This window comes from Oryzias latipes, chromosome 12 (assembly GCF_053564925.1).
Source record: "Oryzias latipes strain Hd-rR chromosome 12, Olatipes_Hd-rR_3.1".
Classification (NCBI taxonomy): Eukaryota; Metazoa; Chordata; class Actinopteri; order Beloniformes; family Adrianichthyidae; genus Oryzias; species Oryzias latipes.
Genome location: NC_136248.1, coordinates 14,106,669 through 14,176,256, shown reverse-complemented (window position 1 = coordinate 14,176,256; position 69,588 = coordinate 14,106,669). Strand labels below are relative to the sequence as shown.

General features: G+C 40.3%; 6 protein-coding genes and 2 long non-coding RNA genes across 12 annotated transcripts in view; 3 read left to right on the top strand and 5 right to left on the bottom strand.

Moving 5' to 3' along the window:
- Window positions 1-3,581, top strand: part of LOC101159600 (chondroitin sulfate proteoglycan 4-like) — a 19,251-nt gene extending 15,670 nt beyond the window's left edge. Inside the window, exons 20-22 of the mRNA XM_011481940.4 lie at window positions 1-147; window positions 378-959; window positions 1,045-3,581. The exon at window positions 1-147 is cut by the window's left edge and continues 6 nt beyond it. Of these exons, the coding sequence (XP_011480242.2) occupies window positions 1-147; window positions 378-959; window positions 1,045-2,151 (1,836 nt within the window). The 3' untranslated portion in view covers window positions 2,152-3,581. The remainder of the gene's footprint in view (window positions 148-377; window positions 960-1,044) is intronic.
- A 1,244-nt stretch (window positions 3,582-4,825) lies between these two features.
- On the bottom strand, window positions 4,826-13,687 carry LOC101159837 (sorting nexin-18). The gene is made up of 4 exons (XM_004074997.5): window positions 12,389-13,687; window positions 12,012-12,305; window positions 10,738-11,120; window positions 4,826-6,706 (listed from the first exon to the last, which is right to left on the bottom strand). The coding sequence occupies exons 1-4, from the start codon at window positions 13,123-13,125 to the stop codon at window positions 6,465-6,467; spliced, it is 1,656 nt and encodes a 551-aa protein (XP_004075045.1). The 5' UTR covers window positions 13,126-13,687; the 3' UTR covers window positions 4,826-6,464.
- A 4,168-nt stretch (window positions 13,688-17,855) lies between these two features.
- On the bottom strand, window positions 17,856-19,860 carry inip (ints3 and nabp interacting protein). Its single transcript, XM_004074998.5, has 4 exons — window positions 19,523-19,860; window positions 19,086-19,182; window positions 18,383-18,470; window positions 17,856-18,276 (listed from the first exon to the last, which is right to left on the bottom strand). The coding sequence occupies exons 1-4, from the start codon at window positions 19,545-19,547 to the stop codon at window positions 18,178-18,180; spliced, it is 309 nt and encodes a 102-aa protein (XP_004075046.1). The 5' UTR covers window positions 19,548-19,860; the 3' UTR covers window positions 17,856-18,177.
- Window positions 19,861-21,148: 1,288 nt separating this feature from the next.
- On the top strand, window positions 21,149-43,141 carry snx30 (sorting nexin family member 30). 2 transcript variants are annotated; one of them, XM_004074999.5, is made up of 9 exons: window positions 21,149-21,496; window positions 22,657-22,881; window positions 27,061-27,171; window positions 27,252-27,410; window positions 27,568-27,757; window positions 35,346-35,545; window positions 35,933-36,022; window positions 36,366-36,518; window positions 40,816-43,141. In XM_004074999.5, exons 1-9 carry the CDS (start codon window positions 21,362-21,364, stop codon window positions 40,891-40,893), a joined length of 1,341 nt encoding a protein of 446 aa, XP_004075047.1. In that variant the 5' UTR covers window positions 21,149-21,361; the 3' UTR covers window positions 40,894-43,141. The 2 variants fall into 2 exon arrangements, with proteins under 2 accessions (XP_004075047.1, XP_078812292.1); XM_078956166.1 differs by lacking the exon at window positions 36,366-36,518 and having other exon boundaries at window positions 21,155-21,496.
- On the bottom strand, window positions 33,276-40,935 carry LOC110016093 (uncharacterized). Of its 3 annotated transcripts, none has more exons than XR_002291370.2 (3): window positions 40,800-40,935; window positions 33,915-33,977; window positions 33,276-33,697 (listed from the first exon to the last, which is right to left on the bottom strand). It is a non-coding gene; the product is annotated as an uncharacterized LOC110016093 (long non-coding RNA). The 3 variants fall into 3 exon arrangements; XR_002291368.2 differs by having other exon boundaries at window positions 40,718-40,845; XR_002291369.3 differs by lacking the exon at window positions 40,800-40,935 and adding an exon at window positions 34,272-34,400.
- On the bottom strand, window positions 43,137-56,395 carry slc46a2 (solute carrier family 46 member 2). 2 transcript variants are annotated; one of them, XM_011481943.4, is made up of 8 exons: window positions 55,772-56,395; window positions 51,707-51,877; window positions 51,390-51,608; window positions 51,127-51,298; window positions 48,447-48,530; window positions 47,431-47,587; window positions 47,172-47,256; window positions 43,137-45,129 (listed from the first exon to the last, which is right to left on the bottom strand). In XM_011481943.4, the coding sequence occupies exons 1-8, from the start codon at window positions 56,231-56,233 to the stop codon at window positions 45,106-45,108; spliced, it is 1,374 nt and encodes a 457-aa protein (XP_011480245.1). In that variant the 5' UTR covers window positions 56,234-56,395; the 3' UTR covers window positions 43,137-45,105. The 2 variants fall into 2 exon arrangements, with proteins under 2 accessions (XP_011480245.1, XP_004075048.2); XM_004075000.5 differs by lacking the exon at window positions 47,172-47,256 and having other exon boundaries at window positions 55,772-56,330.
- A 5,485-nt stretch (window positions 56,396-61,880) lies between these two features.
- Window positions 61,881-63,255, bottom strand: LOC144996565 (uncharacterized). Its single transcript, XM_078956165.1, has 4 exons — window positions 63,159-63,255; window positions 63,008-63,073; window positions 62,855-62,920; window positions 61,881-62,739 (listed from the first exon to the last, which is right to left on the bottom strand). The coding sequence occupies exons 1-4, from the start codon at window positions 63,211-63,213 to the stop codon at window positions 61,904-61,906; spliced, it is 1,023 nt and encodes a 340-aa protein (XP_078812291.1). The 5' UTR covers window positions 63,214-63,255; the 3' UTR covers window positions 61,881-61,903.
- Window positions 63,256-67,782: 4,527 nt separating this feature from the next.
- Window positions 67,783-69,352, top strand: LOC144996317 (uncharacterized). The gene is made up of 4 exons (XR_013659313.1): window positions 67,783-67,958; window positions 68,511-68,688; window positions 68,818-68,912; window positions 69,069-69,352. It is a non-coding gene; the product is annotated as an uncharacterized LOC144996317 (long non-coding RNA).
- Window positions 69,353-69,588: the final 236 nt, after the last annotated feature.

The window sequence follows — 69,588 nt, the reverse complement described above, 5'->3', positions numbered from 1 at the left end:
GACCATGATACCCCACCGGAGGAGCTACACTATTTCGTGATCAGTAAGCCCAACAACGGTTACCTGACGCTGGGAGAAAGACCAGAGCCAGTGACCTCCTTCACTCAGTACGATGTCAATCATGGGCGGCTTCACTTTATCCAGCAGGTGATTAGTATTTATTTTCTGAAGTTCAAAAATGTTTGTGTAGGAGCAACACAGTTAAAACAATTTTTTTTAAATTTGGCATATTATTTTAATTCCTCTTTATTTTTTAACAAGTTTACAAACAAACAGTAAAATTTATAAAAATGTGTGCATTTTTTCTGCAAATAAAAGAAAGAAATATTCCCCAATCTCTGAATTGTTTTAACTGCTTTTCTATTTTTTCCCACTAGGGGGAGCCATCCACAGGGGTTTTCTATTTCAACGTCACAGATGGTCACCACCGCCCTCTTTACAAACTTTTTAGCTTGGAGGTGGTTAAACCCTCTGTTTCCATGGTAAACAACACTGGTCTGTCATTGGTTCAGGGGCGCACAGCTGTGATCCTGACAACCAATCAGCTGGCAGCTCAAACTAACGGCCAGAGACAGGCTAACATCTCCTACACGGTCACCAAGCACCCTCGGCACGGGCGCATTGCTATTAATGACCAAGAGGTGACCACCTTCCGCCACGAAGACCTGCAATTTGGACGAGTGGTCTATCATATGACAGATCTGAGTGAATCGGAGGACAGTTTTCAGATCTTAGTGTCGGCGTCCTCTCCTGGTGTTGATTATGAAAACGTTCCAAACCAGACGGTAAACGTGACCGTGCGGCCTCTGATCTACCTCAGGGAACCGGTTAAAGTTCCCAGTGGCATTGCAGTGAAACTGGGGAAAGCCATGATCGATGCTTCCGAGCTGGCCAGAATTAGCAGAGCAAACCCAGTTTTTGAGGTTCTGTCTCCACCAAAACACGGGAAACTAGTCAAGGTAAAAGTTTTTGTTAGTCCTACATCAATTATGAAGTAAGGAGCTTCTGTCCTGTAAGTCTTGCTGTTGACTCTCCTCTGTGCAGATCACCTATGACCCCAACAGAGCATCAGAGGTGCTGAAGTCCTTCACCTTTAGAGATGTTGTCCAAGGCAGAGTTGCCATTGAGGAGACTCTCAGTGATGATGAAAATCAGTTCCCCAGCAATGGCTCCATGCTCACTATAACTCAGCGGCGTGCACCGGCCACACCCCTCAACGACTCCTTTGTCTTCTTGGTGAAGGCTGGAAACGTTCAGCCAGCAAAAGGCGAGCTCCACTTCACCATCTTCCCCCACCACCAGATGCGTCACGGTCCAGGTGGTTTCACCAAAGTGGATGGCAGAAGTCACAAACACACAACCGCTAATGGTCAGAGACACAACAAGACAAGCACAAGAGTTGGGGAGGAGCGCACAGGGCAGGAGGCCATAGATGAGGTCTCACGTCCTCATATTTTGACGGATAAGGTCCAGAACAAAACCCAGCGTACCAGAAAGCCTCAGAACCGTCATGGCAAACGCACACATACTCATGGAGGGAGATCTGGAGGCGTAGCAGAGGGAGCAGGAGATGGGCAAGGTACTCCTCCATTGCCTCATGCTCCTCCAGTCCCAGAGATTCACCGTCCAGTCAATCCTCCGGATTCAGAGCTGATTCACGTAGAGATCCTTCCTCGCCCTTCCTCTGACCCACTCCTTATCATATTACCTCTACTCGCCTGCTTGCTCCTAATTGTAATTCTCGTGGTTCTGATTCTGGTGTTCCGCCATCGCAAGGAGAAGCAGGCCCGGCAGCGGCTCATGCACGAACTTGCAGCAGTGCATTTGCCCACAGAGGACAGCCCGTACCTGGGCCGACCAGAGCGGAGCGTGGCAATGCCCTCAGTGATGGTCACGCCACTGGGCTCAGCAAGCTGCCCGACCTCCCCGAGGGTATCTATGAGTCCAAGGAGAAGTCTGGCCCCCGGAATGACCTTCTGGGGACCGTTTGAATCAGAGTTTGCAGGTGTAGACAGGAATATAAAAGGCTGTAACAGAAGAGAAAGACACACGGTAACTTGTGGTAGGGCGGTCCCTCTTTCCGTCGCAGGATTTCAGACCTCTGCTAGATCTCAGTCCCCAACTTTGAAAGAAAACCAGTACTGGGTTTAAAGGAAGTAATTCATGCATAAACTGTGCCTTAGAGATGTACAGTATTTGTGAAGGTCATAAAGAAGTACTGTGTTTTCTTCTATAGAGCATGTGCAGAGAAATGCGCCTTCAGGGCTTTTAGGTCTAGACCACAGTTGTTTGCGCTGTTTGGGCAGGTCCAAAAGATTGTCTGAACTATCGGATAATGTAAAAACAAAAATCTTTAGTTTACTTGCAAGCAAACCTAAATTCATCTAGTTTATAGACAGTTGATAGTGATGGACCGCAGCGTTAGGAAGTCTAGCAAAAAAAGGAATAAAGAGGAATTGCCTTCACTGTCGCGCATTTCAGAATAAAAAACTAAGTTCATAGTTTGAATGAGAAGAAAAGTGAATAGTAGAAGCAGAATGCCACAACAATGTGCAGATTGTGCACAATCTTGTCCACCCTTGTCCACAAGTCCACCCTCAACAGTGCAGTGTGAAACCATGGATGCATCACGCAACCTGCTTAATCCCGTTCAGAGTTACTGGGTTGCTGGAGACAAGTCAGCTATTGTTGGAGAAAGGTCTACTTTGACGATTTATTTTTAGTAAAGCACAAGCTGATTCACCATGCATCTTCTAAATACGATTAATCTCTTTTTGCATCATATGGTTGCTGGAGCCTATCCCGGCTACTGTTGAGCGAATGCCAATCCATTGCAGGGGCACACAGAGATGGACAACCACACACTCTCATCCACACTGACTCACTAGTTAGCAGCAGTGTAAGAATATGGAGGAATAGGGCTGTATGGTGGCGGTTAGGACTCTTGCCTCACAACAAGAGCGCCCTATGTGTGGAGTCTGCATGTTCTCCCCTGCCCCCCTGGCACTACAGCTTCCCTCCACCATCCAAAAACATGCTTCATAGGTTAACTGGTGAATCAAATTAGTGTGAGCATTGGTGTAGGATAGGCTCCAGCAACTCCAGAAGGGATTCAGCAGGCTCTGAAGACAGATGGAAGAGAAGTGATATATTTTTGCATTTGTTGATGGGCTGGACAGACAAAGCAGACCTTGGATGATTAATGTTAGGTAATGGATGTTGCCCCTCACAACCTTGTTGCAGCTGACAGATATCTGTTTGTTTGTTTGTACTGTGCATGCAAAGTAACACTTTCACCCAGCACGGTAACCAGTTTCTCTGCCTATTTTGCACTTTTTCATGTTTCATTTTTGCTCATTTGTTTCCATTTGAGCCACTGAGCTCCTGATAGTGAAAAACAGTGTAAATATTTTACAGTGAATTACTGTTAGCAGCTTCCCAGATTGTTGGGGGATTTCAACAAAATTGTAAACCCTTAAATGTCTCCCTTTCCTGCCTTTAATGTCCGTACTCAGTTTTTCCTGAACCTCTGCATGTGAATTATTTTAATAAAGAAAGAAGAAAAAAGTGGTTAAAGTCAACCACATGTGTCAACTAGAGTCTTTAAAGGTTTTTTGTGCCACTTTGTACATCTAATATTTGTTTTTAACAAGCAACTTTGAAGTTCTGGCAAATGCTCTCAGTGCTGCGGAGGTTTGTAAAAGCAGACCTGAAAAGTGGAACTGTAAAATCTTTGTTAAAATAGATTCCTCTTTCTCAGGAGTCAGTTTATGTTACAGCAGGTCTTCATCGCATTTCAGATTAAACTACAATAAAGTTTTACTTTACTAGTTCTTTTTAACCCCCCAAAACATGAAATGAAACTAACGATCTGTCGTTTAGTTTCGCAGCTTCTGCAGACAAGGGAGTATTTTAATTTTACTCCTAATTAATTTCATTTTAGGATTTCAAGTTACTTTTTCCAGGATTATCTGGGGAAAAAAATCTCTTTTGGAGAGCAATGACAAAAGACACAATCAGAAAAATTGAATAAACTGCTTCCTAAAATGTTTAATGACAATCTACAGAGACGGAAGAGAAAGGGTAGATGTGAATAATATATGACCTGGGGTTAGAGTGAAGTGATATGCAGCCTGTGAAAGGTGGTGTCTTCTATCAGAGACACAGTGCAACTGCTTCCAGTGGAAAACAGGAGAGGATGTGCTTCCCTTTAAAAAAAACATTACAATCACAACATCTAAAGGTTTCCCCAACTGAATTCCACAATCCAAAATAAAAGCATTTAGAATAGTGGTTGACATTTTGAGTTTACGGTAGCAGCTACTGCAATAAAGGCAGAGATTTTTATGTTTGACCCCTGGAGTTTCACCCCGAGACATCGACACGAAGGGATGAGACAGAGACGCTCCACCTGTGACGTGATCTTTTCGGAAAGATTAAACCAACGACCTGCTACGTGACCGAAACTTCAAAATCGTTCAAATGTTTAATTAGAAACCCTATATGGTGATTTACTTGGCAAATAAAGTTTTAGTGCCTTTTATGAGGTCTTTTTACCGATAAAAAAAAATTAGTTTAGGCAAAAAACTTCAGCTTCATCGGATGAGGAAAAACATGGATTCTTTAAAGAGTGATTTATTAATGTCTCATAAAGGGCATTTAACACGTCAGTCAAACATTTCCTTAAAATAATATTTACCCACTTTGGGAATCCCAGATCCTGGAAGCTGAAAATCTTCCCAGGAGAAAAATCCTGCTAAGAATTCAGTCCAGGATGTGTCTCCGGGAGCTGAAAATGTTTTGGCAAAAGGACTGGAGAAACAAACACGTCTAAGTTGTTTATTTTTTTATCAGGTTATCAGGGCAGGTCAGTGAAACTATACTGCCATTCTGAGAGTCAGGTTTGAAAGCAGGCTGGCTCCAGCATTTATTAATCAACATTAGAAGAAGCTTAAATATTCTAAAATGAATGTTCTGCAAAGCCTGACCTTTGACCTCACTACAAGGCAAACATCAAGCTTGCGTTTCACTGACACAACTAGCAAAGAGGAAACATTCGAGTCAGGATTTTGTAATTCTCAAAGCCCCACAACCCAAATAGGAATGTCCCCTTTTGCAGTTTCAGGTTGCAAACCTGTTAAAATACAATACTGTGAGGGTCATATAAGTAAAAAAAAAAATGTACACAAGAAAAGACATCATTTAAATTTGTGCTGTTATCATTAACAGGTGCAAAGAATTTCCTGTCCTTGTTCCTGCTACGTTAAAAAACACCCTGATGGAGGAATTGGAGGCAATGGTAGCAGGAATGCAACCTTCCCTGCATTGGAATAATGCTGGTGTCTGCTAGCCTGTGTTAGCTAACTGCTGGTGTCAACATGTTCTTGTAAATTTGAATATGAATCTATCATCTTTTAGAAGGTGCCGCTAGATTAGCCTGTGACCACAGTTTAGTGGATCTGGACTGACTGTACAATAGAACTGGACTGAGTGACCCCGCCCCCTCATGTACTAAACAGGAAGTACCTGCTGTTTCAAAGAATTCAATATGCCATAGACTTCTATTGAGAAATATAGAATCATTCTAATTGTCTGAATAACCATACTTACTCTGATACCTTCGTAATAAATTCTTGCTAATCCTAATTTATTTCATTTATTTTTTTTCCATTGTAAGTTAATCAAGTTATAAACTGACCAATCAGATGCCTCAATAAAAGTGTGTGGGCTCATGTTGAATGTTTGAAACATTTGATTGACAGATTCCTTGGATCGCGCTTTCAATGGAAGGGGTGTGGACTTCCAAAAAGCTTCCTCCTGATTGGTGAGAGTGGTTGAGATAGAAACAATGACTTAGACCGACTCAGACCAATCACTGCTTCCATGGGGACGTCCGTATTGCAAAAAAAAAGGCGACAAAATTTACTTCATTTTGTTGGAACTGAGCCGTTTTCTGCTCTACTCACTCAGTCCAGTTCTCATAAACAGTCACAAAACTTGCAATACAAACCTTTCTTTTCAATATAAGATTAAAGACCAGCACATCAGAGAAAAAGACGTTTGTGTTGTGTTAACCAGCATAACCAGCAGAATCATCAGTCTGCTGGTTCTTGCACTTATGCCATTTGTTGGAACTGTGAGTCATGAAGAGCCTCCAGCGTGTTGAAAGCAGCTGTTTTATATAACTGTCGCTGTTTCGCTGAGTTGCTGGATGTGTCTGGAGAGTCAGCAAAGTCTGTGCGGCTGGTACATTCATCAGAGCTGCTCAAGGAATTTTGAAAGTTATTACGTCAAAAGTCGTGTTTTAGGGTTTTTTTGTGCTAAGTGGAAATTCTAGCACATCACAAAGGTCAAAGTTCTTTTTCTCCTTACACAACAGTGAGATGTTCTTTAAAGGAACATCTACTCATAAATAAATTGTGTTTAAATCCCTACTTAGCCGTAGCTCCTTGTTCTTGAATGTGTCACAGTCCAGGGTCTCCATTATCATCATCATATTTCTGCAGAGCATTTTCTAGCTTGGCGGTTATCTTCTGGAAGAAGCTGATCTGCTGGCGGAGGTGATGCTGCATCTGCGAGCGGAAGTCTCGGACACGAGTGCGGTGGAAATGCTGGATTTCTGCCATCGTGGCGCAAGATATGATGTTGCAGCGTTCCTGGAGCCCCCCTTCCTGCTTTGGACACTCTTTCACTTTGGTTAGTGCCCCTAAAAAAAATAAAAAAGTACAAATCTTAGCCATGGATAACTGGACCAAAACTTCTCATGTCACCCATTGGGTTTTGAAGGTTGAAAAAAAAAAGTCTGAAACATGAACAAAGTTCTTTAATAACAAACCAAAAACAGGGTGGGACCAAGAAAAATCTCAAGCTTGGGTGTATCCACCTACCAATAAAGAAACGAGAAAAAAAATGCTGCTTTAGGTTAAGTTTATCATGATCGAAACAGCTGATTTAAAAAAAATCCCTTACAGTTGTCTTATATTGACAGTAAGTAAATTTTCCAACATCAAATATCTAATAGTTCCTTAAAAGGTTTCCTTAAATGTGTTTATTTTGGTGTAAAATGTGACATTTTTAAACATGGATTTTTGGGAAATCGTTCCCTTCTGAAACCAGCCTCCAGTGGCCTTTGATGGAACTACAGCATTTCCGATTTCATGGTTGTCATGAAATTCGGAATGTAAGGTGGGGGCCTGCTGAAATGGACCTTAATTTTGTAATCCAGTGTTCCGATGCTCTTTCACGATCTCGCAGATTTTTTTTGTGCAGATTTCCTTTTCTTCTTCTTTTTTATTTTATTTTTTACAGTGCACTGTTCTGCATTCTGATTGGCTGTTGACCTTGTCAATCCATCTCCTCAGTGTCGTGTCTCCTGTACAGAATGTGTTCAGTTTGTCTAATCTACATAGATCTTTGATACTGGACTCATTTTTCTACACAAATTTTAACTTTGAGAGTTTAATCAATAGAGAAAATTGTGAAAATATTCATATCTCTAAGAAAAGTGTATAAAGCGTGTACCGAAGAGTTTTACAGCATTAAAATATCTATAATCCTACTTTAAGGATTTCACCTATCAAAGGTTACTTTTAGAATTTAACCCCTGCCACAAACAAGAGAAGACTGTATTACTTTAATCTGTTTTCATAATAAAACACATTAATGCTCAGCAAATATCCCAATAGGAACATAGGCTTTGGTTGGGCTTTAATGGTATTTGTTAAGTTAAGCTAAGCACAAACCAGGAAAAAACACAAATTTTTAAATTTTATGTATTAAAATTGTTTTTCCATTCTTTTATTGGTTTTTGGTATTGTGTCATTAAACTTACCGTAGTTACTTTTTTTCTTTCCCCTCCTGGTTTCCTGTATTTTCCCCACAGCTAAATTCAATTACTTGATTACTCACTTGCTAAAAATAAAAAATAGACAAGTAATTTTCCTACAATAACTTGAGTGGTTGTTGTTGGAATTATCTTTTTTTCTATTTTCTGCTGGTTTTCCCATTTTTCCAATTTGTTTTTGAAAAGCGGCTATCTTAGCCTTGAAATCACATGCTGTTTTACAGATTTTAAGTACATATTTTTCCCCCCAAAATGATTTAGAACAAATGTTATCTATCTTTTTGAGTTGTTGTTTTAAGGCTGAGTTGTGGTGACAGGAGGCTAACAGAACGTACATGTGCTATTCTCTGACTGCTAGTTGCCTTACAGTCACTTCTCAAATTTTGTAATGTAAAAAATGATTAACTGACCGATTTCGTGGGAAGAGAAGGTCAAACAGAAGGTCAAAGTTCAATCTAAAGCTAGTTTAGGAGGATTAAATCCACAAGGTAAATATTACAAGAATGAGTTTACACTGGCTGTTTTTCCAGGCCCTTGTGTTGTGACCCAGCCGGGCTCCTATAATTGAACACATGCCGCACTTCTTCTGCAGTCTTGACCAATGTAACGGAGGGAAATGGATCTTTAAAAAGACGGTATGGGTGGGGGTTAGTCATGACCTCATCCCCCTGTGCCCTCCTTCCTTCCGTGTTCCTTCTTTCACACACAACCCCCCCTATACCTGCACTTGTACAAACACAAACACAAAAGATTTAGCCATTTTCTCTGCCAAGGCGATTAGACTGTTGTAATTTGAACCTATGCAGTGTTGTGTTGTTGGGAAACGTCCACCCTAAAGAAGGAGGCATAAGAGAAAGGAGGGAGAGGGCCTAATCCCAGGGCTACCTCACTCTGCATTCTTACAGTCCCAGGGCAACATCAGAGCGGAGGCCCAGGAATCTGCTTATTCAAATCAGATGTAGCACTTCAGTCAAAGCTCACAGCTCCAGAAAAACCTTCAAGACCCACTGTGATGAAAATTGTATTTTTGATGTTTTGAACATGTTCTTGGGGCATTTCTCCAACGATGGAGGACATTTATAAAGAAAATTAAGTATTTTTTTATAGAATCATTGTGAATCAGGAGCAGACGAAAAGATGACAGTTGAAAAAGATTGTAGTTGTGACAGATTGTCCTGGGAGGGTCACAAGATATTGCGCTGCTACATCCTGATGCATCTTGTAGATGACTATTTATATACGACTTCCTGAGCTGACATCTGTACGGCTGGATAGCTCCAACATTGCTCGCCATTTTTGCTGCACCGGTAATGTTAGGTTGGGGATGTAAGGGGCTGTAAGCTAGCAAGAGAGAGTTTAAACAGATGGGTGATGGTAAGGGGAGTGGGGTTGCTCCGTACCAACAATCCCACCCACAATTCAGAGGTGAATTTCTGATAACTACTGACGCTCTGCACAAACTATGTCCTAAAAAAAATTCTTATTTTGGCTAGAAATGGCATTATAACAATTAAAAGACCACTTGAAACACTTTCACAATAGGTCAAAAGATGATTATAGTGGGTCTTTATTAAGACATTTCACTCACCAAAGAAAGACCAACTTTATTTTATTTTCTTTTAGGGTGAAATGCATCTTCTAGATGTGCTGTTAAGGGATATTATACTGAACTTGAAATGGGATATTTGTGGAATGAAGACAATGAAGCTCTGAAATGCTTTAGCATGTTGACTGACATGACTCACCTCCTTAAAAAAAATCCGCTTTAAATATCAGGTTACTGTAAGAATTTCAAACCAGTTATATTTTTCTCACAAGCACTTAATTTTGCAGCCAATCGGCACAGACTATGGATTAAGGCAATGAGTTCATTTGGTGTTTTCCAGTCCAATGATAGTAACAGGTTTGAAGCATGAGCCCATGCTTTGTACGTTAGCTGCACCAAAAGGTCACCCTATCACCAACCAGCTTTTATCTGAGCTCTTTTTGTTGCTCACAGCCCAAATCCTGCCCCAACCCTCTGTGAGTAGAGTATCTATCTATGGTCTTTGTCAGCTTCTATCAGAGAATGCATGGTTGCGTCCATGGTGCCTCGTGGTGTGAGATCTCAGACTGGAATGTGCACGACAGTTATGTCACCGCGGTGCAAAAACCCGCTCCGTGTCCCGGGGTTTAACTCACACACTTCACCCGTCACAACTAAAGAGCTGCTTGACAGCCGAGAAGGTCTCTTACAGGAACTCTGTGCACTATGGGCTGTTAGTACATTGTGTGAATAGAGCCGAGTAGACTGAAGAAATGGTGCCTCTGGCTTTGGCACAAGTTCAGACTTTGCATGCCAGCAACAAGTCTCTCCTTCCAAACTGAAGGGAAGCAGCATGTGAACCCCCTCCCTGCTTTGCAACAAGTCTTGTTTTCAAGCACAGGCTCTCACAGGACTCACAGTGACGCGGTGGATTGCTAAATAAAAGCAGATGTTGGTCTAAGTCTGGAAACAATGAGAAATTTGTGGTTTTTGTGAAGTTTCTTCCTTCAGATGACTAAAACGAAGGGAGGGAACGGTTCGGATGGCTTTTGGGAACGTCATTTAAGATTTTCTTGAGCATCTTGTTTCAAATCAGTTTGAAGGCCTTTTGTCCCTGAGCGTTGGATTCAAACCATAATTCTCAAACATCGAGCTGAACTTCAAAGTGATTTCAAACTTTGCATTCTGTAGAGCGTACTTGAAATTTTCAGGGTGTGTTTTTCTTTTTGTTTCCTGTACGTGTTTTAATGCACAGCATAGGTTTAGGTAGATATAACAAAAGCATTACAACTTTCCTTTGGGAAAAAATGTAGAACTTTGAGCTTTTACTTGGTGTTCTTCAGAAGTACCTTAGCAGACAAGCACCCACCTTTCTGCACATGAAGGATATCAGGGAAATTGGCCAGGTGTCCTCTGTACAAGTCTAATAGGTCAGAGATATGGTCCAGGTCCTGGTGCGGCTGCTCTGCAAAGTAATCTCCAATCTTCTCATAAGCCTCTCCAGTGTAGGCAATCGCTCTGTTGAGGCCCAGGGAGAAGATCTGCTGATCCAGCTCAAACGCCTGCGACAGGAGTTTGAAAGACTGCCCAACCTTGTGGTACTCCTTCTGGAATCCGGTCGTCTGCTTGCGGGCAAACTCGTTTATGGTCGCGTTCATGACCACTATGTTCTCGTCCAGTTTCTTGGTGAACATCTTGAAGTTGTCTATCTTGTTCTCAACCTCCTGGAGGTCCAGAGGAACAGCAGGTGGGCTGGTGGAGCAAAAAAAATGAACATAAAGCTTTGTTCACACTGCCTTTGATAATGCGCATTCAAGCCACCACTTTAAAGGAGAAGTCTGTGTAAATGGGCGTATATGTATGTTTTGGGCTTCTGCTTTCAAAACTCTTGCGTTCAAGCATCGCTAAACGTGTTTACAACTGTTTTCGGGCTTTACATACGAAACATACGAAAGTTAAACCAGGTTGATTTTTGCCCGGTCAGGTACTTGGAATTGGTAGTGATGTATCGTTGGTATCCCTAATCATTCATGGAAGTACCAACCATTTGAAAATTGATCACGGAGGAGAAATTAATAATTGTGGTTTGTTACCCGATGGAATCTTTCATATATTGGAATAGAGCTGTGAAAGAAAAAGCCTGGAGCAAGACTTACATGTTTAGACATTTCACACCAACCCGCCTCCAACTGTCGATGGCGGATGTGCGCTAGTATCAGGTGGCAGCAGTCCAGTGTGAACACCATATGCTGAAAGGGCGTTCAAGATCGGCATTTAGCGTGTTCTGGAACGCGTGTCACAAGCCCCGGTGTGAATGTAGCTTTACACAGACCTTTAAGTCCAGTTGAGTTTTTTTTATATTTGTTCATGTACATCCAATATGTTTAAACTTGTAACTTTTAACTAATTTAACTTTTGGGTCTTGAGAGTCAAATTTTATGATTGACAAGTGCTCATGTAGAGGTTAGCGGGTAATTTAATTTTTCCTCCTATTTTTAAGAGAATTTAGTCTCAAAAACTACCCGGTGGAAGGCTCTATTAGCCTAAATCACCTCTCATAATTGGATCTTTAGCAGAGGACAACTAGACTACACTAGACTAAAACAGTTTTAGACACAGATCCTCTAAAGTTGCCTACTTCACCTGATCGTGAGGAAGAAGTTTGCCCCGACCAGATCGTCCTTCTCTGCCTTCCTCTTTCCCATTTTCCAGGCTTTCTCATCTGGGCTGCATGTAAGGAAGTGCTGGAAAACATTGCAGTGGGCCAGCACCGGGTGACTGGTCATGTGGTTCATCCACCACATCAGCCCCTTCCTCCTTTTGGAGAGGAAATCTTCCTCAAAGCGACCAGTGGCCTGCTTCTCCGGGAGGTGGGGGACAGAGATGACAGGGAAGCGCTCCACAAGCCGACCGTAGAGCCAGTCAAAGTGTTTATACCTGTCAGGGAATCAGAACACATTTAGAGGAGTTTGGGTTGTGTTTGATGGATGAGACGCTGGAGACACAGGCAAGAGCACTACCTGCGGTTGACTTGTGTGTTGGTGTGCGTTGGAGTTAGACCATACGACATGTAGCTCTTCATGCCCTTGAACTTTGTCTGCCTTGTGGGGTCATCAATGGTGCATGTGAACGGATAAGGGTCTTCCTGCCACTCCGGTCCGTACTTTCCCACCACGACGCAGATCTTATCGCCATCTTTCACAAAAGCAGAGGCCTCGCCGAGCAAGAAAGCCTCTCCACCTGACTTGACGAAGGTGGAGAACCTGTTGAGGTTCTTCCCAACCAAACCTGAGCTTTTGGCCTGCTGCTGCTGGGAGCTCCGTCGACCCGGCAGGACGGTGGTCACTGGATACAAAGGTGGAGAACTACCCAAGCCCTGAAGAGCATCACTTGCAGGTGAGCTGTCGTCCCAGTCGTCATCCCAGTCATCGTCACTCCCCAGGCTGGTGTGGAGGCTGTTGCTTCCACCCGCGGGTCCATGGACTTTTTCATAATTGGGGATGGACGTTGTGTGAGAGGGCGGCTGGGTTTTGGGCGAGGAGTAGCCATTCTTGTTGGGGCTGGAGATGACTTGGTCCTTGATGATCATAACATATGAGGCAGGAAACAGCCCAGTCTCCCCCTTGCTATTTTCCCCCTCCAGCCAGCCCTCCAGCTCCTCCTCACTGAACACAGTCACTACCTCGTTCTGTGTAATGGAGATCTCCCCTGGGTTCTCAGACAGGAAATCATACAAAACTTTGGCCTTCAGCGCCATTCTTTCACTGAAGCCGAACTTACTTGAGACTCAAGATCCTGATTTTTAAAGTTAGGAGTTGAAGTTATGAAGGCATCCAAATGAATTCCATTAAACTGGGGTGAAAGCAGCAGCAGCAGCGACAGACAGCTGATCTCCTTTTAGTCCAGATGAAGGGGGTTTTTCTCCTTAAACCATGCATCAAACGTATACCGCCGCCTCTCTGAGCTCCTGTCGATTACTTTTAAGTTCAATTTGCTTCAAAAACAAAAAAGCGCAGCCTCTCTGATCCGTGACGGTTGAAGTTGTTACATTCCTCCACATAAAGAGCCGGCTGAAGCTCCGCTCCCTTCTCCTCCTCCTCCTCCTCCTTCGGCGGAGATGCTTGCAGGTTTAAGGCTCGGGTCTCAACACGTACTGAGTTGACTAACGGAGGGCGGAGCCAGCAAGTGAAGGCACATCAGTCTGTTTATGCAGAGAGGAGAAAATGGGCCTTAATAAACGCAGAAATCAGGTCACCGAGTTATTGAGTTAAAACTAGCCAGTCTCTGGGGTCCCGCCATGATGTCATCGACACGTCTCCAAAATGAGAGATTTTTACCGAGCCGACCCTGAACGCACCTCAGATCCGTCAAAACGCGCCTATTTTTTTATTTACTGCCTTTTTTATCGTTTAAAACAAACAAAAAATAACGTATTGTGCTTTAGAATCGAGGTTCACTTCATTAAAAATATTTATTTACTGTGTGTCTACAAACTCTGTTTTTGGATCATTTTTGAATACGTTTTTGAATCTTCTGCAGAGCTCTTCAACAGACTTGGCTGTAAATACAGATCGTTTCGAAACAGTCGCAACAAGTTCCCTTTGTTTACTGAACAACCCGTTCAATCGGTGATCTGGCTTTTTTTTTTAAGAAGTTGGATGTTTGCCAGTAAATTCCAGTTTAAAAAACAAAATGTAGACAAAACTCCACATTTGGTGTAAAAAGTCTTTGTCTTGTTTGTCTTTTCATTTTAATTTAAAATATAATATAATGATATGTTATATTTTTACAACATATAATAATATTGCACATTATAATATGGTGTTCTATCCTATACTTTTGTGTTTATTATTATATTACTAGTTGTGATCTCATGCATTACCTATTATTCCACTAGAGGTCATTGTTACTTCATGTGCACATGTTTCTCTTGCTGTTCTGTTGCCTGTTCTTTGACCTTTGCTCCCATCGATGTTTGGCTGGAATAGGACTCTGGCGGGTACCTATCTATAGAAAAATTGTTCCAGAAAACCTTTATTTACTTTAGGGAATCCTATTTAGGTATTCACTCATTAGGTCTTTTGCAACCCAGTAAAGTCCAACTTCTTTCAGTAAGAATTCAAAAGCAAAATAGAGCCTTAATTCTTCACACACACAAAAACCAACAACAAAAGTGATAATTTAGCAGATATTTGTGTGTGTGTGTGTGTGTGTGTGTGCGTGTGTGTGTTTGTGTGTTTTCTTGTTGTTTTTTTACAAATATGTTTCTTCTACACACAAACTGTTTGGAGCAGATAACCAGTAACAGAGAAGCTCTAATATATTTCTAAGTCTCTGAAAAGTAAACTGAAAATGAGTAAAATTAACTTGTTGGTCATAAATACAACACATTTTCAGCTGCTGAACCCATGAATCCGTGCAGAAGGTAGTTTGTCTGGTTTTGTAATTTGGTAGGCCGTATTATTTTTTAGTTTGTGACCTGCAGAAAGCTGAGACCAAAGAAACAAAAGCTACCATCAGTAACACACTACGCTGCCAGTGACTCAAATCCTGCAGTGCCAGGCGTGTCCCCCTGCTAAAGCCAGTACATGTTCAGGCCCTTCTAAAGTTTCATTTGGATGATCCAGAAGAGGATTGGGAAAATGTCCTATGGTCAGGTGAAACCAAAATAGAATTTTTTTTTTACGACTCCACTCGTCATGTTTGGAAGAGAAAGAATGCTAAGTTGCATTCAGAAAAACACCATACCTACTGAAAAGCTTGGGGGTGGAAACATCATGCTTTGGGGCTGTTTGCACAGGGACTAGGACAACTGATCCGTGTAAAGGAAAGAATGAATGGGGCCACGTATCATCAATTTTTGAGTGAAAACTTTTCCATTAGTAACGGCATTGAAGATGAAACGTGGCTGGGTCTTTCAGCATGACGACAATCCCAAACACACTGCCTAGGTAATGAAGGATTGACTCCGTAAGAAGCATTTCAAAGTCCTGGATTGACCTAGCCAATCTCCAGATCTCAACCCCCTGGACCAGGAGTGTCAAACTCATTTTCACCGAGGGCCACATCAGCATAATGGTTGTCCTCAAAGGGCCAGATATAACGTATACATGTAACTAAATGTATGTTTGGTGGTTGTCATCTGGACTTAGTTTTTATTTATTTATTATAACTTTTTAAAGTGACAATTACAGTTGCATAGAAAACATATGTTTGCTTGTTACTCTAGCATAAATCCTTTTAAATTTGATCCCGTCAGCTTAGGTTATATGGACAGTGTTTAAGTCTTACTTTATAGTTGCCAATCCGATATCTCAAGTCCGATTCCCCCCTAGATATGAATAAATACACATTCCTCACATAAAATGACATGGCGGGCCATGAGTTTGACAGATGTGCCATAGACTTTGGAGAGAGTTGAAAGTCTGTGTTGTCCAGAGACAGCCTCAAAACATCACTGCTCTTGAGATCTCCATGGATGAACGGGCCAAAATGAAGATGAATAATTTAGCTCTCTGCATTTATGTTAGACAAGCTTCTTCTCTTAAATCTTTTTCACTTTTTTTAGGCTTTTGATGGTTTAATGCCTTATTTTTTAATGTCCATACATTAATCTTACAATCTCTCACCCCCTCCTTGCCAACAGAACTTCAGCTCTTTATTTTTTCCTAAATAATGTGTAGAGTTAACAATAAAACCCTTATAAAGTAAAATTATCTATCTATATACCCAGGCTGTGTCCCACCAAAGTGGGGTAGCCTAGACAGGGCACACATTCTTACCTCCCTCCTTCTCGTCCCCAAACCCTCCTCCTGTGTGTGTGCGCATGTGCGTGCGTGTGACTGGTCTAAGCCCCACCACACTGCACCAGGGTCAGCTGCACAGCCCAGTGTGGGCACCTCCACAGCAGGGCCTCAGCCAAGGCTGGTTTCCCCTTGGCGCTTCATCCCAAGACCAGACCTCCACCACACCCATCCATTCATTCATACACAAACTCTCTCCACCCATCTCTGTCCTGAGCAGCCTCTCTCCCCTGCAAAACAGTCATCCCTCTTGCATTTAGTGCTCTTTTTACACCCTCTGTCCATCCCATTCGCGGTCTTCCTCTCATTCTCACTCCACTCACATCAGATTCATATACCTTTTTCACCAATCGCTCCCTTTCCATTCTTTCAACATGTCCAAACCATCCCAGTGCCTTTTGCTCTGCTCTATAAGCCAACTCTCGCATCACACCAGTTCTCTCTCGGATTACTTCATTTCTCACACGATCCATACGTGTCACACCACACATACTCCTCAAACATCTCATCTCAACTACATTCAGCTTCCTCTTTTCCACCAATTTCAGACACATCATGTTTCAGCCCCATATAACGCTGCAGGCACCACCACACCCTCATACAATCTCCTTTTCGCATCCTTTCCCAGTGACCTACATTCAAACACTCTCTTCACCCCCCCCCCATATATTTCGTACTTCGTTCATTCTAAACTCTACCTCACCCCCTATTCCACCATCCACACAGACACACGACCCTAAATACTGAAAACACTCTACCTCTTCCAACAACTCCCCATTTAATGCCACATTCAATCTACGTTCACCTTTTAACCTCGAACACCTCATCACCTTACTCTTTTCCACATTCACTCTTAACTTCCTTAAGTCGCACACCCTTCCAAACTTCTCAACCAGACGTGCCAAGCTACCTTCTGAGTCAGCCACTAGTGCAGTATCATCTGCAAACAGCAAGTGATTCACTCTCCATTCGCTGCCGTCAGTATTCACCATCCTCACACCTGTACCTAACACCCTTTCAGTCACCTCTTTTACCACACCATCCATATACACGTTAAACAACCACGGAGACATGACGCATCCCTGACGCAAACCAACCCTCACAGGAAACCCCTCACTCATGCTATTTCCCACTCTCACACACGTCCTAGTGTTTTTATAGAAACTCTTCACACCTTCTAACTATCTACCATCAATACCATACATACTCAACACAACCCACAACGCCTCTCTATCAATCCTATCGTACACCTTCTCTAAATCCATAAATGCCCAAAAAACCTCCCTCCCCAAGTAAAATTATAAAATGTATAAATTAAGAGTTTCTCTCAAATCTACTCAAATAAACATATGGTGAGGTAAAACATGTTAGTGTACCTAAAAGTCATATTTTTGAAGTAAAGTTAGTGTAAGTGAGTGCAAGGTTTGTATTATTTTCTATTTCACAGTTTGGAAAAAGATCCAAATATATTTCATATTGGAGTAAAGTAAAAAATATAAATATATGTTCATAAAAAATAAACTAAAAAGCAGATTAATGAATTATATAGAAATAAGTTTGTTCTCCACAATCAGGGTTCATTGATTGTAAATAAGTATCTGAATTTATGTCCTGCATAAGTTTTGACAACCATGAGAAAAGATTTGAATAAATTTCAGAAAAAAAGTCAGAACAAACGCACAAATCAAAAGAACTTTTAATGTTTATTGTACAGAACTCAAAAGTGCATAAGCGATAAAGGAAAACTGTAGGACAGCCGCTGCTGCACAGGTTTTTTTTTTTGCAGCCTGTGGTAAACGTTCATGAATTTTTGACAGCTGAGTCTTTGCAAAAGATTTTCTGCAGTCAGGAGCTGGATTGTTTGCCGCTGAGATCGTTTACAAAGCAGCACGTTTCAGTGAATCCATCAAGAACTAAAAAACAAAATCTTAAACATTTGATGTGTTTTTCAAAAACCCAACTGTTGCATTATAGAGTCCTGCATGACAGATCAGGGAGGTCAAAGGTCATGAACCAGGCACCAGGCGTGGAATAACAGGGAGGATTAGGTTCCCGAAAGATGAGTCTTGAGTGATAAAGAAACCGGATGAATGTGCATGCGCGTGCTGAAAGAACAGACAAATAAGTAAATTCTACATCCACTAGGTCTGCTGTGTGGAGACTGAGGAAGAAGAGCAGCAAACTCCTCCCTCTTGTGCTGCTGGGTCTCACCTGTAAAGCAGCTTTCTGCTGAGCTGCGATGTGCTGCTGCTCTGCATTGTCCCTAAAGTCCTTCACACTGGGTCTGGACAAAGAGATGCTGCAGGAAGAAGAGCGCATTTGTTCATACTTTAGATGTATCTTTGTTGTTATCAGCTGTTTTCCCACTTTAGGACTGCAGCTCATTAGGCATGAGGTTTTATATTACGTTATGAAGTAAACCAACGCCTCAACACTAAAAAACTGTCTAAATATTGACATTACTTATCAGATTTGGCCTTTTAGGCGAACAAATACTCATAATTACACTGCTTTTAGATACTATTGTTTTCCATGGTCTTTAAAGTCCCACTTCGATGGCGTGGAGAAACCCCGCTCCCCTTCCCCCTCGTTAACGAGAGTTCTCTGTATACACTCTCTCCCGCTAGCTTACAGCCCATCACGCTCACAAAAAATACAATTTTCCTTGGAGTGGGTCTTTAATTTTATCTTTGGAGAAGAAAATTGATAATACGTTAAATAATGGGTTGTAATAAACAATAGTTAAAATCTTTGTGACAAGACAATGTGTACAGAAAAGGTGTTTCACCATTATTTCTGCTTTCAATGATAATAAAAAAAAAAAAACTCAAAAAAATTTGCTAAGGACCTTTATCTTTCATAAATGTTTACGAAAAGGGACTTTTATAACCCCTACCCCCCAAAGGGAACTTACCTGGCTCCAGGTGTGTTCATGGACTGACTCTGGATCAGCCGCCTCCTTTCTCTTTCCAGCTCTGCCAAGATTGCTACGCGTGCGTTGTTTGGAACAGCTGTTGGCAATAATTATTATAATTAGGAATAGTTAAGGAATGTAAAAATACAGAATAAAAGCCAGTGATACTGATAAATACAAATACAAACTTGTAAACCTTTTTTTGGAGTAAAAACCCCTTAATAGGTGAATGTGCTAAAAAAAGATAAAATAAAAAAGAACTTTTTATGTTAAGAATGACTCGTGTTGTTTAAATAAGTACAGAAAGAAAGAAAGAAAATAAAAAGGGGGGGGGGGGGCAGAATTTGGGCGACCCGAAAATTGTCAGCTCCGCCCCTGTATCAAACACGGAAAACACCTTAAACTCAGACATTTCCGTCCCGGCTCAAAATATATACCTTGTCCTGGAGGATTAGCGGCCATATGAGATATTACAGAAAAGAAATAACCCCAAACAGCTCTAAAAATAATAAACACATGTAAAGAAACAAACTCTATCAACGAATAAGTGTTGTTGCGCTTCCTTCCACTACCGTTCGGCTGGTAACGCTAAATTGAGTGTGTTCTCGGAGCACAAACCCAAAGTAACATGGACCAGGATCAGTTAGAAACTACTACCCCCTCTATCTGAACCTGTCATGTTGGAAATAACCAAAAGATTCCGGCTTTTTTGGGGTTTGTGCTTCGTGAAACTCGACGTGGTACCGGTTTTAGGCAAACATGGATAAGAGAAAAGGAATGAGGTTTCACTCTGTTGCATTTTTCTGTTACCCTAAATGAGGTTACTAGTTTGAACATCATATTCTTCATTGATAGATAGATAGATAGATAGATAGATAGATAGATAGATAGATAGATAGATAGATAGATAGATAGATAGATAGATAGATAGATAGATAGATAGATAGATAGATAGATAGATAGATAGATAGATAGATAGATAGATAGATATTGTTTGTCAACTTCAATTGCAGTAATAATGTTAGGTTGGAGGTGTGAGGGGCTGTAAGCTTGCGAGAGAATGTAAACAGGTAGCTCAGTTATGGGTGATGGGAAGGAGGGTGGGGTTACTCCATGCCAACGGTCCTACCCTAGACTCAGAAACCATGTCCTAATAATGACACAGACTTTTTTTTTTTTTTTTGGCTAGATTCTTTTTTTGGTGTAAAACTGGACTTTCATTTTCTTCTTCTTCTTTTTTTTTTTTTTACATGGGAATGAATAGGAACTGATTCTCTTCTGTTGATCAGCCCCTAGTTGTTTTTCACAGATATGCAGACTTCTGAAGTCCCTCTCCGATCTGTGGACTTTATAATTAGACTTAATGAATGACTTAAAGTCCTGTTTCAATCATCTTTTGATCTATTTTCAAAGCATTCCCAGTGGACTTTTAATCATTGTTATGTAGTTAGCTAAAGTAAAAATTAAAAAAAGGGACATAGATTCTGCAGAGTAGCAGGAGTTCATTAGAAAATGGCCACTGAGTTGTGGGCGGGACCTTTGGTGCAGAGTAAGCCCGCCCCACTTCCCCCCATACCTTTGTTTACACCCTCTCCCACTAGCTTACAGCCCCTCACACCCCCAACCTAACATTACTGGTGCAACAATAATGGAGAGCAATATCAGAGCTATCCAGCCGAAGAGTTTTGAGTCAGATGCCAGCTCAGACAAGGAAAACAAAGACGTACATGAATCTATTTGTCTAGAGTGGATGCATTAGACTAGAGCGAAGCTTGTGTTCCACTGTTGTGTTTCCTGTGTCACATCTACAAGCCTTTTCCAACTGCATTTTTTGTCTGCTCCTGATTCCTAACATGAAAAAGGAAATACTCAAAATGCAATTTAAAGCTTAATTATCTGAATATATTTCCCCCATCATGAGAAAAATGCTACAAGACGTTAAAAACACCAAAAACATGATTTTCTTTCAAAAGCAACTATTCCTCTCGGTTGTAACTGGAATTTGTTCAGTCATCTGTCAAACAAGCGATCTTTGTGAAGATATGTCATGTGACAGAAATGTTTACATCCGGGGGCATGTGACTGAACATCCGCAGTTGCGCAGTAGAGGTCAGCTGACATTTGTGATGTAGCAGCGGGTGAAACATCCAAACAGTCGAAACTTAAACCTTGAAGGAAAAATAGGGTTTGTATTTGTGAGCCAAGACTGAAAGACAGGAAGAAACGGAGAGGCGTTAGTCCAGAAACGAGGCCGCGTCCCCCCGTCTTTCGCAGGCATGAGTGTCGGCACTCCGAGAGGCCTGGCCAGTTCGGGGCAGAAACCCATCACGGAGATCCCCCACCCGTTGTCCGCCGCTGAAGAGTCGCTTTCTCCGGGGCCGGATGTCAGCATCAGCCCCGGAGGAGACAAGGTAGGCTCGAGACCGCTTTAGTCGACGTTTGTGATCTGGCAATGTGGAGTAAAGAGCCTCACAACCAAACTCATTTGAATTATTTTTGTATTCTACTATTTATTTTACATGTTATCTTCCTTTTAGGTTTTGTGCTCGCGGAACAGAATGTTAAATAAGTACATTGTACAACTACAACATTATGCATATATTATACATACATCCCATTACATTTAGTCCGTTTTAAAAAAAAAAAAAAAAAGTAAAACACGTTACTTACGTCAGCACATTTTTTTGTATGCATTTAGTTTTGAGGCACGTGCACTAAAAACACCAAACGTTGGCTTTAACAAAATGGAAAATATTAAAAAAAAGAAGTTTAGGGTTAATATTTCATGATTAAACTTCAGTTTGCTCTGTAAACAAAAACAATAGATCACGCAAATACTAAAAGAAAAATAGACAATAAATGTTAACTGTCTTTTATTTCTTCTATCACTTAAATGCAGCATCAACTTTGTTGTTTTTGTTAATTATTGACCGTTAGCCAATCTGTAATCCCACAGTCCATGTTGTGTTGGACCTATTTCTGGTTCTAATCTGTCAGATTAGCAAAATTTAGCTGCTAAATGCCCAATTTTAAAAATATCTTTCCAGACTTTTAATAATGATAACGGATTGGATTTATCTGCGCTTTTCCAGACGCTCAAAGCGCTATCAGTATGTCCATTATTCATTCACTCTTCATTCATACTTGGTGATGGTGAACTGCTGTTGTAGCCACAGCTGCCCGGGGGCAGACCGACAGAGGCGTGGCTGCCAGTTCACGCCTGCGGCCCCTCTGACCATCACCGGGACATTCATACACATTCACACACCAGTGGAGCCACACTGGAGGCAGGGAGGGTGAAGTGTCTTGCCCAAGGACACAACAAACCTTCGATCATTGGACGACCTGCTCAACCGCCTCAGCCACCGCCGCTTTTGTAGTTAGTGTTTATAGATCCTTCTTCTCCTACTTGTGTTGCTTTTCCAAACACATTGGTGTGATATTTTGAAGGTTTACTTCACTGCTTTTCCAAAGCCTGGCTCTCTCTCTCTCTCTGGCTTGGTGTTGAGGAGCAGGTTAGCAACACGGTGCTAAAAGAGACGCCACCACTCAGTCACGCTTGTTCCCACAGGATCCGGAGCTGACCAACGGCACGCTCGTTGACGGCTCCAGTCCCGCCTCCGCCTCCTCCACCTCCGCGTTGCTCAGCAGGCTGCAGGTGGAGGAGAACTCCGAGGCAGACGCCGCAGAGCTTTACGCATCCACGGAAACCCGGGACCTCTTCGTTACAGTGGACGACCCCAAGAAGCACGTGTCCACCATGGAAACCTACATCACCTACAGAGTCTCTACCAAGGTCTGCTGCCAGCGCTCTGAAGCTTCCTTTAAATTAAAAGCCCCTTCATTTTAGTGAACTTGAACTTGTTTCTGCTTTTTCAGATAGTTTCCACGCTGTGATCATTAAATTCTTCCGGAACAGGAAATAACTTCCCACTTTTACAGGACAGAATAAAATCCTCTTATTACCTATAAAAGGTTCAGAAGATGAACAGGAAATGGGGACAAAACCTGCAAAACAAGAAACAAAATAAAGAAAAAAAGTAGAAGTAAAATTGCATCAACTATTTACATACACCACAGAGGCATTGGAAACCCATGCATATGCTGGAAGGTGGATGTTGTGGTGTGGAGGAAGTGGGTAGCCCAGTGAGGAGGAGTATAGGGGATGAAGATGGTGGTCCTCCTTTGTGGTGGTTTTTTATTATCTGTGTTGACCACCTGAGTGTCTGCTGGTTGTTGTTGTGGTGCAAGCAGGTGGTGCTGAATAGTGTGACTCTTTGAGTAAATGAATAGCAGAAAATCAGCAGGAAGTTTTTGCTGACAAAAAAAGGGATTGAGTTGCTTTTTTGCTGGAGGTGATCTAAGATATTTGTTCTGCTTTCTGGAGACGGTCTCCACCATCAGCTTGGTTCTGCTGATGCTCCAGATGTGAGCAGCAGATCACAAACTGTTTGTGGAAAGTCGTTGGTGGCGAAACGCTGCTCTCAGAGGAGGACCATCAGAAGATCAACTCTGATACGATTTGAAGCAGATAAATGTGGATGGTTTTGGCGTCACACTAAATCTACATGTGTTCAAAGTTCACCCTTCTGAAGAGTCAGCATGTGTATAAAAAATGTGCTGCCTGCTCGGTGCAGGAGAAGCAGCTCGGGTGGATGTTTGTCCAGCGGGGGGGGGGGGGGGGGGGGGGGGGGGTCATATCAGAGCTCTCTGATCACAGACAGCAGCTTGTGAAACGCAGCACCAGGAGGAGGTGGAAGAATAAAGTGATCGGTCAGAGGGCTTTTTAGTTGTTATCAAGTCGACGGATCAATAGTTCAAACTGCAGCAGCTGCAGCCGGTCAGAATTGTTGCTCTGAAGGAAGCAGACCAAGACTGGAGTGTGCAGAAAGAGACTCAGCCCGCAAAGAAAGCGCTGACTCATCACTTTGACTTTCTCTGTTCAGAAGAAGCTTCAGAGTCCTCCTAAAGTCAGACTGATTGCTGTGGATTGTGTTTTGAGGTCAGGTCTGGTCCACACGCCGACCATATTTGACAACCGGACCAAGTGAGTGAAGCAGAAAAGGGCATCCGGTTCCAACCAAGCAAAGTCAATTCAGTCGCCATTTTTCACGACATTGACATCACCATGTTGGAACAGGATATCCAAGTCAGCCTGAGTCAATGTTTCTATGACAACCTCTCTCACCATTCAGGAGTGAACTTGTTGGAAGTCCACACCCCTACTACTTAAAAGCTTCCCAAAATGTGTTATTCCAACGTTTTGAACGTTTGACAGCGGGCAACATCGTCTGATTGGTCAGTTTATAACTTCAATGACTTTCACTACAGAAAAAACAACATTAAAAAATGAAGATTATTAAGAACGTATTAAAAAAAGTTATCGGAGCAAGAATGGTTATTCTGAAAAAATGGAAAGACTGAGTAACAGCTGTTAAAACTGGAATACTGGCTTTTTGGAGCCAGCGGGAACTACTTGTTTGGAACGTGAGGAGGGAGGGGTCACTCCGTCCGGTTCTGACATATAGTCCCCATGGTTACAACAAACCGACAAATAGGACTTCATTTCCAGATGAGGCTCACATCTGCTAGAGGCTTCTTCTTTTGTTTGTATTTCTGGTATTTTATTGTCATATTTTTAAACCATTTATAAGGATTTGTGACTGTCAGAAGTATAAAAAAATGTTGTTTTTCCCTCACACACCTCTGAAAAATAAACATTCAGACCATTTCTAGATGCAGTTAACCTTTTAACATCATAGCTTTAGCTCCAGTGTTGACATCATTTCGACTACCGTGGATTCTGAAGCGCAGAAAAACAGCCTTGCACTGAAATGCAGTGAAGTAATCATCTTCAAGAAACTGTTGCAAAGTAAAGCAGTTTTGCACTGTTATCAAACACATATTAGTATTGTTTGTATATGTGCAAAGCAGATATGCAAAGCTGCTTTTCTCCCCGTCAGACTCAGCTTATTCACGTTGGTTACGTAATCACTCAGAGAACGCGTGCCATTTTGTTGTCAACATCTCCAGTTAAAGAGTTTATCTTGAACATTTATGAGTGCGTAGCTGCAACCTTAGTGTTTATATTTCATCTCCTCAGACACCGAGGACATGAACCAGCTCTTAATGTTTAGAGTTTCTCTAAACACCTGCCTGCTGATGAGGAACCTGAGAGCACTTTACATTTAATGTTTTCATTATCAACAATCTGTCAGAGGAGACGATCAGTAACTCTGGGAGTGCATCCTAAAGAGGCCTTTGTAACATGAGCACTTTGGGGTTTGGCAATGCCTACTTCAAGATAAAGCCACTTCTTATTGGTAGTTACCATTGACGGGATGCGAGAACTGAGTGACCCCTCTCCTTTCACGTTCCAAACAGGAAGTAAAATCCCATTTACTTCTATTATGAGATAAATAACTATTACTTAGTCATTATATTTGTCAGAATAGCCATTCTTGCTTTGATCCTTTTTTTTTTTAAACATCCGTCCATTTTTCTCAAACGGCTTTATCGCTTTCGGAGTTACAGGGTTGCCTGAGCCTGTCCCGGCTACTGTTGGGCGAAGGTTAGCAGTCTGTCCCAGGGCCCTTTTTTTTTAAATATGTTTTTGGGAAAAAAAAAATTCAAGTTAGAACCTGGACGTTCAATGCCTCAATAAAAGTGTGTGACTTATGTAGAACCCTCAAAACGTTTGAGAATTTCTGCTGAGCCTGCTTTCAAGTCCTAGGGGTGTGGCCTTTTAACAAGCTCACTCCTGATTGGCGAGAGTGGTTGCCATAGACACATTGACTCAGACTGAATCAGACCAATCACTGCTTACTGACGTTGTCTGGTTCCAACATGGTGACGTCTATGTCGCGGACGGGGCGACTGAACCGACTTTATTTCATTGGAGCTGGAAGTAAATCATTTTCAACGGGTGACGTCACACTCACTCTGTCCAGTTCTCATGTACAGTCATTGGTTGTTAGTCATTCGGTCTTGTCTCAGATGGCTATAAAGATAAATTTAGAGCGGACATTTATTCCCCACACTGCACTTTTATTTTACACAAACTATACTAACTGTGTTTTTTCAGCAGACTCCTGGCTAATATAAATGTATTTCCTGCTTTCGGAAGCAGTTTTTTCTTTTATGTTTGAAAATTCCACTTTCACTCTGAGTTTTGTTTACAAAACAGCTTTCCGTGACTCAGTATGAGCAAACATAAACAACACAGCTATGTTTATGTAAAGGAAAAATAAACTGCATTCACTGCTGCCTGGTAGAAATAACTTCTCGATAAATTCAAGCGTATTCTTTTATTTTCTGCTAAGCAGCACAGAAAACACACGTGGGCGCTCCCGCTGGTGATTGATGGGCCAACCAACCCTGCTTTGTGTGGCACCACCCCTGTATTTTGCTTGGCTAATCATAGTCATGCATTTCCTGACGTCAGACGTCTTTACAAACCAACCAAATTAAAGTCATTTTTGGGGTAGTGGGAGTGAAAGTGTGTCCAATTCAAATTTAGAAACACAACATTCAGAAACACAAAATACCAACATTTAGATCTAAATATATTGTATCACATGAACATAAAAAGGTGTACTAAAAAAACAATGAAGCCCATAAGAGTTCTTAACGAAGAGAGAGACCTGCTGTTAAAAACCAACACTTGTTAAACATTAAATGGAGATCCAGAGAATGTTTAGACTGTTTTATTGTTGAAAGTAAGATACAGATTTGGAGCAAATACTGCCTGCAGCTTCTCTCTGGTGTCATGGTGATAGTTGGCATCTGCTGCGAGTTGCCTGGATGCAGACACCACAGATAAATGTCGTAACCTGATAAGAGCGCGAGGTCAAAATGTGGGAAAGATTGCACGGGCATGGGCTAGTCGCCTCTTTTGTGTACATATGATCGTGAAGATGTTCATGTTTCGTGGCCATTTTGGTCAAAATTGTTGATATTTAGTTTTTTCTTTCAGACGACACGGATAGAGTTTGACCTGCCGGAGTACTGCGTCAGAAGACGCTACCAGGACTTTGACTGGTTGAGAGTGAAACTGGAGGAGACCCAGCCGACCAACCTCATCCCCGTATGTCCCTCCAGCTTTTCCGTGTGGTGCTGCCTTCAAGGACACGGCTCATTCATACATACCTCTCTCCTCCTCTGCAGCCTTTGCCTGAGAAGTTTGTGATGAAGGGCGTGGTTGACCGCTTTTCAGAAGAGTTTGTGGAGACCAGGATGAAAGCTTTGGACAAGTTCCTGAAGCGAGTTGCAGACCACCCCGTCCTGTCCTTTAACCCACACCTTAATGCTTTCCTGACTGCCAAGGTAAAAAGAGTGCTGGATGCCGTAAAGAGAAAGTATGATAGAAAAATCTAAAACAAGAAATTGGAAGAATTTAGTCCCAGTCCAGGTGCAGATTCAGAGAGAATAGTTCATTATTCCCTACAGTGTGCTGATGGTTTGAGGATTTTTGTGTCTGCAGGACCTGAACAAGCGGCAGGGTCTGGCTCTGCTGACTAAGATGGGAGAGTCGGTGAAGCATGTGGCGGGGGGGTACAAGCTGCGGGCAAGACCGCCCGAGTTCAACGCCATGGGAGAATACCTGGACACTTTCAGCCAGAAACTAGGAACCATTGACCGCATTGCTCAGAGGATACTCCGAGAGCAGTCAGGTATTTTGCTCAGTTCACAGAGACAAATCAGCTTCACAACCAAAACATTATCTTACTGTCCGGCTACCGCGATAGAACAGGGGGAACCACTGTGCATGCAGTCGCTGGATGACTTTTAATACTAATCATTAAAGTAATCATTTCATTTTAGGTGAACTTTTGTTTGATCTTTACCAGCTACGTTCCTGCGATTATCAGTAATGTTATTTGCAATGTCGGCCTTCTGCAGTTTTTTTCTAATGTTTACACAAACAACACATTTTCTCATTGAAACAGTTGTGTAACGCTGTCTGTTTACCTAGTAAACACTAGTTTATCTGTGCAAAAATGTTGTCTGATTATCCATTGGTTTCCATGAAACCTTCACTGAACCTCTGATGCAGAATATTTTATTATGTATTTAAAAGTTACCAAAACTACATTTTAAACATGTACTTATTTTAAAAGTTGTTTCATAAAATCACAAGTACTAAGAATTAGCCAACTGTTGACGCCCACATATGTTTTACATTTCAGGCAATTTAGGATGTTTTAAAGAAAAAAAAATCATCAAATATGTGAAGTTGGGCAAAAATATAAACAATTAAGAGGTTTAGTTTTATCAGATAAAAAGTTTACAGTTTTAGTTTTCTTAATGTTCTTATATTTTTTTAAAATTAATAATCAACTCAAAGAGTCAAACCTTCTGTCAGCAAATAACAGAAGTGAAGTTTTTGATCCTGGAAATAACTTTGCAGTTAATCGTTTTTAGTAACCTTTTAACTGGATGGTTTCAGGATGTAAGACTGTTGTTTTTTTAATGGGTTATCCTCAGGGTTCTTCTGAAGGTCACAGTCAGTCATCTGACAGACCTGAAGGGCAAACAATGCTCAGCCAGGGACTCCACACTCTACATGTGTGCAGGTTTTTTTAGAAAGAGTTTGTAAAACCCAGAAAAGTTGAAGTTTTAGAAAGAAAATGTTAATTTCAAGAAAAAACTGTGGTTCTGCCACAGACTGGTGACCTAATCAGAGGGCATCTCACCTTCATCCAACAGTATGGGTTGGGTTGGCTCCAGCTTTAGAGGATCCTGAAGATGGATGGATGAAAAAAGTAAGGGATGGGACATGAGTAGAGACTGTGAATAGAGGATATGAAACTCTACCAGACCCTCTGACCTGAACTTCTTCCTTTAAGCTCATGCAGTAGTTAACTGTATGTGTGTAGGGAAAAATCGATATATCATAAAAATTCATTTGGTGATACTTGTATCGATTTAAAGTACTTGTTGTTATGAGGTAGGCCTGGGCGAATAATCGATTGAATTAATTAATTCGAATTTTTTGTTACCTGCGTTTTCAAAAATGACTAAATCAAGATTTTGTGTAATGGCGCATTTTTGGCTCCCCAGAGATTCTGTAGCATTCGTTTCACACGGCGGTATGGCAAGCAACAACATCATAGCACACATGAAACAGCAAGCGACAGCATGGCTACCGGTGAGAGGGGGAAGTTTGTTCCCAAGAAAGGAATAAAATCCTCTGTTGTTTGGAACTGGTATGGGTTGACCGCGACTCCTGCTGGTTCATCATCTTCTCCGTGGAGAAGACGGGGTTTCTTAATTTAATTAAAACCTTAGACTCCAGATAGAAGCTGTATTGTTAATCCTTTAGAAAATGGTGCTACTCTAAAGGTGAATGTTTGTCTCCTTTTAGTCTAGACTACAAACTGTGACTTAAAACACAGCTGGGACTTTAAGTAAGAAAGTAACCTTTTTATTTTGGACAAGTGAAAACAAGTTTAGAATAACAAAATATGACAAAAATTATATTTAAAAAAATTATATATATTATATATATATATATATATATATATATATATATATATATATATATATATATATATATATATATATATATATATATATATATATATATATATATATATGACAAGTATAAAACAAAACAAGTCCAAAAGAGAGTGAGAAGAAGAAAAATCTTATACTTAACTTTGATTACAAGAGTGTGTTCATTTATTTATTATTCATCCCAGAAATGGGGGTTACATTTGTCTTAGGTTTGATTAAATAAAAGCAAAATTTGCTTTAAATTGTCTGCCATTTGTACTTATGGCTTTCCTTAAGTAGGAGGGGGGGAATCGGGAAAAAAATCGGAAATCGAATATTAAAAAAAAACAAAATCGGAGATTTTTTAGGCCATATCGCCCAGCCCTATTATGAGATGTGTACTACTTAGGTTTTACTTGGAATGGGTACCAAACCGAAACTCTTTGCCATGTTGCTGCCAGTATCAAAAAGGCGGATTGCGGTGCTTTGTAGAACGAGTGAAGCAGTGCAGCTGTGCGGGCTCATGCAGGGAAACTCAACCAAAGTGTTGTTGGCGAAGCGAGCCAAAGTTCTGCAGAGAGTTGCAGCAATAGATTCTAGTTTAGCAACCTAATGGATCAGAGTGATGTGGACAACGCTCTGAAAAAAGGCCGATGACGTGGTGAAATCTCTTTGCTTCCGCGTGTGAGAAAGCGGAACCACAGCCGCTTTGAAAAAAGCATGTTGGCCACATTAAAGCGCTGTCCTTCACCCTGTCATGCTGCCTCATCACATTTTGTTTCTGGAAACATTTTTTTCAAGCACCCGTTCAAACCCTGTTTAGGCACCTGGACCATTTAAAAGTAGCGGAGAAGCTACTCCGGTAATGTTGGAAAAAAGCAGCACATTATTTCCTCACTTTTCTCCTTACTTTTAGAACCTTATTAGTTAAGGCACATTCATTCTGTTTTTTTCTTATACTGAAAAATATTTTGTTGTGGAAATCAGACCTAGTTGTTCCCTTTAAGAACAAATATATCTTAATTTACAAAAAGAGAAGCACTATGAATTTGCTTGGGTAAAAGCAACTTGTGTTTGAGAAACGGTTGCAGTGCTTAGCATTGTGATCAATACATAAAATTAATTAGACCATTTTATTACAATGAAAGGCGTATTCAAATTCTGGCTGTTTTTTTCTAAGTCACATACTCTTGAAGAAATATTGAAAAATTAGTTTCAGTACAGTATCCAGTACAGTGTATCGCCAGACTATTGCCAATACACACCCCCTAGTAAACAGTAGAAAAAGAAAACGTTGAAGTCATTCCCTGCTTGTCCAGTGTGAATACCATGAGCTAAATGCCCGTCAAAGAACCCGGTCTTGGCATATTCTTGAACGCGCGTCACTTAACCAGTGTGAACATAACAGTTTTAAAAAACAAACACTTGAAATGGAGCTTTATATGCCATCTCCTAACTGACATGAATGTGTTTGCGGTTTTATTCCAGTCTCATGCAGCCTCTGGGTCTTAAAAGTCTGAGAAGATTTGCTTGGAGAAGGATGCGACACAGCCTCGGGTCTAGATGACCCAGCTCACATGACAAGTTGCTCTGTAAATAAATACCCGCCATGTGAACGGCTTCTTGTCACCATCTGTCGAGGCTGTTTGTTTGCCTTGTTTCCATGTTGGATGAGATACTGATTGGACCCTCTGGAAGCAGTAGATAGTGAACAGAGTGTGCACTGCTCTAAGCCGGAAGAATAAGAAAACTCCAAATACAGGATTTGGAGCAAACTTTGACACCTTTGTCAAAAAGTTTTCCTGCGATTTCATGTCCAAACTAACCTTGAATATACTGTATTTTCTGAACTAAAGGGAGCACAGGATCATAAGGCGCACCGTCAATTAATGCTCTATTTTTTTAATTTATGTCATAGTCGAACTATAAAGCATATTAAGCGAGACAAGAGTCAGAGATAAATCCATCAGGCAGTCAGACTTTAATACCTGTGTTCACAGTAACTAGAACTTGTTTGTAACACGATACATGTTAGAAGCATTAGTGTATGCACTAGGGATGCAAGGATACATTTTTACCACTGTTCAGTTTAAACCTCGATTCTTGGGTCAATAAATACTAAATCCTTCTTAAAGCACAATTCTTTGACACTTTCAATGTAAACACTGATTTGCAGTAACGATACAATGATACCCGTTTCCCACGATTAGGTTTAATGGTGTCGCATACGGTCAGGGCTGGCCCTGGTCTTCCGGGGGCCCTAAGGGAAATTTAATTTGTGGGCCCTCTAACTGATCAGCATCACCAACAAAGCGGAACTGTTGTTATAATATAAATGAGATCTCTCTATTAATACATTTTGTGAATGTATTATTGTTGCTGCTGAAGAATTGAAAACAGTTTATCGCCTGCATGTTGGATGCACATTCAGTGGTGCCAAACCAATTTTAAAAGTGCAATTTTAAATATGAATGACAAATGTATATATAAAATTAGGACCATAAATATTTGGACAGAGACACATTCAGTTGCTGTTTGTTTGTGGGCCTTTCTGTCTGAAGTTTAGTCTTCAACAAGTGAAATGTTTGCTCAATTGGGTTACAATCAGGTGACTGACTTGGCCATTCAAGAATATTCCACTTCTTTGCTTTAATAAACTCCTGAGTTGCTTTGTCTGTATGTTTTGGGTCGTTGTCCATCTGTATTATGAAACGCCGCCCAATCAGTTTGGCTGCATTCACCTGGATCTGCGCAGACAGTATGTCTCTGAACACCTCAGAATTCATTGGGCTGCTTCTGTCCTGTGTCACGTCATCAATAAACACTAGTGTCCCAGTGTCAGTAGCAGCCATCCACGACCAGGCCATCACACTGCCTCCACAGGGTTTTACTGATGATGTAGTGTGCTTTAGATCATGAGCTTCTCCACGCCTTCTCCATACTTTTCTCCTACCATCATTCTGGTAGAGGTTGATTTTTGGTTTCATCTGCCCAAAGAATGTTTTTCCAGAACTGTGCTGGCTTTTTTAGATGCTTTTTAGTAAAGTCCAATCTAGCTTTTCCTATTCTTGAGGCTTATGAGTGGCTTGCATCTTGCAGTGTACCCTCTGTATCTACTTTCATGCAGTCTTCTTTTTACGGTAGACTTGGATATTGATACGCCTACCTCCTGGAGAGTGTTGTTCACTTAGTTGGCTGTTGTGAACGGGTTCCTCTCCACCATGGAAATGATTCTGGGATCATCCACCACTGTTGGACGTCCAGGTCTTTTTGCGTTGCTGAGTTCACCAGTGCTTTATTTCTTTCTCAGGATGTACCACACTGTTGATTTTGCCACTCCTAATACTGTAGCAATTTCTGGCATGTTTTTTTTTCTATTTTCTCAGCTTAATGATTGCTCCTTTCACCTGTATGGAGAGCTCCTTTGATCGCATGTTGTCTGTTCACAGCTAAATCTTAAAAATGCAAGCACGAGTCCTCTCATCAACTCCAGGCCTTATATCTGATCACTCATACTGACATAACAAGGGAATTGGCCACACCTGCCCATGCAACAGCATCGAAGTCAACTGTCCAATTTCTTACCAGCCCATGAAATGAAGGGATTGTGTTTAAAAAGTGTTTTAGTTTTTCACATTTTTTGCAATCTTTTTGTTCAACCCATGGAATAAAAGCTGAAAGTCTGCACTTCAATGGCATCTGAGTTGTTTTATTGAAAATTCGCTGTGGTAATGTACAGAAACAAAATTAGAAAGAATGTCTCTCTGTCCAAATATTTATGGTCCTGACTGTATATAGATATATAGTTTTTAATGTAACATTGGGAAATCAACAAATAACATTCACAAAACTCCAACTTATTAAAAACAGCAACTTAATAGCAAATCAAATAACAATAAAACAATCCAAAATAAAGAACACAACAGCGGAATGAAGGTGATTTTGGAAAATTCAAAGTCTTTATCAGTCTGAAAAGGACCTCTCTGCACCAAATCCATTCTTACAAGATCAGACAATATGGTTGGCCATTCAGCTGAACCAATTGGATTTGGGGTTGGTGGAATTTTGGATCCAGTGGGTGGGCTCCTCTTTCATACACACCCCTCTTGGAGCCTCTGGAACATAAGAGACATAACTTCAACAAAAGCAAACGGTGAAAAGCCAAACAGTCCAATCAAATCTGCATAACAGTTGCTGTGATGCTGGAAGCAGAATGTTGGAAAGAAGTGGCTTCACTGTTGTGTGTGTGTGCGCAAATGTATGACTATTTTTCAAGTAATATTGAAATGATAAGTCTGATATAGGTTCCATATTGGCTAGATTTGAACTTACCAGCAGCAGCATCAACGTTTTCCCTTTCAATAGAAGATGTGGGGACAGGAGTTTCTTCTGAAGCTAAAAAAACAAGAATTATTATTATACAATAATGATAAAGCTAATAAAATAACTATAGCAGAATATTACTAATAATAGAGTGGCTCATTTAAAATCTGTGTGCAGGTTTTTAACAATTTCATAATCTTTTATATATTTATGAGAGATAAATTGTTTGATTGTGTATTTGCACAAGGTCATATTTGTTTATTTAAATATGAACTATTTGGGGCTCCATTCTTCAGCTGCTGTTTATGAAAAAAAGGGTTATACATACACTGGTTTTTAAATTACTTTACAAGCTATTAAAATGACCTTAGATTACATCTTCAGTGATGTCAGGAACATCTTGGGATGTGGATGCTGCACCTCTTCCAATACTTTTTGATACTTTTTGAGAGCAGAAGAAACTGTCGACTGAGAAGGAACTGTGCAAAACATCATCATTATGTAAAACCAACACTGCAAAATAAAAACAAGAAATAAATTTACCCATTTTTAAATAATAAATGTGAACAATAATAAGTGGAAATATAAGCATTTATACACTTCTTTATTATTTTGTATTTTCATTATTTTAAAATTTGTAGATTTATTTTGTTTTTCATTTATAAATGAGAACATGTATTTCCTATTTGTATTTGGCAGTTTAGATTCCCCATATTCCATGCAAGATTTTAAGACACATTGTTGAAAAAGTCAGACTACCTGACCTGCTATAACAGATAAACAGCAGTTTTTCTACTGACATAAATCGAAAAATGCAGAACGCACTTAATATGTGTTAGCAAAACATTTAAACAATACGATAACGTGAGTTAAAACATTTATCAGCCACCATACCATTATCATTATTTACTTTTCTCCGTCCGATCTCATCTTAGAAACTTGGGTATCAGAATTATTTTCGAGTTTTCCATTGGAAATTACGACAAACTTGGTAGTTTCTGTGCAAACTTTAACCTCGAATCGATCCGTTTTTTATGTAAATCACGCAGCTGCACAGAAAGACAGGATAACCAACGTTGCTAAGAGTGTCGTAACGTAATTATTTGGGTTGCCAGATTGGTTCAGGTGTGTTGAAGGCGGGGGGGGGGGGGGGGTCATTAAAGTGCAGGCAACATTCTTTTGCACAACATCAAATACGGAAGTGCTGAGACATGGGCTGCCAGATTTGGGCCTTTTTTTTTTCCCGCCGCTTCGGGGTCCTGGTGGTGACAGCGGGGCCCTATGCGGCTGCGTAATTCGCGTATAGGGAGGGCCGGCCATGCATATGGTTCAGTTTTCAGTTCAGAATTATGGCATCCGTAGTATTCCCAAAACCTGTAGCTCCTTACCTTATGTTGTTTTCCTAAATTGCTCATCTTTCCTGATTTCTATTGTTACTAGAATACCTCACGGAGCTGCGAGAATATGCATCTGTCTACTCAAGTTGGGCGGGGTCGGAGGACGAGCTGCAGCGCCCTCTAGAGGGTGTGGCTGGCTGTGTCACAACGTGCTGCGGAGCGCTGGAGGACCTGAGTGAAAACATGAGCCAGGACTTCCTTCCTGTTCTTCGAGAATATGTCCTTTACACAGAGACAATGAAGGTAAGAGGGCGGAGGACAACAAAGCACTCACAGTGGTCATGAGGGGTACTGCAACTGAAAGAGTTTCCTCTCAACAACAGACTGTATTTAAAATGTATGCTCTTATTGTCGCAAAAATAGTGAAAATAATTGTATATTTGTGATGCACGCGCAAAGTTTCCCAATTGCGTGTTGGTTCACAGGATGATGATGCTTCAGTGAAATAAATTTGACAGATCAGCAGGTGAGAGGTTAGGTGCTTGTGGTAAATTCATGTTTATTTACTTAAACACAGGTCTGTGTCATCTTCATCCTGTGCTGGAGGTGTTGCTAGGTGCCCAGAGTCCCTACCACCGCAGGATCAGATAAAAAGGTTTAGAGTTCTTCCTCTTTTTGGTCTGATTGCAGAACGTTTTGAGGAAACGAGACCAGAGTCAAGCGGAGTACGAGGGCCGCCTAGAGGCAGCCGTGCTGCGCAGACAGGAGGACAGAACGCCTGTAAGCTCTCTCCCTTCTCTCATTGTTTTCCAACTTCTTTTTAAAAGATTTGAAGTGTTGTTATTTTCCTTTTTTTTCCCCAAAAAAACTTTTGAGTCACATGCAGATTACAAAAAAATAGACAGTAAAAGTAGGAGGAAAACAGAAATGCCTCAAACTTTGTGATGTTAGGATCTGTGGTCATGGTTAAAAATGGTGAAACCTTTTTGTCTGTTTTCTTTGTGGCTCTGATCTAATAAGTCTCCTCCAAAATTCCTCCTCCTCCTCCTCCCAGAATCCTGTACTTCAGCTGGTGTAAACACTAGTCCCCTGTAGATCTAGTTTTGATGTGGTTTTGCTGTAGATGCCTCTGGAGGTGGAGAAATGCCAGGACAAAATGGAGTGCTTTAATGCAGACCTGAAAGCCGACTGGGAACGCTGGCAGTGCAATAAGAGACAAGACTTCAAACAGCTCCTAATCGGCATGGCTGACAAAAACATCAACTATTACGAAAAGGTAATAAATTGATCAAGATGTGCTAACTCAAGGCTACTTCTGCTCCAAATAACAAGAAAGCATGATTCATTCATTCATTCATTCATCTTCTTGACTGTTTTTCCCTTCACGGGGTTGCCGGAGCCTATCCCGGCCAGAAAGCATGATGTTACATTGATTAGAATGTTATTCCAATATAATATATTGATTAAAAAATTACTTTTTGAAATTTTAGAAACCTTTAATTAGCTTTTCTTTACATTTTATTAAAGAAAACCTTACAAGAAACATGCTAGTAGATTAGCTTACTTGCAATAGCTAGCGTGACTAAGGTTGTGTTCAAATTCCATCCCTACTCACTATATAGTGCGGTCGCCATTTGTAGTGCTGTCTGAATCTACAATTCAAAAATCGAGTGCCCTAGAAATTTCCCAGAAGTCTCTGCGAACAACCAGTGTGCATCGATGCTCACTAGATTGGCGAATATAAACCACAATGCATTGCGTCTGAACAATTTTTGCACTGAGTTACACTTCTATACCAACTTTTCATAATAGCTTGGAGTGAGACTCGATGCAGGGGAAAAAAAATAACTCTATACGGAGCCAAGACATAACATGAGCCAGGTGTTGTATTTTTGAAAGTGCAATTGTGAAATAAAGCACCACAAGGGAAAAAAACTGATATATTGAAAAGTAATAAGAGCATAATTGTTTGTGTAAAAGCAATGGATGGAGTGAGTGTGTCGTCACCCAAAGAAAAAGGTTTACTTCTGGTTCCAACCAACTGAAGTCCATTTAGTCCCCATTTTTGTGTGATACGAACGCCGCCTGCCATTTGGCACCAGATGAGGTTAATAAGCGTCTTAAGTCCAAGTCTACCTTTTTTCTTCTTCTTTTTTTTGAGTAAACGTTTCTATAGCAACTACTGTCGCCAATCAGGAGTGATTGTTTGTTGGAAGTCCACACCCCTTCCATGCTTTTACTGAGGCTTCTGATTGGCCGGTTTAGAACTTGAATAACTGCCCTGGAACTTTTTTCGTTTATTTTTTTAATCTCTGTATTTTAGTAATCATAACTGCTTTAGCTGACTATGAATCTCTTTCATTTGGTCTCAGTTAGGTCATATTAACCACGTAATTCTAAAATAGTGAGGTCACAGAATACCTCCATACTCTCTTACTCTGCCACACAACCATCTTCTCAAAGCTGTGTTGATACACACCTGACTTTGTATGTTAAGACAAAATCAGGTCATTTAGTAGCCCTCCTAGTCGTTCTTGAGTTGACTTTTCCATGGAGTTTCAAAGCAGCCTAGTTTGCTTTCTATGTGTGTAAAAATGAGTTTGTTAGTTAAATGAGTTGATCTTATAATAGTAAAATAAACTTGTTTTTTAAGTCACTCCTGACATTCATCAAACTTTCAAAATGCAAACATGTCAGATGATTAAATCTAGTGTCAGAATATGTTTAAAGGGATTTTCTACTGCACAACAGTACCTGTTCTGAAGCAAAGTTCTTAAAGGACAAAATTACAGGATCATGAACCATCTCCAGAGTTTTGAGTGCACTACATCTCCCAGCAACCCCGGCGCACAGTTTCTGGATGCCACACACCTGACTTTCATTTGCAATTACTCACAGTCTACTTAACCATTGTGCTATCCTAGGCACTTTGACATTGGGAGTTGGGTCATCTAGACAGTGCTCTGAACCTTTTTTCTTCAATGATTTGTGATCTTCACTGGCGTCCATGGATTACATGAAATCCTCTTCACCTTTATCCACCTTTGTCATGGTAGGGCCCCAAATCTCGCCTGGATCCTGGTTACTCTCGTTTTCTTTCTGATGCTCCCATGCTTTCTATTGACCCAATCCAACTGACCCTGATTTAGCTTTGTGGACGTTTAGCTGAGATAATTAACCTGCTGCATTTGGAACCAGAACTGCCTGTTCTTGTGACGCCTGTTCTTATAATGAAGCCGAGGCTAATGTTGGTGACAGAGCAGCCAGTCTGTATAGTTGGATATCATGTTGTGTGTGCGCCAAGCTCAAATGTGCAAGATTTATTTAAGTAGATTCATCCACTTGGAGCTCATGATGGAGAACGGTTTGATGGGCAACGGCCTGACCTTTACTGGTTTTTATGCCTGGCACATGGGTCAGGGTCAGAGTTAGGGTCGCATCAAATAGTTCTGGCCCTTTTTTGATTTGTTATTAGAGAAAATCACACTACACACTTTGAAGTGGAGAAAGACATTGCATGTATAACTTTAAGCAAAAAAAAAAGGAGGGGGGAGGGTTGAAATAATGTTTCTCGTTTACATCCTGAACAAAATTGTGGTGTTTTAAATAAATGTAGTCAATCTACAAAGCTTTAGGAGGGCAACCTATTGTCGCCACTGACCTCTAGCGTTGTTGAACATTGTTTATACCTTTGACTATGAAAAAAAAAACATCTTTGAAGTGTTATCAAATTTCTGTGAAACCTTGTAGCAAATAGATTTTCTTCAGATGTCTGTTATCTTGTCGGTTATCGTTTTCTGGGATTCACCGCTGGTCTTTTAGCTAAAGACCAACTCCAATGAAAATGGTTGGCGAACCCTAAAAGACGACCAGGAAGGATTTTTACAGCAAATCAGAAGATGATCGGAGTTGGACTTGAAGCATGAAAGCTATTAACCCTCCTATTATCCTTGGGGTCAATTTGACCCCAATTCAATGTTTGTCATTCAAAAAATAATAGTTAACCTTTTCTTTTTAGTTCATATTTCATTACTTTTTCTAATTTGATGGGGACAACTGATTAAGCATAAAATGATCATGATGATTTTTTTTCAATGTGCTAAACACAAATTGCATACATTGGTGTTCCTCTGGGGTCAATTTGACCCCCGGCTGTTTTAGCTGTGTAAAACATCCCAACACCTGCAGGTGCAGAGTTGATACTTTTGAGTTAAGACATAATAGGGGGGTGGGGAAAACAACTATTTCAACGAGAACTTTGATATTTCTCGTGGTGTGGTGTGAAATCCGGCCAAAATGAGGAAGCCAATGTAGGCTTGCGAGTTGATCACATCCAAGTCTTTCCAACTATACATGCCTCCCCTCTAAAATTATCATCTCAAGTACAACATTTTCAATTGATGGTTATATATTTTATGTTATATATATCATAATGTTGAACTGTAACACTTGAAGGTCACTTTGCTGCTGCCAGACAACAGAATTTCCCCCATCGTGTGATGAATAAAGTTTTATCTCATCTCATCTCTCAAATGAAGAGCTCAAATAATGACCTTGTCTTCAACATGGCCGACTGTGTGTCTGAAGGGACACACTCTTAGCAAGAAATATGTCTGCAAGGAGCACGCCCAAACTCTCTGCACATCCTGTGTACAATAGTGCAGACTAAAAGCTCGACTCTGGGCACTGTGCCGTGATCTGACTATCTGACTTATGTTCTCATTATGATTTTCTGTTTCACACAAAAACATTAAAAAAGGAAAGAAAAAAAACTCTCTAACTCTGCCACTGCCCGTCCAAAGCCCGGATGACAAAAGAGGAGGGGTAAGTCAGACTTTATAGTGACGAACCAGAAATATGTCACAAAAAAGGAGAGAAAAATATGTTCATAAAAGCAAAGGGGGTCACTAACATCAGCCAATATGGTGTATTCTGTGAGAGTCATGAATATGCACCCCAAATTAGAAAAGATTTGGATGAAAATTTTTCAAGATCCACTAACTCTAAAACTGAAAGTTTAACCTGATGATGGCACTACAGCAAAGGTCATATCACGAAAACTAATAGGGTTCAAGCTCTTGTGGTCATTAATGTTGTCAGTAAATTTGAAAAAATTAGCAGAAAAACTTTTCAAGATGCATTCATTCTTATTTAAAAGTTTGGCCTGATGGTGGCGCTAGAGAACAGGTCAACCCACTAATTGTTTCATTATCAAGGGGTTATTTATGTATTCAACAAATAAACAATGGGCTGACACTTGGTTAACAATTATATGTGGGGTCAAATAAGCCCCAAGGGTGAAAATGTGTCAGTAATATTTGAGGATAATAGTAGGGTAAAAAAAAAAAAATATCTGTATTAATATGAACTTTGGCGCCCTCTGGTGGTTAGTCTTTGCATGAACGGCTGAGTTTTTTTTAAAATCCTGGATATTCAAACTTGACATTTCAAAATACATTAATCAAAGTTACCAACCGTGATTAAGATCGAGCTGCTAAGGAAAACTTTTGCTTAGAAACATGTCTTTTCTTCGTTTCCATGCCAACTAACTCCTCACCCTCTCATCTTCGCAGTGCCAGACAGCGTGGGAATCTCTGGTTACCGTCCTGCAGGAAAAACAGACAGAGGACAAAACGAGTGAGACGAACTGAAGTTTGTCTTGGTGCTGTTCAGCACGTTTTTTTCTTTTCTTTTGTGACTCTTCATGCCAAGGAAAACGACCAACCCGGCAGCAGATCTCCTCTGCTGAGCTTTGCTCCTGCTCTCCTGCTGGGATAAACTGAAGGAGGTATCCGATGGTGCATTCAGGGACAGCTGGGAGCCAGCAGGAATCTCTGTACAGATTTTGGGTTTTGTTGGCATAACTGTCAACATTTTCTACGTAACACTTTCAATTCTTCACAGTTTGTTGCCAATTCTGAGTTTGTTTATTTAACAAAGATTCTGGGGGAGACGCACTTTTGTTGTACCCCTTTGTTTTTCACTTTGAGCCAAATTGTTGCAGAAATGTTTGGTTTTAGACCAGACTTTGTGTTTTTTTTTCTCTTTTTTTCATTTTTAATATCCCTCCATTGTGTTTTTTGTTGCATGATGATGCTCAGCTGCCTTCAGGGCATGAACTTCTTTTTTAGAGAAATTTAGGGGAACATTTGGAGCACAAACCCCATCTGCACACTTACTGGAATTCAGAGCAGCAGCGCCCCCTTGTGGTACTTTATTTTGTATCTTTTTCCTCATTACCATTTCTATCCACTTTACCCTAATCTGCACTTTAATCAGATAAAGACTCAAGACAGTTAAAGTACCGCGCTCTCTAGATCCGTTCCTGATAATGTAAAGATGGAACGGGAGTAGAAGTTTTAGATGAATGTGTATCTGCAGATTTATTGGTGAACGTCCCCCAAAACAGAGAAACATCCCGGAGGTGGATAAAAAAGCAGAAGACTTCATTCCAAAGCGATTTTTTCTTCTTCTGTTTTTTTTCCCCCTCTTCGTCTGTAGTTTAGCTGTTTCACCTTAAATATTAAAGATTTTGTCTGGTAAGGTGGTAAAAAAAAAAAATAATTTTGATGTTTGCAAATCTGTTTTGGTGGTGATGCACTCACACATTCATGGTCTTAAGTCATCAGAAAATGTCTCTTTTCTCCAAAAACGGCAGGAGAAAATGACGATGGGTGTGAATTGAAAGGATTCCTCAGAAACTTTCCTCGTCAGTTTCAGCGATAGATCTTTCTATCGAGCCTCATGGGGCAAAAAAAAATCCGACTAAAGAATCAAGCGTGATATTTACAAAGATGTTTAATTTTTCCGGCTTAAGTGAGATTCAAAACCTCCTGAGATTAGATGAAATCTTCATGATCTAAGTAAGATGGTTACTTTATTGTTGAGATTTAAATCATTTTCACATCATTCTGTTCATTTTCTTTGCTTCATGTCACTTTATTGGGTCTGCATTAACCTCCTTCTCATAGACTGTCTAAACTGCCTGCGATTCTCCTTTTCCTGGATTTTCACCCCCTTTTTAGTGTATGAGTTTTGAAAGAAAGCTTTAAGAAGCTGCTCTTTTCTCTGCCAAGTCAATAAATCAGGTAAATTGCATTTTGTCCTTGTTTAGGTAGATTAAACCGAGATAACGGGAGATCTCTGGGTTAGTGTGAGCCAAACTCGAGGCAGCTGCAGTTTTCTTCTGCAGATTAACCCTCATTGTCAAAACTGACCTATTTTCACTCTTGAAAACGGGTCCATTTTGACCTGAACACAATGTCTAGGTCTCATTTCATTAAAAGTACACCAAAATATAATCAGAAATCGATAACAGCAAGTATTATCAAAGATTTATTGTAGGTACGTTGTGATTGAAGATGTTCAGGGTCATTTCAGATCTACTCTCTGACTGCATAATGGAGGACACGGAGCACATTTTGGCAAAAATTTGGAAAAAAAAACAACTGCAGTGAAAACAAGGAGACCTTGCTGAAGTTGTTTTTCCTCCTTTCTCACAGTTTTGCACTAAAATCTGGGTCGGTAACATTTGTCCAGCATTAAAGAAACCATGAAAGATTTTCCTGTGTTCCAGTGTTTTGATCATAAAAACAAACTGGTCACACGTCTGATTGTTGAAGCCAAGTTGGTTTCTTATGTTGAAAGCGAGGATTTTCAAGCCAAACATGGTTTTGTTCTCGCGCCGACCTTCCACAGAAACATGAAAGTTCTTCTTTTCCGCTCAACCTCGCAGTTCCTCTCCAGTGTGCACTGTTTACGTTCCTTACTGTACATTTGAATGTTTATAACATTTTGTTGTAATTAATAAATAAGCTTCTATATGGATGTTTTGATGCAAATGATTTTCTTTTATTTTGTTAACATATTGGACCAACAATAAAAAATGAATGACTTTTTTTTTCCTGCAGTTTCATTTCGTTTAATAATCAAACAAAAAAGTCGTGACTATATTTGTATTTACATAAACTCTGTCATTAAAATCATCAAATTTATTACAAAACGGATTTAACAATGTGTATTGAGCTACATTTTCTCTTCGTTAACCCTTGTGTTATCTAAAATGACCCCACCCTCACATTGACGTGTTCTCCCTACCATGATAAAGTTGGAAAGATTTTATGTAATCCATGGACACCAGTGAAGATCACAAATCATTGAAGAAAAAAGGTTCAGAGTACTGTCTAGTGGGTCTAGATGACCCAACTCCCAATGTCAAAGTGCCTAGGATAGCACAAGGGTTACATCCATACAATACCTTAAAGCTGCAGCAAAATGTCGTCATTCATAATAAAAAGGTATTTAAAAAATCTGATATGCAGCAGCCCAGAATGACCAAACATACAAAATGCACATATACATTTTTTACGTTACTTTATAGTAAAAATCTAGAGATTTTTTTAAAAATGGTTTTCCAGTAAAAGGGTTGATTCTTTTTCACCTGAAATCAAGTTTTGTCTCTAGAAAACTCCCTTCCTGAAAACAATACACATTTACGTGAACCCTGGTGTGGTTCATCACAGTGCGAACCTAAATGAACCAAAGAATGTACCTGAATTACGGCAGGAATCATGGCTACTCTTTCACTCCCCAAGACATCCTTTACAACCAATCCAGCTTCAGCAGCAGGTCCAGAAAAAATACCTTTTTTCTAAAGGACTGGTTGCTGGCAGCAACCTAAAGGACTTAGAAATCAAGGTCAAATAATATTTTATGATTACATTGCGCATACATCTATGAAATCCATCATGGTGATTTGACTATATACTGCATGGTAAAATGACTTTAGTCTTTAGGGGATTTAAATCTAAAATATTATTTTCAATTTGTTTGCATTTTTTTGATATTTTAGCCATATTTTCAAATGTACGATCAATGGTATGTGAATAGATTTTGCAAAGTTGTACAGATCTGTTTTAATGTGACTTTTAATGTCCTAAAATATGAAAAATCTGCCTCGTGTAATTTCTCTAAATTTCCACTAGAGGGCAATCACATGTAAATTGTAATCTTCATTGTAGACTTCATAATGAAAGGAACTTTTCTAACATTCAACAAAAATGTGATGGTTTTAGGAGAATAAAAGTTTGATCTTTAGTCTTTGAGGACAAAGGAGTTTGGAATGACAGGAAGGTTTGTCTTTGACTGTCTGCTCACGGATTACAACAGTTATGCTCTTCTTCTGATCTTTGATCAATGTTAAAGTGCCTAGGATAGCACAAGGGTTATGGTGGTCTAGTCCAATCTGAAAAGTGCTTTTAGCAGGTAAAGAAACATTAAGGCCTGAAGCTCTGGTATTAATCAACAGCCCAGTTAGTGTAACATCAGTACATTGTTGTTAGAAAGCTTAATCAACCAAAAAAAAATATGCAAAAGTCCAAATATTTTAAGCTAAGACAAAAAAATGAATCACCAACGGGCGATGAGATTCACACCACCTTTAAAAACCCAAATAGCTCTGTAATTAAGACAAAAAGTTCAAAAATCCACCTAAGAATCAAAAAACTCACCATTTTATGCATAAAAACTGAAAGTAGATGATAAAAAAATGGGCCACATGAGTGAAAAAAATACGTTTCTTTTCAGTTTTCCTTCCTTTTTTGAGCCCAGCAGGGACTTTCTTTGTGACGAAAACCCTTTAGGAGTATTCTTTCCTGTTTGTATACCATCTGTAACAGACGCAGCAGTCTGTTGTTTTGCCACTTTAACCAGAGGAAGTGACATCGAAGGCACAGCTTAGATTTTCTTAGCTTCAGACAACAGTGGCCATGTTCCTCGGCAGAGCGGGAAGTCCCCCGCCCTCGTGAACATATCACTGGTTCAAGCACCGCGGATCCTCCTGGATGCTATGGCGATGTTTTCCTTTAGCCGTTCTGCAGCCTAAAATACTGAAAACAGAAGAAATATTTCACATGAAACAAACTTTATCTGTTAACAGGATTCTCAAATACAGTTTTTTGGAGTACCGTATTTTTCGGACTACAATTGGCCCTGCAGTATAAAGTCCCAGACACCAAAAACTACAGAAAAAAATCATAAATAAGTCGTACTGGAGTAAGATGTAAAGCTACATACACACCAGGCGTGTGTAGCGTGTTAACTAGCGCATGCATCAATGTTGGAAGAGGCTTGGTCCAACATGTCGAAGTGGTACAAACCTTGCTAATCTTTTTCCAGGCTTTTTCTATTCCGATATAAGAAAGACTTGGTGTCATATAATTCTGTCCGGACAAAAAGCGCATTTATTAACTTCTCCTTCGTGGTCAATTTTCAAGCGGTTGGCACTTCTGTGTCCTAAAAAAGATTCTACCGATACATCACTACCAAATCCAAGTCCCTGACTGATTGGTCAAACGTTCAACGGGTTGAAGCTTTGACACACGTTCAACCGCCGCCCGTTTTGTGTGTAGAGCCTGAAAATGGACATAAAAACTTGTGAAGTAACATGTGAACATGGGAGTTTTGATCACGGAAGCCAGAAACATGCATAAATATGCTTTTATATTGACCTGTCATTAAAAGTGGTCACTTGATCGCGTATTTCTAAGCCCAATGTAGGGCGAGGATCAGGGTAATTGCGGGCCATCAAAAAAAAAAAAATATACATCTATATACATATACATATATACAGTACAGACCAAAAGTTTGGACGCACCTTCCCATTCAAATGAATGGGAAGGTGCGTCCAAACTTTTGGTCTGTACTGTGTATATTTTTTTGTTTGTCAGCGAATCAACATCCAGTGTAATAAGTCACTTGATTGACATGCAGAATGGCCAATGGAACATCCCCTGAAACATGCGTCACTGTATTTACCTACGCAGAGTGCACTATCCTTCTTCTTTCCTCTGCAGGAGTGTTTATTGAGGCCCGGATGCCTCTTTGATTGGAAGCGAGACCGATGCGCCCTGTCTGACCCGTTTATTACACGGCTTACAGCAGATCATGAAACGGGATTGTTGCTGCTTTCTGTTTTCATAATAAAACTTCTTATCTATTCTAATGAAGTATTACTACAAAAATAGCATTAATACACACGACAAAACTATCTCCTCACAACGATTTGTGTACTCTTACTGTGTAGTTTTTGAGTTATTAGTACAAAAACGTAGTATTTTTGACTGAATATATATTAGAAGTTGTTAAGTTTGAAGTTGAATAAAATGCCACTGGTGCATAATTATTAACCCTTGTGCTATCTTAGATGACCCCACCCTTATATTGACGTGTTCTCCCTACCATGACAAAGGTGGATAAAGGTGGAAAGATTTCATGTAATCCATGGACACCATAGTGAAGATCACAAATCATTGAAGAAAAAAGGTTCAGAGCACTGTCTAGTGGGTCTAGATGACCCAACTCCCAATGTTAAAGTGCCTAGGATAGCACAAGGGTTAAATGCCCTGAATAGTATTGTTCTACACATCCTGCACTGTCACCTCATAAAGATTTGTGTACTTTTACTGATTAGTAGTATATAAACATAGCATTTTATACTAAAAATACTGTATAAGCTGTCAAATCTGAAGTTGAATGAGTGACCTTGATGCAAATATATATATATATATATATATATATATATATATATATATATATATATATATATATATATATATATAACATATAATACACATACATATATACTGTATATATAGGTGGATCTTTTTGAAGCCAGTTGTCTCAAAAGTAGCTAGCATGCTAAAGAATTGTGGACATCCCTGGCATAAATGGTGAATGACGTATACTGGTTTTGCGCTTTTCTACCTTCCTTGAAGACCCAAGGCAATTTACAGTCAGTCCTATTCACACACACACATTCACACACTAATGGCGGCTCCACTGCCGAACACTGGTGCCAACCTTCCACCAGAGGCAAGGTGGGGTTCAGTGTCTTGCCTAAGGACACTTCAACGTAAGGTGGGAATCGAACCTGCAATCTTCCGTTTAAACGGCGTTTCTTTTTCGGCGTTAGTAGCAAATGCTGAAACACCAACAGTGCCCTCCAGCAGTTGTTGCTATTTAAAAAAACAAAAACAAATATAAGTCGCACTTGAGTATTAGTGGCACCCCCAGCCAAACCATGCAAGAAAAACGGGATTATTAATTCTGGTCTAATTTTTTGCAATTGTTGACATGCTTATAAGCATGGATTAAATAATACAGATAAAGCTGAAACCTAATCTGGGTACCTAATGGGAATCATGGCAAAGACGGTAATGATGCTGGACAGAAGGAAGACCAGGCCTGGGAGCCATTCCAGACTTTTCTGGTAGACGTGAGTGAAAACAGGGATGTAGATTATGCCTGCGAGCTTCAGGGTCATCTGCAGACAGGTTAGGGCGGTACCTGGGAGAAAAAAACAAACTGCATTTATATCCTAAAAGAGAATCATTTAACGGAGTATTCTGTTTTTTAAATGTAAAAATGTTAAATAGAAAGAGATGTTGTCACAAGCTGAATTTAATTTTGTCAAATAATACAAAAGAAAATTATTTGACACGTTTCATAAAAATAAAATAAGGAAGAAGCTTACTATTGATAAATTCTTGTTTTATGCTGAGTTTATTAAACTTTATTCTTTACTCTTCTTTAATATTTGTTTGGGTTAGTCCATTTTTTTCTTTCATTATGGTCTAGTTAAAAGCAGGGCAGATCCCAAACCCTTCATATTTTTGGTTCTGGTTCTGATCATTCGCACAACGCTTCTTTCCTTGTCAAATTGCAATGAGGGCATACTGTGTTTCCCAGAAAGAGGAAGGAAATAGCAGATCGTTCTCTGAACAACGTAAGGAACATAAAGGGCCTGACTTCACTTTACGTAACAGCAGCTTGTTTTACGTCATTCCTCTGTGCTAACAGCCTAAAAGCTGCTTCACAGAACAACAAAGCAGGTCCATTTAACCTATGGAGAACCCAAGAAATATTTTCCTCTACATTTTTAAGTTGACAATTTTTTGTTTGCTTGTTTATTTTGGGTTGCAGACAGCAAGAATAAAAAAAGCTATAAAAAACAACAACAACCAAATGTAATCCTGCAGGTTCCCCAGTGGTAAAGATGCTGTTGGCTAAGCTACATTTAATTTAACATGATCTTTATTTAAAAACAACTATGCAGCCTAAAGTGAGGTTCTATTTCCTGTTTAAGCACAGATTACATTATAAAATGCCTTTTTTAAGGTTACTTATGTGCCGGTTGGTCACTCACCACATAAAGATGCAGGAACGTGCTGGGAGAGCAGAGATCTGATGGTTGGCATGGGGATGAGTGCAAACAGGTTCAGGGAGCGAGCTGCACAAACATTTTACATACATTTTAGGCACCAAACTCCTCCATATATATACAAATGGCCAAATCTCAGCCAAGCAAAAGTAAAAAGATTTTTTTTGTTTAATTTAATCTTTTATTTTGAAAGACTGGCAATGCAAATTGGTACACTGGTATAATAAGGTAAAGAAAGTCTAGCTTTACCCAAAACCTGCATGCTAGCTTCACTTTTAAAAATTCTTATTTTAACTGACATGAATGGAAAGTTCCAACTGCTTAAACCAGATTGTGGAAATTAGAAAAGAAAAACTATAAATGTGTTCAGCTTTTGTTATCAAGTAATCTTAAATTGTGTATTATATGTTGGTTTAATCCCCGCACAGACATCGGAAATCAGGTAGCTAACCTAAAACCAACACATTTGATTTTAATTATTTGAATTATTGCTTTTTTGCAAACACATTGTCATCATAAGATTTTGAAGTTCAAACCCGCTGCTGATTCAGTTTGGGACTTTTTTTGTGTAAGTATGCGGCAAAATAAAACTGAGAGTGTGCCTTTTACAGCTACTGCTTGCTCCCACTTCTTCATTTTCCTTCCTGTTTCTGATGATAAATGCTGATGACTTCTGTTTAATGTACGGCAGTGTTTCCATTTAGATCAGTTATTTGTCAAGAAAACAAAATAGGAGCAACCAACCACAATGAAGAAATATAATTCTAAAAATGTAGTCTGCTTTCTACGACGGAGTTTTAGGGCCACGGTGAGGAAAAAAATTCTGGCCAACGTGGCGAGATTAAAGTCGTCATGTCGACTTTAATCTCGTCAGGACGAGAAAAAACTCGACACAAAGTTTCGAGAAAAAACTCGCCTTGTCGAGATAAAAGTCGAAATAAAGTTTCGAGATTAAAGTCGCAATGTTGCGCGCGAGACAAAAAAACTCGGAAATTTACGAGATTATTGTGGAAGTGAGCATGCAGAGCAGCAGGTGAACGCCGTGCAGCAGCAGAGCAGACCGACTAAACTTAATTGAACAGGTGAGCTGAATGTTTATTGATAACGTTCCAAATGTCTGGAGGCTCATTTGATTGAGTTACGATTCATTAAAGTTTTATTTATTGATGGTTGGTTTGCAGGATCTCTGCAGCCCGATGAAGGCATCGGGTGTCCCTGCAGCTGTTTGCTTGAATCCTTTCTTCCTCCACCAAAGACAAGATCTCTACCGTCTGTGTGACGCTTCCGTCTGAGGAGGAGAAGCACTTTTTGCCTTTTTCAACGTTGTAATGCTAACATAACAGACTATTTTCATTCATCCATGTTTTTTAATGATCAAACGGGTCGCTTCATCTGCAGGAGGGGGCGTATGTAACACTGTTTACTTACGCATTGGTATTAGGATGAGAGGTTCATGACGTAATGTGACAGATGAACTTCAGGTTATGTGAATGAAAAGGAGAATAAAGGCTGCAGCGGTCCTCCCGAACGTGTCTCTGAGCTCCTTATTTTGCATATTAAAGTCCGCTTTACCGACACCGAACCCCGGAAAGACTGCTCCACTGACAATAATCTGATATTGAATCGCCAAAAGGCTCAGAATCTCTTTGTTTTAAACCTATAATCCGGAAATAAAGCTTCACAAAAGGCTCCACATATTTCATCTTCAAGCTAGGCTCCGATAAACAGACAACTTCTGTGTTTTCTCCTCGTTAATCTATGAATTTTATTCCCGTAAATTTACGAGTTTTTATCTCTTAATAAAATTACTTTTTTTGGTGGCCATAAAACTCTGTCGTAAACTCTTAAATACAAAGCCACTAGCTCACTAACATTAGCCATAACATTGAAAATACTCCTGAAAGACTCAGCTTACTGCTCTCGCGCAACATTGCGACTTTAATCTCGAAACTTTATTTCGACTTTTATCTCGACACAACGAGTTTTTTCTCGAAACTTTGTGTCGAGTTTATTCTTGTCATTTACTTTTTTGTGTTGAGTTTTTTCTCGTCATGATGAGATTAAAGTCGACATGACGACTTTAATCTCGTCATGTTGGCCAGAATTTTTTTTCCTCACCGTGGCCCTAAAACTCCATCGTAGCTTTCTGACTTTAACACCTGATTTTTAGTAATTTGGGACTTTTCTTTTTTTTTTACAACACTCCCATAACTGTTTTTTCCCCTTTAATATCTGATTTTGACTTTATTTTTTGTTTTTCTCCAAAAAATTAAATTCAAATCGAAGAAATTTGGCTTTCACATCAGAATTCTGACAAATCCCAACTTTAAATTCACAATTACTAACTATAAATGTCATTTGTTTGAGCCTTTTGGGGCATGTTGTTGTCAATGGAAGAAATGTGTTTAAAGGGTTTTATTTTTAAATTCTCTTTACACCCTGAGATTTTTTTTATTGAAGTACAAAGATTTTCACTGAATTCAGACGTTGAAAAAATTCAAACTAGAACCAGAATTGTGATTTGTCCTTGAATTTCAGTTGCTTTCTAATTTTCCTACAGTGTTGTGGTGCAGATTATTGTCACAGGAACATTTAGGATTTGTTATTTTCCTCTTTGCATGTCATTTGACTCAAATCTGCTTTGGTTGAAGGTGTTAAGTCTCACCGATGTAGAACATGGATGTTGTTGTGGTGAAGGACATGAGGTAAATCCCTGAGGCGAAGGACAGCATTCCAATCAGGATGATTGTTTCCTCGCTGGCAAAGCGCCGGAACACCACAACCCCGAGGAAACTAGTGAAGAAAATCCCGCAGCCTGCTGCGTTCCCGTACCCCACCTGAAGGAAGAAAGAAAAATAGACGAAGCGATGAGAGAAGATAGTCAGACAAAAACACTAATACAACCACAAAGGGCCCAAACAGATAAACCTGTGCAGCGGTCCAGCTGAGCGGCGCCTTCAGGACAAATGATCCTAGCAAGGATATAGCTCCTCCCACTGCAAAGTCATACAGGAATGCAGCGACGAATAGCAGAGCCACGTTCAATCTGTCGATCTTGGCCGGGCCTTCGACCACAGGAGCATTGTGGGAGGTTGGAGAGAGGAGCCGGTGGTTCTCTTCTGGCTCCTCGGGGCTCACATGCTTCACCTGTAATCCAAACCAATACAGTCGGCCTCTGTTGAGTACGCCGCAGCAGCCGCAGCAGCAGCAGCAGCACCAGCAGCAGCAGAAGAGGCGCCACTGACCTGCAGCACAAACGCGGCGAGGCAGAGGCAGAGCAGGTGCAGCAGGACGCTCACAATCAGCAGGATGGTCCCGTTACCCAGACTGGAGGTGTAGAGCTGGAACAGATGTCCCGACACCAAGCTGCCCACCAGACCTGCTGCTCCGTACAGCAGCTCCACTCTCATCATCACCTGCACCGTGTAACATCAAGATTCATGAGATTATTCATCATTTTTTGGGGCCAAATGTGAATATTTCTGTCAAAACTGAATTAAAAAAAGGACTATTAAAGGTGACGAGAAGGTTGAATGTTCTCTTTGCTTAATTTGACTTTTATTACAACAAAGTAGCTTTGAATAAACATTAAAGCAGAATATATTTGAAAGAAATGGAGGGGTTAACTTTGATATAGTACATTGGGGGTTAACATGACTTTAAATTGAAGGGATTTTTTTCTCTCTCTTTTCATCATTTCTTTTCGCATTCGCTCTGTTCTTCCTGATTTGTTTTTTATTTTAAACTTCCTCGTGAAATTTTTTATTCCAATTTTTCAGAATGCCAAACTGTGGCGTTTCATCGCTGCCATATATTGAACAAGCGCACCCCAAAGTGAAAAAAAAAAAACCTTAACACTTTGCGCACACCCAGCTAGCGCGCAAAGGGGAAGTGAGAGCAGGATCACCGCTCAGTTAGGATTGCAGGCGTGTAGTTGTAAAATGCGGGGTCGCTCGGTTAGAATTGCGCCTGCGCGGTTGTAAGGTTCCCTCACTCAGTTCCTGAATACACTCGCTCAGTTGTCTTTGCACTCGTTCAAGTTATGGCAGCAATGAAACGCCATACCAAACAGATTTATGTTCAATTGGTGAAGCAAAATTAACTTTAAAAAAATGTTATGACTTAGTAAAATCAACCTTAAGAGGAAAGTTGAGAGAAAAATGCATTTCTTTTTTTAAATTTACAGAAAATAAAATACAGAATGTCTGTGCTTAGAAGATGCTTCTTTGCAATGAATCATTTAGCTTCAAAGTCTAACTGTGGAGTTCAAAAATGTGTAAAACAATTGAATCGGTTAGTTCAAAAGGGGCCCAAGTCCACAATTTTTCAAAACAGAGATATTATTTGTTCTACGGTATTCAAGGGAAATTATAAAAGTGAGGTTCTTCATATTACAGCATTTGTAAGCTATGAACTGGTGCTGAATCTGGGTAAAGTATTAATCATTTGGTGTAGCCTCCCTTTAAGCTATGCAATTAAATCATTTCCTGGAAAAACAAACCTGTTGGACTTGGGCCCCTTTTAAACTGTGTTTGTGGCATCAGCAGCCGAGTTGGGGTTGTGGCTTCCACTAAATATAACGTGTAAAATTGCAGGAGCATTTCTGTGTCTTCAAACTTCCAGCCAATAAACACCAAGCAGACTCATTGGTGTAATAAGCGATTATATTATTAGATTTGTAAAAGTTTTTTTTAATTTAAACAAGGACATTTTTAACCAAAGAGACTTTTTTGAACTTTTTTGTGTTTAGACGTTACAGGAAGTAAATCCAATGAAAATAAAAGGAAAAACATTTTTGTCTGAGCAAAAATATAGACAAACAGCTGTTAGTGTAATAAAATACATAGATAAACTAATGTTTTTCAAAAATTGTGTTTTTTGGTTTGCAGTTTTAAAAAAGTAAGGCAAGGCAAGTTTATTTGTATAGCACAATTCGTACACAAAGTAATTCAAGTAGCTACTTCCCTACTTTTTTTTCGTTTAAAGTCCCATTCCCATCATTGTCTTAGAAGCGTTCTCAGTGGTCTTTTAATTATAATTATGCCGTATTGGGCTCTTCCGGCGCGGCGGGGGGGCTGCTTTCCTGGCTGGGCTGGGGCGGCGCTCTCTTTCCCTCCGCGCCTCCCTGCTCTCTGGCTCTGGGGGCCTCGCGGCGGTCCTGCTGGCCCTGGCCTGGGTGGCGGTCTTGGTCGCCCGGGGGGCGGTTGTTCCCTGCCTGTTCCCTTGTGGCGTTGGGGGAATTCCGGCTGCCGCTGCTGCTGCGGCGGGGGTCTGGGTGTGGGGGTGGCTGGGCGCTCCTCCTCCTTCTTTTCACATTCCACCATCCATTTTAGAAGAACATAAACACTCACCTGAGCACAGGTGTTAGCTCACCTTTGCACTTATAGTTTGCATGATTGAATGAATGAAAGATTTCACACTAGTTGGTTTAAAGGCATAGGTATGCGTTCGTGAACACTATCTGTTTTGTGTACATGCTGACATGTGGACATTTTTTGCAGCTAGTAGGTGTGTTGATAATATTTGAGTGTGTGTGAACAGGCCCCGCCCTTTTTGTACTACATTTGAACTGTACCGTAACGATAAACAACCAGTAAACCTGTCTGCTCTATGCTGCTTCATGGTCTTACCCCCCCCCTTTCACTATCTCCCCCCCCCCCCCCCCCCCGACATCCCTCCCTCTTCTTCCCTTCTTTCCTTTTCCGTCCTGTCCAACACCAAAGATTTTCAATCATGGTTGAAATGAATAAAGTTTGGCCTCAATTACAAAAGGGGTTTATTCAGACATACCTTTGGTTTGTCTGAAGATTAATAACCCCTCTTGTTAAAGTAAAATATGCCCAACACAAGAGGCCCTCAGCTTTCATCTGCCTGCCTAGCTGTTGGACAGGACAAGTTAAAAAAAAAAAAAAAAATTATAATTATCCCATTATTAGCCAAAACTTTAAATTCATTAGCGATTTGACTCTAAAGATGTGGGCGGGACTTTTAGCCCAGAGCAACCCCGTCCCCTTTCCCTCCCCATTGCTAGAGCTCAGAGGAGGGAGATTGTGGCCCACACAGAGTAGTTTCTTTGTCAAAAATAAGTTCTTTTTCAAGCTGCATAATTTTTTAATCTGCTCCTGATTTGATCCTGTTTGAATAAAAAAATGCCACAAGAACGTGTCAAAAACTACATAGCAAAGTAATTGTTCCCTTAAATTTATAATCTGTGGCCACAAATTAGCATGTTATTCCTTTGCCTATTTTTTAATTTTGTTTTCTTTTTTTCTATATACATTTATAACCTTTGTTCACCCTAACTTTAAGAAATTAAAAAAAACCACACACAGGGCTTATAACTATTATTGTTGTTTGGTCTTATATGTGTCTTTGATATTAACAATTGTTTCTTTATTGTGCAACTGAATGTGAATTTCAGTAAATTGAAAAATGTGCAATAAAGTTTATTGAGAAAAAAAATTAGCATTTTAATAGCTTTTTACGGGCACAAACTAACATTCTGTAGCCACAATTTACTAATTTAGCATTCCTTGGAAGTAAATTAGCAGTATTGTAGCTTTAATAGTCTGTGAAGTTCCATTAAGTAGCAAGAATTTAGTATTTTGTGGCCAAAGACTAGAATTTTTATTTGCATTTTGTGCACACAAATTTCCGTATGTTACAGCTAATGCAAGTTAAAGTTGCATTAGCTGTAACATACGGAGGGATTTTTGTGAAATTATTCCAAGCGCAACACTAATTGTTTTGATTGTGAAACTTAATATTTGGTTGTGCTCAAAAAAAGGTATTTTGCATTTGACACTGACAAATATGTGCAAATAAAACATTTTTACTCTTAAAACTTAAAAATACTTGCAATAAAAAAGGTTTTCACTCAAGAAAGTCTCTCTTTTCTGTTCGAAACAGAGTTGTGTCACAAAGGCCAGCCAATCACAGACATGGGCATTAAAGGTCGGTGCTGATTGGCCAGAAAATCCAATAATCTGATTGAAATTTTTGACCAATCAGATTCAGGATCAACCTCCATGTCTATGCGTGTGATTGGGTGGCTTTTGTGGTACATCTGTGTTTCTAAGCACAGAAGAGAGAATTTTCTTTCTGTTTCTGTTTCAAGTCCAAAATAGATTTTTGAGTTTCAAGTTTTACCTTCAAACAGTGAGTGTGATGGCACAAAGATCACTCCATAGAATTAACCCCAACGGAGGTCGTAACCTTAACCTTTTTTCCGAGGGAAAAAAAAAGTTCAGCACTGGCCTCCCGTGTTTAGAAAATGACGTCACTTTCAAAGATGAGTAAACAAAAGTGACCTTGGAGCGTTCCGCTGCTGAGGACCGGAGCGACACCAGGGTCATCACTCCGGGCCAGAAGGCGCTGTACCCCCCGGTGAGGCCGAACAGCGCCGCCGCCGCAAACATGACGCCCAGCGGGAATCCGCCCACAACCACCAGCAGCAGCAGGAGCCTGGACAGCAGGTAGCCGCTCAGAGGGACCACCACGGGCGCTCTCCTCCAGCCGCGGTCGCTCAGCCAGGCCAGCAGCAGGGAGGGACCGATCGGCACGAAGCGGATGATGAGGTTGTAGGTCAGGTAGAAGTCCGTCATGGCTTTCTGCTGGTCGGCCTCGCTGGAGGCGTTGGCGCTGCGGTCCTTCACCACCATCTGCAGCGCCGTCTCAAACAGAGTGTTCCCCAGCTGCTCCAGCACGATCACCGGCTCCACGTGCCGGAGCGCGGCGGAGGCGCCCCGACACAGCACCAGCAGCACCTCCATGCTGCTCCCTGCAAGGCTTTTAGAAGAATGAAAGCACCCGGAGGGGAGACGACGCAGAGACGGGGCGGGACTGCACACTTCCTCATGATCTGCATCCAAGTTTCGGACAGAAAACCCCTGATCCGAAAGAGGATGAGGAAATATTACACTTCTTTTATTATACTCATATAACAGGATTTGTTTAATTCTGGGTTATACTTTCAGACATTTATCAAGATGAGGCTGGTTCCACTTTTTGATTTTAAACTGATTGTCCCCAGCAGGCATTCTTCTTTATTTAATCATTTAAAAAATCTTGAAACTCTTTTCTAGCTGCCAGAACACGTGGCCAAAAAAAAAAACCTTGTCAAACAGGAATGGGCAGGTGAATTTCCCACGTGACCCAAAATCAAACAGCGGGGCTGCTTTCAGCAGATTTCTGATCTCTTCAAACCTCAGAGAGCCACTCCAACGAAAATTGAATTTTTAACACATGCTTGTAACATTTCTCTGATGATAGGGCACATATATAGTAAATTAAACGCAAAATACAATTTCTGAGAATTTATTTATTCAACTCGTTTTGAATCAAGCATAGCAGTTTGAATAAGATTGTATTTGTGACATAGAGAATACGCTGGATGGGCCACAAGCTATCTGCTCCAAGCTCTCAGTAAAGGGGAGGGGAAGGGGGGATGGGGTTGCTCTATGCCAAAGGTCCTCCCCACATCTTAGGAGCCACTTTCTAATGAACTACTGCCGCTCTGCAGAAACTATTTCTTTAAAAACAACATTAATTTTTTTTTGACTCAAAACAGCATAATAATAACTAAAATCGGTCAAAACAAGATGTCTGAGCTTTAACAAAGGAAAAATGAAATCATACCTTTTAGGTAATTCATACTTTTTAGGTAATTCATTCCTTGTGTTGGAAAAAATGACAACATTGAAGCGCATGCGTTCTAGTTACAAAGACTATATGAGAAAATATCTGGACTTATATGTGGGACTTGAATCCAGCCCCACTCACACTAAATGGTGAAGTGTTTCAAGTTGCGATACAAACAAGATTATGTTGGTAATAGATGTAAAATTGATTTCTGTCAAATTTAGTTAGTTTCTCTTCCTGTTGTTCTCTCTACTGCCCTTTAATAATTTGTAAAATGTTGACAGCCTAGCACACCTTTATGTATGTATTATGGTTGTGCTTGAACAAGTTCTTTGTGGTACACTGCACTCAAAAATCCATGAACTTCTTTTGGTGCGACTTTGATCAACTACAAAGTTTTATCGATGAACGAATTGTAGGTGCATCATGGCTGTCAGGATTCTGGTGGAGTGATACATACTGTTGAATCATGGTAGGACTTATCTGTCTATTTACTTTTCCTAAATGCATCCCAGAAGTCCCAAATATACGTTCATTCTAAAAATTAAGAATGTTTTTTTTTCTTCAAGCAGAAATCTACAATTGCTCAAAGAGCCCCATGTGGCTCCAGAGCTTCAGGTTGCAAATCCCTGACTGTGTCATATCACCATAAAGTTAGTTGAATTTTTCCATGCATTGATTTGTGGACTATGTATTCAGATGGAATCATGTGGGAGGAAAATACTCGCGTGCCGAGTTTCAAGGAAGAAGATTTGAAGACCAGGGGCCTCATTTATAAACGTTGCGTAAGCACAAAAGAAGGCGTACGCCACTCTCTACGCAATAGTTGAGATTTATAAAAAGCAAACTTGACGGGAAAATGTGCGGTCCTTCACGCAAACTCTGACCCAGGCGTACGCACAAAAACGGGTGAAATGAGAAAAAGGCGACGCCGTCGGCAGATGGAAGAAACACGTGAAAGGGAAAATGACAATACTGCCTCTCATAAATAACACGAAGACTTCACAAAGCAAGTCTTACAATTAACAGCCTATACGAACACCCGTTTGATCGATCAGCAGTGAAACAAACAAAAAAATCAAACGAAAATTACAACAGAAATTCAAATGAACACTTATTTGCAAAAAGAAAAGTGAAATTTGTTCTGCAATATTGGCATTTTGTGCAATTCATCCTCATAAATAATATAGTTAACAGAACGAAATAATGTACAAAACTGATATTCTCGTCAGTGTGTCCGTCTGGCGGAGCAGATATAGGTGCGGGCGGACGGACGGACAGATGTATTAATTGTCCACTGGGGAAAGTTGTTTTCATAGTAAAACATTTCTTCATAAGCTACAGAATTATGGTATTCATGCATTTGCCTTTAGTTTGTTTTATTTTTGATGAAACAATGTATGGCGTATGTCTCAACCATTCAGAAAGCAACAAGAAATTACATTTGCGCTGAACAGTTTCCCATTTCCACGTGGATTATTACCGACATCTGTAGCTTGTCAGATGTAATTAAATGGAGGGAAATAAAATGCCCCATCACAATGCGTTATGACGCACAATGGCTGATCTTGCGCTCTTAGAAGATGTGGCAAATGGAAGAATTCGGAGTGAACGCATCTTTAGAGAAGACTTCCTTGCTGACAAATGAGGACGAGTGGCTTATGAGCCGGTTCCGACTTCCTCGAGCCGTCCTGTTGGACCTCTGCGGGCTTTTGGGGGTGTGTCACCCGGTGCATTTGGTGCGTCGGCGTCCCCCTGCGCCTCAGTCACCACTCCACTAAGGGATTCCCCAATTCTTGCCGCTAGTCTCTCATCAAAAGGGGTCAGCTCCCCCCCCCCCCCCCCCCCCCCCGTGGCAAACACACTCTGGCGATGCAGCGCCAGAGGTTTTTTTGCCTCGACTTTGATGTCCGACCATTTCTTTTTTATTTCGGCCACGCTCCAAGGTTGTGAGGCTACAGCATTACGGCGTCTGCCACCGTTTGCCACTCACGTGGCTTTTAGGCATTAGTAATGCCCACACTGTGCCCTCCAAACAACACTTTCCTCCTCTTTCCACCTCGCCAACGATAACTTCTACTTCACATTGAGTGAAGTTACGTTTTTTTGATGTCCTCTCGGTGTTTGCCATGGTTTCGCAATCAATGAATATTCATTTGTGGGCGTTTCATGGACTATTTATGGGCAACTATGGGCGTGTCATACAGCCGCAAAAGCTGCGCTGCATTTAGAATTGGTTGTGATTTATTAAGGGAAAGATGCGTAGGATGTGCGTGTGCACGGTTTTATAAATCCGAATATTTCTGTGCGTACGCACGTCCTATGTTTCATCCGTACGCCACTTCTGACGCAAATCCTACGCAAAGTTTTATAAATGAGGCCCCAGATGTGTCAACTTAAGACATCTTCATGGTAAATCTTATCCAGAACCTTCCTAAATAGGGCGGGAAACACACAGGTGAATGGAATGACTGTGTTTGTAGTTCTACAGCCAAATGTGCCTTAACTTCATTAGTGTAGGAGTTAGTTGATAAGAACTGAGTCACTTCAAGCATTTCATGCAGTTTGTTGGTCTCATTTTTGCCTTAAGAGGAAAAAAAAAAAAGAAATCAAAAAGTAAAAATGAGCATTCTGATCATTTAGCTCAGGGGTGTGCATTACGTTGATCGCGATCGACCAGTCGATCTTCAAGGACATGAGGGTAGATCCCAGGCCAGCAATGATGAGTAACCAAAAAAACATACATATATTTCTAAAAAATCTGTCAGCGAATCAAAATCCTCCGAGAAGTACGTGACTTGATTGACATGCCAAACGTCCAATCGAACATCCTCTGTTACATTCGTCACTACATGCGTGTTTAAATACACTGAGCGCAAATTCTGTCTGTCATCAGAAAGTTGATACCTGCCCCACGGCACGTCAAGTCCCCGGTAGAAGGCCGCTTCAGCCCACTGGATGTTTGAGGCACGGGTTTCCCCGCGTCCCTTTGCGGTTCCGGCCCGATGGATCCAAGCGCTTACCATGGAGCTAGCCGCGCTTTAAAAATGCCATGCTCCCCCCATTGCCAGGTTTACAGCAGAGCATGAAATACGATAGTCGCTGCTTTATGTTTTTGTAATAAAACACCTCATCTGTTAACACTAAAGTATCTCCATACATAAATTTGTGTACTCTTACGGTATAGTTTTTGAATTATCAGTACATAAATAATGTTATGTACTAATAGTTCATAATACTATGTTTATTAAATAGTATTTAGGCTCAAAATGTATATATATACATTTATATATAGGTAGATCTTTAAGACATTGTCGTCTCAAAAGTAGCTCACATGCCAAAAGGAAGTGTGGGCCCCCCTGATTTAGCTGTTCTTAAAATAATCTTTCATAGCCAGCATCTATCTGGTGTTTCCATGTGTCTCCTCCCCTAGTGTATCCCCATTTCTCCTCTGGCGACTCTTGTATCATTGTTTCTCCTTCTTGATCCTCTAGATTCACTGGTCAAACTTCTGAAGTTTGATGACCCAAGTACTGACGGTGGGAGCTTCTCCAGAGATATATGTGTGTTTCCATACATACCACAGAAATGTAGACTTTGGGTTGGAGCACATCTTAAACTGATCCCTGCTATGTTCTGGTCTTCACTCAAGAAACGTAACACAGAATAGGTGCATGAGCCCATTCATTCTGACTGTGCAACTTCTGACTAGAAACAAACACACAATAGTTCCTATTGTTACAACCCCCACACACTAGATCTGGACTGAAGTGCATCTCTTTTTTTAGGAATATAATGCATTTTGTGATTGTTTAAAACTTTTTTTTCTAATGCTTATTCTAAATGAACATTAAATATAAAGAAAAATGTCTTTGTCCAGACTCCTGATATATTGTTGTGAATGAATCAGTTCAAAAAATATATAAAAAAAGATTTAGTTTCAAAACTGGTTAGCAATTTTTAAACAATACAGAACAAATGTTCATTACAAGACAATATTTTATCACCATCTAAAGAAAAAAGGTGATTTGATTTCCCAAAATGTCCAGGAATTCGACTTAACCCTTGTGCTATCCTGGGCACTTTAACATTGGGAGTTGGGTCATCTAGACCCACTAGACAGTGGGCTGAACTTTTTTTCTTTGATTATTTGTGAACCTTGCTGGTGTCCCAGGAATACATGAACTCTTTTCACCTTTATCATGGTATGGAGAATACATCAAAGTAAGGGTGGGGTCATCTAAGATAGCACAAGGGATAAGTCTTCATTTAAATGACAGTTCTACCCTGCGACATACTGGCGACCAGTCCAGGGCATCCCTTGCCTACGCCCAAGTGGCCGGGATAGGCTCCAGCAACCCCGTGAACCCGAAAGGGAATAAACGGTCAAATATGAATGAATGAATGTCCAAATAAAGGTGCAAAATTTTCAGATGTGGAAGAAAATTGAACATTGACATTTTGCACACTGTTCTTTTATACATTAGTTATATACGAAAATCATGAGTCTTGCTCAAGTCATTTGATGTGCACATATGTCTGGCGATTATGGCAGACTGGTCTTTACATGATATCGTAACCCTTGTACTATCCTACGCACTTTAAGATTGTGAGTTGGGCCATCTAGACCCACTAGACAGTGCGCTGAACCTTTTTTCTTCAATGATTTGTGTTCTTCACCGTTTCTATGGATTACATGAAATTTTTCCACCTTTGTTATGGTAAAGAGAAAAGGGTGGGGTCATCTAAGATAGCACAAGAATTACAGGAAGAGCCAAATTCTAAAGATGTAAGAATCAAATTTATTGAAGAAGGCTGAAGGACACAGTCTGGTTGCTGGCGGCGTCGGACACAGTCTGGTTGCTGGCGGCGTCGGACACAGTCTGGTTGCTGGCGGCGTCGGACACAGTCTGGTTGCTGGCGGCGTCGGACACAGTCTGGTTGCTGGCGGCGTCGGACACAGTCTGGTTGCTGGCGGCGTCGGACACAGTCTGGTTGCTGGCGGCGTCGGACACAGTCTGGTTGCTGGCGGCGTCGGACACAGTCTGGTTGCTGGCGGCGTCGGACACAGTCTGGTTGCTGGCGGCGTCGGACACAGTCTGGTTGCTGGCGGCGTCGGACACAGTCTGGTTGCTGGCGGCGTCGGACACAGTCTGGTTGCTGGCGGCGTCGGACACAGTCTGGTTGCTGGCGGCGTCGGACACAGTCTGGTTGCTGGCGGCGTCGGACACAGTCTGGTTGCTGGCGGCGTCGGACACAGTCTGGTTGCTGGCGGCGTCGGACACAGTCTGGTTGCTGGCGGCGTCGGACACAGTCTGGTTGCTGGCGGCGTCGGACACAGTCTGGTTGCTGGCGGCGTCGGACACAGTCTGGTTGCTGGCGGCGTCGGACACAGTCTGGTTGCTGGCGGCGTCGGACACAGTCTGGTTGCTGGCGGCGTCGGACACAGTCTGGTTGCTGGCGGCGTCGGACACAGTCTGGTTGCTGGCGGCGTCGGACACAGTCTGGTTGCTGGCGGCGTCGGACACAGTCTGGTTGCTGGCGGCGTCGGACACAGTCTGGTTGCCCACTTTAAGTCCTACACTCCTTGCTTTGGCAAAGGATGCCACGGCTTCCACCTCATTGGTTTCCAGTTGTACTGACAAAAATGATACGTTACTTTAAAATTAAAAAACTGTAAAAAATTCTAGTGTTAATTTTTTCTTCTTTTGTACATTTGAGAAACCAAACCACTTGTTTATTCTCCAACTCACCTTCTTTAACCAGATTTTCCAACCTGGAATCCAATGACTGTTGAAGATCAAGGCCATGATCTAAATCTGAATTTTGGGAAGGAAACAGATGAGGTAGTAGTAAACATCCACCAAGAATATTTTCTGTACACATTTCTTAGCATTAATTCTCACCAGCTTTTCTTCCCATGTTTTTATGGTCTGCATCCTGGGTTTCTCTAGTAACAGGTAAGCTTAATCCTAAAGAGAAGGTTTTTCATGTTTGATTTATGAAAAACAAATTTTAATCTGCAGTATAACTAATCCTTCAAATAAAGCTACAAACCTTTGCTAAAGAAAACAGCCAAAACACAAAGGGCCAAAAACGACTCAGCTCCCATCTTTCCAGACTCTGAATGAGAAGCAAACAAACAAGAGGAGCTTAAAAAAGTTCCTCCTGCAGGAAACACAGCTGCTGTTCATTTCACCTTTTTGTCTTTCTCCTCAGATCAGCTGGACTCACATTTTGATTGACACACCTGAGATGAAACCTCAGAATTTAGGGATTACCTTGTTAGTTCATAATTTTATTAGGTTAAGATAAAAGCTTGGTAATGTCTCATCAAGTCACCAAAAATAGAAAAGATGTTCCTCAAATCTTTGTGTAAAAAGTTCACTTTGTTAAGGAATCAAACTGTTTACTCTGAAGAAAATGATGTCATTTGACACTAATATGAAAACTCCTGTGAAATGAGGACATTGAAGCTCCTCAGAATTTGTTTGCAGACCATTTGGTCTTCATTTTTATATAAATCTCAGGATTCTAACAGCCTCTGTTCCAGAACCTTTGTGTTACAGTGATGCATGTTCAGCAAAGATCAGAAGAAGAGCATAACTGTTGTGATCCGTGAGCAGACAGTCAAAGAGAAACATTCCTGTCATTCCAAACTCCTTTGTCCTCAAAGACTAAAGATCAAACTTGTATTCACCTAAAACCATCACATCTTTGTTGAATGTTAGAAAAGTTCCTGTCATTATGAAGTCTACAATGAAGATTACAATTTACATGTGATCGCCCTCTAGTGGAGATTTAAACCAATTATATGAGGCAGATTTTTCACATTTTAGGACATAAAAAGTCACATTAAAACAGATCTGTACAACTTTGCAAAATCTATTCACATTCGATTGATTGTAAATTTGAAAATGTGGCTAAAATATCAAGAAATTGCAAACAAAATGAAAAGAATAGTTTAGCTTTAAATCCCCTAAAGACTAAAGTCATTTTACCATGCAGTATATAGTCAAATCACCATGATGGATTCCATAGTTGTATGCCCAATGTAATTATAAAATATTATTTGACCTTGATCTCTAAGTCCTTTAGGTTGCTGCCAGCAACCAGTCCTTTAGAAAAATTGTTTTTTTTCTGGACCTGCTGCTGAAGCTGGATTGGTCTTACAGGATGTCTTGGGGAGTGATGATCTGGAAAACCACATCTATGAGGAATTGCATCAAACACTTGTACAACTCCAAACATGAATGTTCATTTAATCCAAACTGGAGTTGAAAATGTTCATGTTAGATTTGCTTTATTCAGGGGTTGGTCTTTAGTGGTTCCATGTTTCCCATTTTAAGTTTTAGAGAGTTCTTAACAAAGTTGATGTTGACTTTTTCAAAGCCGTTGTTATGAAAATAAGCAAAATAGTTTCATGGCAATGCGGTATATTTATTATAAACTTAACATGAATACGTTTTTCAACAACAGAAACAAAGAAACAGTTTTGGATTTTACTTTATGGGCTTCTTCATGCAATCAATCAAATGTAACATTCAATTCAGCATTTAGCCAGCGTACCTGTCAGTCACATTTATTAGATGAAGCAATGCATTTTGGAAAAGTCTGTTTATGGTTAACAACTGTATCAAAAAGGGTAATGTCAGAGAAAGTCTGTCCACATCACTGCTCAGCATCACGTCTGTCGTGCTCTGTTGAGAACAGATCCACTTCAGAGGAAGATTCCCGGGTAAGGGACCCCAGTTTCTGCTCATACATGCTTGCAGCTTCCTCAGCACTGGACTCCAGCTCCACTGAAATCCCTGAAAGAAAGAAAAAATCCCCGACAGAAAACCATCAGCTTCTGCTTGTCTGTCATTCAGGAAAAAGTTCATCAAAATTAGGAGAAAACAGGTTCTACCAGAAATTCATTAGGGAGGGGTCAAAACACCAAACTGAGATTAAAATACATTCTTTCAGTCTTGTAAAAATACATTCTACAACACATTGGTGTTCCTCCTCTGCCTGAGAATCTAAAATGATTTTTCAGTTCTATGTGACTCTTTGACATGCTGCAGACATAACAGAACCTACAGACTTTCCTACCATTAGTGACACGTCTGATGATGTTCACATCCATTTACTGTCTCATGTTTCTGTGCAAAGACACACTCTAAAGTCACAGATCTTAATAAGTGTGAGTATTAGCATTAATAATTGTTGTTAGTTTTTCTGAGACACAAACTGCTGCAGTTTACCTGACAGCTATGCTGCTAGTACATCTGTCTGAGAACTTTATTATAAAAACATAATATTTGGTTTTCATAGTTTTGAACAGAAAGGTTGTGATGCTTTCTTTTTTTATAAATATGTTGTTATTCTTGGCTAAATTCCATATTCACATAAAAAAACGGAATTCTTTTAAAATGAATTTCTTCTTCAAAAAATACAATAAACGATTAACATCTGTAAATGGTGCACCAACAGTTACAAGGTTGCACTTCCTCAGTCATTCCAGTTTATATCTCCACCAAAGACAACCCACAAGAAGAAAAGTTGGTGTATGCATTGCTTGACACTCAAAGCGATACAACCTTCATTCTAAAGGACACAGCTATCAGATGCAGCTCAGGCGGACACAATGGTGGAGTCAGGGAGTGGCAGAATGAGAGTCTTTAATATAAGTTCAGGAGGCCATCCAAAAGAGGACTGAATCAGGAACAAATTGCTCTATGAACTCTGGAGAGATTAAGGCTGGATTGCTCACAGGGAAAGAAAGACAATCTGGCACTGGCTTGAGAAAAGAGCACTGCTTATATAGGGAAGACAATGAGGCACAGGTGGAGCACATTAGGGAGGAAGCAGATCACACAGCAGGAACTGGAAATGAAGACAGAAAAGACAGCCTTCAAAATAAAACAGGAAGTGACAGCCAGAGGGCTAACTAATCCTGACAACAGCAGAGTCATTCAATACCACATCAGAGCCAGTCAAGCTCAAGATCTCCACAATAACATCTAAAACTAAGGTTGTGTCCAGTCACAAGCTGAATGACCTCGAGTAACATGCATGAACTCAGAATTGAGAGTCAAGTTACCAACAACCTACACCAGAGACTATATTCCTGCCAACAGATCTCATATTCCCACAAACAAGACAGCAGAGAATTGGCCCCATCTAAAGCATTTGTCAAAGGAAATGGCTCCCAAGCTTGGTTGTGAAGTTGGCTTGCTCATAGGATATAATTGTCCTCAAGCGTTACTTCCCATAGAAGTGATCAGCGGGGGAAGAGACCAGCCTTTTGCACAAAAGTCTCTGCTTGGTTGGAGCATTATTGGCTACAGCTGTTCTGCGAGTGACTATGAAGATGAGATTGGAGTCAGTCATCGTGTTATTGTAAAACAAGTCTTGCCAGCAATTGAGTCATCTCCAGAAATTAAAACTCAAGTCCACTTTGTAAAGACAAACAAAGTAAGGGAAATGATTGTTCCAGCTGAGATAATCAAAGCATTGGAAAAGGACTTTGGGTATAACACTTTATATTAAGATTCCTTAAGCTTTTTTTAACACATTAACAAGCATTATAAATGAATTTACAGGGTGTTAGTAAGACATTTATTAGTACAATAAATCTAACAAAGTTTATTACATTACTTAGTTAACATATTTACAAGCATTATTATTAGGATGTTTTCAAGAGGCTAATGATGCATTTACTGATATTATAGGTGCCTAACAAATGTGTCAGTGTTAATAAGCTTAATAAGATTTATTAACAACCTTTGTTAACAAATTAAGAAGTATTATTATTGTTTGGGGTTCTAGTAAGATATTTATTAGCATTATAGATGTCTCACACAAGCCTAAGTGTTCATAAGCTTAGTAAGTTTTATTAACTAACTTAACAAATGAATAGGCTTTATTAATGTGTCAGATACTAGTAAGATATTTATTAGCACTATAGATGCCTTGCATATACCTGAAAGTGTTAATAAGATTTATCAACATCTAAAGTCAGACCATTGTCTTCTAAATCCATATTACTAAACTGCTTATAAGCTTTACAAATGTATTAATTAACTTTGTTAATAGTTTATTAATTGTTTTGCAGCACCTCATCTAAAGTGTGGACGTATTTTACCACAAACAACCACAAAGCATAAAGATTGTAAAAAGAACTTTATGACATTAAAACTGACTAAACATACCCAAATCGTTCTGTAAAAGATATAATAATTTAATTCAGACAAATTAAAAAATATTAAAAAACATATAGACTGGTGTTGGATGACTCTAGCATCATAGCTTAGTAATAGGATAAAGTATTAGAATCTATCCTGAGTGAAACATTGCAAATCCCATCACCAGGAGACAGTTCTCTGCATTCAATGCCAACTGCATTCAACCACTGTTGCCTTGCTTCAAAGTCCACAAGAAAGTTGCACAAGCCAGTAAGTTTTGAAGAACGAAGACAATAAACCTACAGGAGCCGTGCTAAAGCTAACACGCTAACCTGCCCACCTTTGATTATGAAAGGAATCAAAGATGGGCAGGTTAACTAATGTCCCCATTGGCTAATAAATCTGTCAATCAAACTCATCAGCAAAACAGGCGTGCTCACTTTCAGCCAATAGACCTTTTTCGCAAAAACCGGAAGTTCGTCATCAACGTGTAAACCTAGTTCCGGTTTGTGCTTCGCTGGCGGAGGAATGGCAGAGCCTAGAGTGTTTTCGAAGAGCCTGAGTTGTGTTCCGAAGTTCACCAGCACCGATGTGATGAAGAGTGTGAAGATGCAATCGTCCACTAAAGGAAACAAATTGGACATGGGATATAAATTCGTCCACGAAGAGTTTATCCACCATTACCAAGGTAAGCTTCAGCTAGCTTTAGCCATAGCCGCATCACCGGTAACTCTGTGTGTTTACGTCAACTGTAAATCCTGGTGTTATTAATTTGTAATATAAGGCATCGCAGTGAATATGTTGTGTGTATGTTTAAGTGAAAAGGCATGAGATTAACATAACACCCAAAAATTTGGTGAAGCTGTAAATAAGAAATGTTAAGTTGCCCGTATGCGTGTTCATTTTGCTGCGGTTGCGGCACTTTCTTCACTTACTAGTATTATTTTTCTGAAAGTATGGTGAGCAGAAGTCCTCTTTTCCTGGACATGTCCTCTCTTTTGATACTTATATAATAAAATAACATTGAACATAGATGAAATGTAATTATATTTGCTTCATGTATGCAGCTCTGAACACCAATTACTCTCGATGAAATATCTCACAAACTCACTTCACTCCTCTTTTTTACAAACTCAAATCTGGTCACCCTATTGACAGTTATAGTTTCATGTCATTCTGAACATTGATGTAGCAACATAAGTATGTCCTAATTTTAACCTATATAATTTATTGTGTCTAGATATCACTGGACGCAGAAAGTGCCAACCTGAAAGCTTTCGTCTGCAGTTGTGTGGCTGCTAAAGGATTTTGCAATCACATAGTTGCCATCCTGTTCCAGACCGCACATTATTCACAGCTGGGTCTGCAGGCTGCTCCACCCCCCTGGCCTGCACGAGTGGCTTGCAAAGATGGCACAGGTGGGTTTGTGATCATATTGTCATTATTTTTTAAGAACGTATGTGTATCCATAACAACTCTAAATTATTATAAAAACACCCCAAGTAGTTACTACAGACTTTAATTGCTTTCTGCCTTTTACTTATAAGGGAATCCATCCTGAACCGGTTAGTGAGCTGATGGTGCAAAAACCCAAAACAGTTGGCAGGGACGGTCAGAGGTCCACACTGTACAAGGCATACAGGTGATTAACTTTTTGTTGCTTTGTGAGCAAGTTAAGTTTTTTTTTTTTTAATCTTATGACTAACCAAATTATGGTTACAGCAGATATAATGAATTAAATTGAAATGTAGTTATGCACTTATGTCTAACTTTTGTGTGTTGTGTTTCTCTTGTGTAGGACCACAGCCAGATCCATATGATGGCATCTGGAAGCAGATTATGCCAGGTGCAGCCCCAACCTCTCATGGTTGTGTTGGATGGGTTTCTGAGATGGAATGAAAGAGAACTTGGATATATATTGTGGCAAATGCATGAATGCATACCTTAAATTACACTTATCTTGTCTTTAACAATCAGTTCAGCCTTCTGTCTTACTGTTGATCTGTAATGTTATTTTTTATTGTAAATGTTTGATGTTATTTGCATACCAAAAAATTAAACGAGGCACAATTTTGACCAAAATTGTTTTATTTGTTCATCTAATTTTTTTGTGTAGTCAGTCACATTTCAACAGAAAAATATTACGAATATAACAATTATATTTAATTAGATTTTAAGAATATGTGGAAACACTAAATTTTTCCATACTATTTGCACATTATACATTATTTACATACCAAACATTAATTCACTCTTCAAAACAAAAAAGTCCATGATAATTTGCCAAAACACGGCGGTTAAGCCAGATCTGATTCACA

Bases quoted from the DNA above. Each gene is read 5' to 3' on its own strand.
- LOC101159837 (XM_004074997.5), bottom strand. From the start codon at position 13,125: ATGGCGCTGAAGGCCAAAGTTTTGTATGATTTCCTGTCTGAGAACCCA. The intron at 12,306-12,388 runs GTAGTGCTCTTG...ATTCCCTGACAG, and splicing joins AACACACAAGTCAACCGCAG to GTATAAACACTTTGACTGGC. The intron at 6,707-10,737 runs GTGGGTGCTTGT...TATTTTTTTTAG, and splicing joins TATCCTTCATGTGCAGAAAG to GGGCACTAACCAAAGTGAAA.
- inip (XM_004074998.5), bottom strand. From the start codon at position 19,547: ATGGCCGCTAATCCTCCAGGACAAG. The intron at 19,183-19,522 runs GTATATATTTTG...TATTGCCAACAG, and splicing joins CGCTAATCCTCCAGGACAAG to CTGTTCCAAACAACGCACGC. The intron at 18,277-18,382 runs GTGAGACCCAGC...CTGTTCTTTCAG, and splicing joins AGCAGAAAGCTGCTTTACAG to CACGCGCATGCACATTCATC.
- snx30 (XM_004074999.5), top strand. From the start codon at position 21,362: ATGAGTGTCGGCACTCCGAGAGGCCTGGCCAGTTCGGGGCAGAAACCC. The intron at 27,758-35,345 runs GTATTTTGCTCA...TATTGTTACTAG, and splicing joins GATACTCCGAGAGCAGTCAG to AATACCTCACGGAGCTGCGA. The intron at 36,519-40,815 runs GTAATAAATTGA...TCATCTTCGCAG, and splicing joins ACATCAACTATTACGAAAAG to TGCCAGACAGCGTGGGAATC.
- slc46a2 (XM_011481943.4), bottom strand. From the start codon at position 56,233: ATGGAGGTGCTGCTGGTGCTGTGTCGGGGCGCCTCCGCCGCGCTCCGG. The intron at 51,878-55,771 runs GTCACTTTTGTT...TACACGGTGCAG, and splicing joins CAGCAGCGGAACGCTCCAAG to GTGATGATGAGAGTGGAGCT. The intron at 45,130-47,171 runs GTTCGATTCCCA...TTCTGTTTTCAG, and splicing joins GTTTAAACGGAAGATTGCAG to TATTTTAGGCTGCAGAACGG.
- LOC144996565 (XM_078956165.1), bottom strand. From the start codon at position 63,213: ATGGGAGCTGAGTCGTTTTTGGCCCTTTGTGTTTTGGCTGTTTTCTTT. The intron at 62,921-63,007 runs GTGAGAATTAAT...CCCAAAATTCAG, and splicing joins AAACATGGGAAGAAAAGCTG to ATTTAGATCATGGCCTTGAT. The intron at 62,740-62,854 runs GTGAGTTGGAGA...CATTTTTGTCAG, and splicing joins GGAAAATCTGGTTAAAGAAG to TACAACTGGAAACCAATGAG.